The sequence below is a fragment of the Cherax quadricarinatus genome, chromosome 13, assembly GCF_038502225.1.
Source record: "Cherax quadricarinatus isolate ZL_2023a chromosome 13, ASM3850222v1, whole genome shotgun sequence".
NCBI lineage: Eukaryota > Metazoa > Arthropoda > Malacostraca > Decapoda > Parastacidae > Cherax > Cherax quadricarinatus.
Genome location: NC_091304.1, coordinates 10026429 through 10098517, shown reverse-complemented (window position 1 = coordinate 10098517; position 72089 = coordinate 10026429). Strand labels below are relative to the sequence as shown.

Below are 72089 nucleotides of genomic sequence, written 5' to 3'. Positions count from 1 at the left end.
ATCGTAGTTAGTGTGATGGTTGTACAGACAAGAGGTATCGTAGTTAGTGTGATGGTTGTACAGACAAGAGGCATCGTAGTTAGTGTGATGGTTGTACAGACAAGAGGCATCGTAGTTAGTGTGATGGTTGTACAGACAAGAGGCATCGTAGTTAGTGTGATGGTTGTACAGACAAGAGGCATCGTAGTTAGTGTGATGGTTGTACAGACAAGAGGCATCGTAGTTAGTGTGATGGTTGTACAGACAAGAGGTATCGTAGTTAGTGTGATGGTTGTACAGACAAGAGGCATCGTAGTTAGTGTGATGGTTTTACAGACAAGAGGCATCGTAGTTAGTGTGATGGTTGTACAGACAAGAGGCATCGTAGTTAGTGTGATGGTTGTACAGACAAGAGGCATCGTAGTTAGTGTGATGGTTGTACAGACAAGAGGCATCGTAGTTAGTGTGATGGTTGTACAGACAAGAGGCATCGTAGTTAGTGTGATGGTTGTACAGACAAGAGGCATCGTAGTTAGTGTGATGGTTGTACAGACAAGAGGCATCGTAGTTAGTGTGATGGTTGTACAGACAAGAGACATCGATCGTAGTTAGTGTGATGGTTGTACAGACAAGAGGCATCGTAGTTAGTGTGATGGTTGTACAGACAAGAGGTATCGTACCTAATATTAAGAGATTCTGTTTTGATGATCATCATAGATAGTTAGGTAGATAAATAATACCATATTAATATCAATAAATAAATAGGAGAGAGAGAGAGAGAGAGAGAGAGAGAGAGAGAGAGAGAGAGAGAGAGAGAGAGAGAGAGAGAGAGAGAGAGAGAGAGATGGGTGAATTGAAGGAACCTTGTGGGCCGTCAGAGAATAGTTTAAGCAATGTTCAAGGTGTGAGCAGTGTAGAAGGTGCGTGAACAGTGCAGTCGAGTGTGAGCAGACTACGTATGAGGAGTGTAGAAAGTGTCAGCAGTGTAGGTGTGAGCAGTTTAAAATGTGTTAACAGTGTAGGTGTGAGCAGTTTAAAAAGTGTTAACAGTGTAGGAGTGTGAGCAGTGTAGGTGTGAGCAGTATAGATGTGAGTAGTGTACAGGGTTTGAGCTGTGTAGGTGTGAGCAGTGTAGAAAGTGTGACCATTGTAGGATGTGTGAGCAGTGTAGATGAGAGCAGTTCAGAAGTGTGAGCTGTGTAGGTGTGAGCTGTGTAGGTGTGAGCTGTGTAGGTGTGAGCTGTGTAGGTGTGAGCTGTGTAGGTGTGAGCTGTGTAGGTGTGAGCTGTGTAGGTGTGAATTGTGTAGAAGGTTTGAACAGTGTAGTTTGTGTAAGCGGTGTCAGCAGTGAAGGAAGCAGTGACAGCGGTGTGGGAGCAGTGTAGACGGAGTGTCAGAAGTGTAGACAGAACATCAACAGTGTAGACAAAGTGTCAGGACAATATATTGAGTATCACCAATTTTGACAGTGTCAGCAGTGTAGACAGTGTGAGCAATACAGTGTCAGCAGTGTAGACAGTGTGAGCAATACAGTGTCAGCAGTGTAGACAGTGTGAGCAATACAGTGTCAGCAGTGTAGACAGTGTGAGCAATACAGTGTCAGCAGTGTAGACAGTGTGAGCAATACAGTGTCAGCAGTGTAGACAGTGTGAGCAATACAGTGTCAGCAGTGTAGACAGTGTGAGCAATACAGTGTCAGCAGTGTAGACAGTGTGAGCAATACAGTGTCAGCAGTGTAGACAGTGTGAGCAATACAGTGTCAGCAGTGTAGACAGTGTGAGCAATACAATGTCAGCAGTGTAGACAGTGTGAGCAATACAGACAGTGACAGCAGTGTAGACAGTGTGAGCAATACAGACAGTGTCAGCAGTGTAGACAGTGTGAGTAATACAGACAGTGACAGCAGTGTAGACAGTGTGAGCAATACAGACAGTGACAGCAGTGTAGACAGTGTGAGCAATACAGACAGTGACAGCAGTGTAGACAGTGTGAGTAATACAGACAGTGACAGCAGTGTAGACAGTGTGAGCAATACAGACAGTGACAGCAGTGTAGACAGTGTGAGCAATACAGACAGTGTCAGCAGTGTAGACAGTGTGAGCAATACAGACAGTGTCAACAGTGTAGACAGTGTGAGCAATACAGACAGTGTCAGCAGTGTAGACAGTGTGAGCAATACAGTGTCAGCAGTGTAGACAGTGTGAGCAATACAGATAGTGACAGCAGTGTAGACAGTGTGAGCAATACAGATAGTGACAGCAGTGTAGACAGTGTGAGCAATACAGATAGTGACAGCAGTGTAGACAGTGTGAGCAATACAGACAGTGTCAGCAGTGTAGACAGTGTGAGCAATACAGACAGTGTCCACAGTGTAGACAGTGTGAGCAATACAGACAGTGACAGCAGTGTAGACAGTGTGAGCAATACAGACAGTGTCCACAGTGTAGACAGTGTGAGCAATACAGACAGTGTCCACAGTGTAGACAGTGTGAGCAATACAGACAGTGTCCACAGTGTAGACAGTGTGAGCAATACAGACAGTGTCCACAGTGTAGACAGTGTGAGCAATACAGACAGTGACAGCAGTGTAGACAGTGTGAGCAATACAGACAGTGTCAGCAGTGTAGACAGTGTGAGCAATACAGACAGTGTCAGCAGTGTAGACAGTGTGAGCAATACAGACAGTGTCAACAGTGTAGACAGTGTGAGCAATACAGACAGTGTCAGCAGTGTAGACAGTGTGAGCAATACAGACAGTGTCCACAGTGTAGACAGTGTGAGCAATACAGACAGTGACATCAGTGTAGACAGTGTGAGCAATACAGACAGTGTCAGCAGTGTAGACAGTGTGAGCAATACAGACAGTGTCCACAGTGTAGACAGTGTGAGCAATACAGACAGTGACATCAGTGTAGACAGTGTGAGCAATACAGACAGTGTCAGCAGTGTAGACAGTGTGAGCAATACAGACAGTGTCAGCAGTGTAGACAGTGTGAGCAATACAGACAGTGTCAGCAGTGTAGACAGTGTGAGCAATACAGACAGTGTCAACAGTGTAGACAGTGTGAGCAATACAGACAGTGTCAGCAGTGTAGACAGTGTGAGCAATACAGACAGTGTCAACAGTGTAGGCAGAGTTGATAAATTAGACACATTTCCAACACTTGGGTAACTTTATTGTGGAAACGCATCGTCACGCAGTGGCTTCATCAGTCCTATACAAAAAAGAATAGCGAAAATCAGAAGGAGCTTTGGACAATCAGTCCCTCAGCCTGGAGTCAATGTAATCAGTCCATCAATCTTGAAAAGACTGATGAACTACTGATTCTAAGGAAAATTAAGAAGAAAGGTACTTAACAAAGGTACTTAACAAAGGTACTTCACAAAGGTACTTAACAAAGGTACTTAACAAAGGTACTTAACAAAGGTACTTAACAAAGGTACTTCACAAAGGTACTTAACAAAGGTACTTAACAAAGGTACTTCACAAAGGTACTTAACAAAGGTACTTAACAAAGGTACTTCACAAAGGTACTTCACAAAGGTACTTAACAAAGGTACTTAACAAAGGTACTTCACAAAGGTACTTAACAAAGGTACTTAACAAAGGTACTTAACAAAGGTACTTAACAAAGGTACTTCACAAAGGTACTTAACAAAGGTACTTAACAAAAGGTACTTAACAAAGGTACTTAACAAAGGTACTTAACAAAGGTACTTAACAAAGGTACTTCACAAAGGTACTTAACAAAGGTACTTAACAAAGGTACTTCACAAAGGTACTTAACAAAGGTACTTAACAAAAGTACTTAACAAAGGTACTTAACAAAGGTACTTAACAAAGGTACTTAACAAAGGTACTTCACAAAGGTACTTAACAAAGGTACTTAACAAAGGTACTTAACAAAGGTACTTAACAAAGTAAACTTGGTACACACAAGTCACAAATGTTAAATCTCAGAAAACCTGAATAAACTAATATTCTGATGGGTGTTAATGTTACAGTTTTATAACTGTAGTGTAAGCGCATCTCTGGCAAGACAGTGATGGAGTGAATGATGGTGAAAGTTTTTCTTTTTCGGGGCCACCCTGCCTTGGTGGGAGACTGCCGATCTGCTAATAAAAAAAATATAATATTTATTATTCTATAGTTTCCTTTCATGAATAGGAATGGCTCTTTCAAATACTCTTTGAGGGTCTGAAAGGGCTGTTACACCTTCACAGCAAGGAAAGGTTACAAAAGTAATAATGATCGAGAAAGGGCAAGAAATCCGAAAGCGTGGTAACGGGGGATAGTCTAGGGAGAAAGACGCTTCAGACTTCACTCAAAGAGTAGAAGTTTGGGAGCAAGTATAGTGCCCAGAATGTCTCCAGCTCACATCAACTGTTACTGCTGGCCGCACGCAGTCCAACGTACGAGCCACAGCCCGGCTGATCCGGCACTGACTTTAGGTATCTGTCCAGCTCTCTCTTGAAGGCAGCCAGGGGTTTATTGGTAATTCCCCTTATGCTTGGTGGGAGGCTGTTGAACAGTCTTGGGCCCCGGACACTTACGGTGTTTTATCTTAGTGTACCAATGGCGTCCCTACTTTTAATTCGGGGTATTTTGCATCGCCTGCACAGTCTTTTACTTTCGTAGGGAGTGATTTCTGTGTGCAGATTTGGGACCATTCCTTCCAAGATTTTCCAAGTGTAGATTATGATATATCTCTCCCTCCTGAGTTCCAACGAGTACAAGTCAAGTGCTTCCAAGCGTTCCCAGTAGTTAAGGTGCTTGACAGAACTTATACGTGCAGTAAAGGTTCTCTGTACACTCTCCAGATCTGCAATTTAACCTGCTTTGAACGGTGATGTTAATGTACAGCAGTATTCCAGCCTAGAGAGAACAAGTGATTTGAAAAGGATCATCATGGGCTTGGCATCCCTCGTTTTGAACGTTCTCATTATCCATCCTATCATTTTCTTTGCACGTGCGATCGTGGCACTGTTGTGATCCTTGAAAGTGAGATCCTCAGACATTACTACTCCCAGGTCCCTTACATTATTTTTCCGCTCTATTGTATGGCCGGAGTCAGTAGTATACTCTGTTCTAGTTATTATCTCCTCCAGTTTTCCATAACGGAGTAGTTGGAATTTGTCCTCATTGAACATCATATTGTTTACCGTTGCCCACTGGAAAACTTTGTTTATATCTTCTTGGAGGTTAACCGCGTCCTCATGCAGATCCTCTATCGAAGTATAGAACAGACATGAAACCCACACCTGATAAAGCATATTAAGAAACTGGAAAAAGTGCAGAAATATACGAGGCTTGTCCCAGAACTAAGGCAAATGATCTAAGGTTGTCAAGCTAAGCTTGACAACCTTAGAGGAAAGAAGAGTCAGGGAAGATGTGGTACCAACGTACATAATACTCAGCGAATTGACAGGGTAGACAGGGTAAGACTGCTTGACAGGAGGAAAACAGGAAATATTTTTTCAAACTCAGAATGGTGAGGAAATGGAATGACCTGGACTACAAAATGGCGAAGGCAGCCTCCATGCACAGTTTTAAGATTATATATGGCACGGCCCACGAGGCTATGAAGGAATATAACAAGAGGCAAGCTAAGAGGCTGAACCAGAGCTCAGACTCGACCCTACAGTCACATATAGGTAAGAACATAGTACATACACACAAAGATATGCACACACATACATAGTTTTAAGGCGAGGTATGATAAAGCTCATGGGGCAGGGAGAGAGAGAACCTAATAGCAATCAGCGAAGAGGCGGGGCCAGGAGCTATGACTCGACCCCTGCAACCACAAATAGGTGAGTACAAATAGGTGAGTACATTCACTCGGACATGCATATATATTTTTGTATTTGGTGTATTATAATTTTATAGACACTTTTCACAATTCCCGGTACATTGAGGTAGAGGGGGCTGGGGTTATGAAACACTGGGGTTACATTTCTCGGATCCAGCAGCGACCGAAAAGGAAAACGTTCTTCATAGTCAACACAGTGCGGTCTGGCCCAAGACATAATCATATGTAGTTCCTAGTAACGATATTATATCGTGTGGTGGGCAGGGGTGCCTGCCCTACCTGGCTTCCCCTGCCCGTGACGTACCCTACACCCCTGCTGAAGCATGGTGCCGAGAATGATGGGTGACGCCAGAGGGTTTTCCCTGCTACACTCACCTGCCACGCTATGTCCTCCTGTAAATTATTAATTACCATGGTGGCTTATAGTGCCAGTGTGTTCATGGTGGCTTGTGTTGCCACTGTGTTCATCATGGTGGCTAGTGGTGCCAGTGTGTTCATAGTGTCTTATGATGCCAGTATGTTCATCATGGTGGCTAGTGGTGCCAGTGTGTTCATAGTGTCTTATGATGCCACTATGTTCATCATGGTGGCTAGTGGTGCCAGTGTGTTCATAGTGTCTTATGATGCCAGTATGTTCATCATGGTTGCTAGTGGTGCCAGTGTGTTCATAGTGTCTTATGATGCCACTATGTTCATCATGGTGGCTAGTGGTGCCAGTGTGTTCATAGTGTCTTATGATGCCAGTATGTTCATCATGGTTGCTAGTGGTGCCAGTGTGTTCATAGTGTCTTATGATGCCAGTATGTTCATCATGGTGGCTAGTGGTGCCAGTGTGTTCATAGTGTCTTATGATGCCAGTATGTTCATCATGGTGGCTAGTGGTGCCAGTGTGTTCAGAGTGTCTTAGGATGCCAGTATGTTCATCATGGTGGCTAGTGGTGCCAGTGTGTTCATAGTGTCTTATGATGCCACTATGTTCATCATGGTGGCTTGTGGTGCCATTGTCTTCAACTTTTGGTGCCAATGTGTTCCCCTGGTGGCTTGTGGTGCCAATGTGTTCCCCTGGTGGCTTGTGGGTGCCAGTGTGTTCCCCTGGTGGCTTGTGGGTGCCAGTGTGTTCCCCTGGTGGCTTGTGGATGCCAGTGTGTTCCCCTGGTGGCTTGTGGTGCCAGTGTGTTCCCCTGGTGGCTTGTGGGTGCCAGTGTGTTCCCCTGGTGGCTTGTGATGCCAGTGTGTTCCCCTGGTGGCTTGTGGGTGCCATTGTGTTTCCCTGGTGGCTTGTGGTACCAATGTGTTCCCCTGGTGGCTCGTGGTACCAATGTGTTCCCCTGGTGGCTTGTAGGTGCCAGTGTATTCCCCTGGTGGCTTGTGGGTGCCATTGTGTTTCCCTGGTGGCTTGTGGTACCAATGTGTTCCCCTGGTGGCTTGTGGGTGCCATTGTGTTCCCCTGGTGGCTTGTAGGTGCCAGTGTGTTCCCCTGGTGGCTTGTGGTACCAATGTGTTCCCCTGGTGGCTTGTGGTACCAATGTGTTCCCCTGGTGGCTTGTGGGTGCCATTGTGTTCCCCTGGTGGCTTGTGGTACCAATGTGTTCCCCTGGTGGCTTGTAGGTGCCATTGTGTTCCCCTGGTGGCTTGTGGTACCAATGTGTTCCCCTGGTGGCTTGTGGGTGCCATTGTGTTCCCCTGGTGGCTTGTGGTACCAATGTGTTCCCCTGGTGGCTTGTGGGTGCCATTGTGTTCCCCTGGTGGCTTGTGGTACCAATGTGTTCCCCTGGTGGCTTGTGGGTGCCAGTGCGTTCCCCTGGTGGCTTGTGGTACCAATGTGTTCCCCTGGTGGCTTGTAGGTGCCAGTGTGTTCCCCTGGTGGCTTGTGGTGCCAGTGTGTTCCCCTGGTGGCTTGTGGGTGCCATTGTGTTTCCCTGGTGGCTTGTGGTACCAATGTGTTCCCCTGGTGGCTTGTAGGTGCCAGTGTGTTCCCCTGGTGGCTTGTGGTGCCAGTGTGTTCCCCTGGTGGCTTGTGGTGCCAATGTGTTCCCCTGGTGGCTTGTGGGTGCCAGTGTGTTCCCCTGGTGGCTTGTTGTGCCAGTGTGTTCCCCTGGTGGCTTGTGATGCCAGTGTGTTCCCCTGGTGGCTTGTGGTACCAATGTGTTCCCCTGGTGGCTTGTGGTGCCATTGTGTTTCCCTGGTGGCTTGTGGTGCCAATGTGTTCCCCTGGTGGCTTGTGGGTGCCAGTGTGTTCCCCTGGTGGCTTGTGGTGCCAGTGTGTTCCCCTGGTGGCTTGTGGGTGCCATTGTGTTTCCCTGGTGGCTTGTGGTACCAATGTGTTCCCCTGGTGGCTTGTAGGTGCCAGTGTGTTCCCCTGGTGGCTTGTGGTGCCAGTGTGTTCCCCTGGTGGCTTGTGGTGCCAATGTGTTCCCCTGGTGGCTTGTGGGTGCCAGTGTGTTCCCCTGGTGGCTTGTTGTGCCAGTGTGTTCCCCTGGTGGCTTGTGATGCCAGTGTGTTCCCCTGGTGGCTTGTGGTACCAATGTGTTCCCCTGGTGGCTTGTGGTGCCATTGTGTTTCCCTGGTGGCTTGTGGTGCCAATGTGTTCCCCTGGTGGCTTGTGGGTGCCAGTGTGTTCCCCTGGTGGCTTGTGGTGCCAGTGTGTTCCCCTGGTGGCTTGTGGGTGCCATTGTGTTTCCCTGGTGGCTTGTGGTACCAATGTGTTCCCCTGGTGGCTTGTAGGTGCCAATGTGTTCCCCTGGTGGCTTGTGGTGCCAGTGTGTTCCCCTTGTGGCTTGTGGTGCCAATGTGTTCCCTGGTGGCTTGTGGTGCCAGTGTGTTCCCCTTGTGGCTTGTGGATGCCAGTGTGTTCCCCTTGTGGCTTGTGGATGCCAGTGTGTTCCCCTGGTGGATTGTGGTACCAGTGTGTTCCCCTGGTGGATTGTGGATGCCAGTGTGTTCCCCTTGTGGCTTGTGGTGCCAATGTGTTCCCCTGGTGGCTTGTGGTGCCAGTGTGTTCCCCTTGTGGCTTGTGGTGCCAATGTGTTCCCCTTGTGGCTTGTGGTACCAGTGTGTTCCCCTGGTGGATTGTGGATGCCAGTGTGTTCCCCTGGTGGATTGTGGATGCCAGTGTGTTCCCCTGGTGGATTGTGGATGCCAGTGTGTTCCCCTGGTGGCTTATGCCAGTGTGTTCCCCTGCTAGCTCGTGGTACCAGTATGTTCATGCTGGCTTGTAGTGCCAGTGTGTTCATAGTATCTTGTTTTGCCAAAGTGTTCATCATGCTGGCTTGTAGTGCCAGTGTTTTTCAAGATGACTTGTAGTGGCAGTGTGTTCATGGTGGCTTGTGGTACCAATGTGTTCATCATAGTACCTTGTGGTGCCAGTATGTTCATTGCGGTGGTTTGTGCTAGAGTGTTCATGTTTGCTCCTGATGCCAGTGTGTTCTTCACGGCTCTCGGTGCCCCTTTGTTATGGGCTTGCGGTGCTAGTATGTTCATCATGGTGGCTTGTTGTGGCATGCTATGAGTATGTTATACTTTATTCGGCAAATGTCACACACCCATATAGGCATGCCTTCCGATCAGCGAACCAGGTACCTTGGTTCAACCAGCCAGTCACAAGGAAGCCTGTCAAAGTTGTGAAGCGATGTGGTATACTCGTAAATCATCCTTGGCAGACTTACCTTCACGTCTGGTCGCTGCGGTTCTCACCGTATCTCATGCTTACATTTTCTTCATTTGTACGTAGCTGCATGTACTGTACATAGGATATATATATATATATATATATATATATATATATATATATATATATATATATATATATATATATATATATATATATATATATATATATATATATATATATATATGCAATAAGATCACAGTAAACAGGTGATTTCAGAATATGCAAAACAACCACTCTGAAAGAATAAGAAATTCCAAGCGCGTTCGTGACTACTCACGAAAGCGCTTGGAATTTCTTATTCTTTCAGAGTGGTTGTTTTGCATATATATATATATATATATATATATATATATATATATATATATATATATATATATATATATATATATATATATATATATATATATATATATATATATATATATATACAAACAACTACTCTTTCTACTGCCTTTTATTCATTCCTAAGTGGTTATTGTTCTACAGCCAGGTGTGCAGGCCAGTACACTAGGTATGTGTTTGTAATACTTGTGTTGCTGTGTTCATCATGGTGACTTGTAATGTGTGTTCATCATGGTGGCTTGTGTGTGTGTGTGTGTGTGTGTGTGTGTGTGTGTGTGTGTGTGTGTGTGTGTGTGTGTGTGTGTGTGTGTGTGTGTGTGTGTGTGTGTGTGTGTGTGTGTGTGTGTGTGTGTGTGTGTTTGTTCATCATGGTGACTTGAGCCGCGAGATTGTCGCTACCTGACACATATCAAACTACCGACAACACTGGAGAAACGCTGCACAACAAGCTTTTCTTGCGACAACGTTTCGCTCTCGACAGGGCCAGACGTCGTCCCAGAGTGGGGTGTTGTCGCACGTCTCGCTCACGCTGACGATCCTGATTGATCGAGGGAAGTTTGGCCGGCTGGAGGTAGCAATGCCTTGACAACTGTGGTGACTGCTTTACTACCGCCAGGAACCTCACTCTGCGAGGTGTTGTAGATTATACACTCCTAGAGGTGTTGTGGTGTAGATTATACACTGGTAGAGGAGTTGTGGTGTAGATTATGCACTGGTAGAGGTGTGGTGTTGTAGATTATACACTGGTAGAGGTGTTGTGTTGTAGATTATACACTGGTAGAGGTGTTGTGTTGTAGATTATACACTGGTAGAGGAGTTGTGGTGTAGATTATACACTGGTAGAGGTGTTGTGTTGTAGATTATACACTGGTAGAGGTGTTGTGTTGTAGATTATACACTGGTAGAGGTATTGTGGTGTAGATTATACACTGGTAGAGGAGTTGTGGTGTAGATTATACACTGGTAGAGGTGTGGTGTTGTAGATTATACACTGGTAGAGGTGTTGTGTTGTAGATTATACACTGGTAGAGGAGTTGTGGTGTAGATTATACACTGGTAGAGGTGTGGTGTTGTAGATTATACACTGGTAGAGGTGTTGTGGTGTAGATTATACACTGGTAGAGGTGTTGTGTTGTAGATTATACACTGGTAGAGGAGTTGTGGTGTAGATTATACACTGGTAGAGGTGTGGTGTTGTAGATTATACACTGGTAGAGGTGTTGTGTTGTAGATTATACACTGGTAGAGGAGTTGTAGTGTAGATTATACACTGGTAGAGGTGTGGTGTTGTAGATTATACACTGGTAGAGGTGTTGTGTTGTAGATTATACACTGGTAGAGGTGTTGTGTTGTAGATTATACACTGGTAGAGGAGTTGTGGTGTAGATTATACACTGGTAGAGGTGTGGTGTTGTAGATTATACACTGGTAGAGGTGTTGTGTTGTAGATTATACACTGGTAGAGGAGTTGTGTTGTAGATTATACACTGGTAGAGGAGTTGTGGTGTAGATTATACACTGGTATAGATGTTGTGTTGTAGATTATACACTGGTAGAGGTGTTGTGTTGTAGATTATACACTGGTAGAGGTGTTGTGGTGTAGATTATACACTGGTAGAGGTGTTGTGGTGTAGATTATAAACTGGTAGAGGTGTTGTGTTGTAGATTATACACTGGTAGAGGTATTGTGGTGTAGATTATACACTGGTAGAGGTGTTGTGTTGTAGATTATACACTGGTAGAGGTATTGTGGTGTAGATTATACACTGGTATAGATGTTGTGGTGTAGATTATACACTGGTAGAGGTGTTGTGTTGTAGATTATACACTGGTAGAGGTATTGTGGTGTAGATTATACACTGGTATAGATGTTGTGGTGTAGATTATACACTGGTAGAGGTGTTGTGTTGTAGATTATACACTGGTAGAGGTATTGTGGTGTAGATTATACACTGGTAGAGGTGTTGTGTTGTAGATTATACACTGGTAGAGGTATTGTGGTGTAGATTATACACTGGTAGAGGTGTTGTGTTGTAGATTATACACTGGTAGAGGTGTTGTGTGTAGTGTACTGGTGTGAGTGTACTGGTGTGAGTGTACTGGTGCGAATGTACTGGTGTGAGTGTACTGTTGTGAGTGCACTGGTGTGAGTTTACTGGTGTGAATGTACTGATGTGAGTGTACTGGTGTGAGTGTACTGATGTGAGTATACTGGTGTGAGTGTACTGGTGTGAGTGTACTGGTGTAAGTGTACTGGTGTGAGTGTACTGATGTGAGTGTACTGATGTGAGTATACTGGTGTGAGTGTACTGGTGTAAGTGTACTGATGTGAGTATACTGGTGTGAGTGTACTGGTGTAAGTGTACTGGTGTGAGTGTACTGGTGTGAGTGTACTGGTGTGAGTATACTGGTGTGAGTGTACTGGTGTAAGTGTACTGGTGTGAGTGTACTGATGTGAGTGTACTGGTGTGAGTGTACTGGTGTAAGTGTACTGGTGTGAGTGTACTGGTGTGAGTGTACTGGTGTGAGTGTACTGGTGTAAGTGTACTGGTGTGAGTGTACTGGTGTAAGTGTACTGGTGTGAGTGTACTGGTGTGAGTGTACTGGTGTAAGTGTACTGGTGTAAGTGTACTGGTGTAAGTGTACTGGTGTAAGTGTACTGGTGTGAGTGTACTGGTGTAAGTGTACTGGTGTGAGTGTACTGGTGTGAGTGTACTGGTGTAAGTGTACTGGTGTGAGTGTACTGGTGTGAGTGTACTGGTGTGAGTGTACTGGTGTGAGTGTACTGGTGTGAGTGTACTGGTGTGAGTGTACTGGTGTGAGTGTACTGGTGTGAGTGTACTGGTGTAAGTGTACTGGTGTGAGTGTACTGGTGTGAGTGTACTGGTGTGAGTGTACTGGTGTAAGTGTACTGGTGTGAGTGTACTGGTGTGAGTGTACTGGTGTGAGTGTACTGGTGTGAGTGTACTGGTGTAAGTGTACTGGTGTGAGTGTACTGGTGTGAGTGTACTGGTGTGAGTGTACTGGTGTAAGTGTACTGGTGTGAGTGTACTGGTGTAAGTGTACTGGTGTGAGTGTACTGGTGTGAGTGTACTGGTGTGAGTGTACTGGTGTAAGTGTACTGGTGTGAGTGTACTGGTGTGAGTGTACTGGTGTGAGTGTACTGGTGTGAGTGTACTGGTGTAAGTGTACTGGTGTGAGTGTACTGGTGTGAGTGTACTGGTGTGAGTGTACTGGTGTAAGTGTACTGGTGTGAGTGTACTGGTGTAAGTGTACTGGTGTGAGTGTACTGGTGTGAGTGTACTGGTGTGAGTGTACTGGTGTAAGTGTACTGGTGTGAGTGTACTGGTGTGAGTGTACTGGTGTGAGTGTACTGGTGTAAGTGTACTGGTGTGAGTGTACTGGTGTGAGTGTACTGGTGTGAGTGTACTGGTGTGAGTGTACTGGTGTAAGTGTACTGGTGTGAGTGTACTGGTGTGAGTGTACTGGTGTGAGTGTACTGGTGTGAGTGTACTGGTGTGAGTGTACTGGTGTGAGTGTACTGGTGTGAGTGTACTGGTGTGAGTGTACTGGTGTAAGTGTACTGGTGTGAGTGTACTGGTGTGAGTGTACTGGTGTAAGTGTACTGGTGTGAGTGTACTGGTGTAAGTGTACTGGTGTGAGTGTACTGGTGTGAGTGTACTGGTGTGAGTGTACTGGTGTAAGTGTACTGGTGTGAGTGTACTGGTGTGAGTGTACTGGTGTAAGTGTACTGGTGTGAGTGTACTGGTGTGAGTGTACTGGTGTGAGTGTACTGGTGTAAGTGTACTGGTGTGAGTGTACTGGTGTGAGTGTACTGGTGTGAGTGTACTGGTGTAAGTGTACTGGTGTGAGTGTACTGGTGTGAGTGTACTGGTGTGAGTGTACTGGTGTGAGTGTACTGGTGTAAGTGTACTGGTGTGAGTGTACTGGTGTGAGTGTACTGGTGTGAGTGTACTGGTGTGAGTGTACTGGTGTGAGTGTACTGGTGTAAGTGTACTGGTGTGAGTGTACTGGTGTGAGTGTACTGGTGTGAGTGTACTGGTGTGACTGGTGTGAGTGTACTGGTGTGAGTGTACTGGTGTGAGTGTACTGGTGTAAGAGTGTACTTGTGTGAGTGTACTGGTGTGAGTGTACTGGTGTAAGTGTACTGGTGTGAGTGTACTGGTGTAAGTGTACTGGTGTGAGTGTACTGGTGTGAGTGTACTGGTGTGAGTGTACTGGTGTAAGTGTACTGGTGTGAGTGTACTGGTGTGAGTGTACTGGTGTGAGTGTACTGGTGTGAGTGTACTGGTGTGAGTGTACTGGTGTGAGTGTACTGTGTACTGGTGTGAGTGTACTGGTGTGAGTGTACTGGTGTGAGTGTACTGGTGTAAGTGTACTGGTGTGAGTGTACTGGTGTGAGTGTACTGGTGTGAGTGTACTGGTGTGAGTGTACTGGTGTAAGTGTACTGGTGTGAGTGTACTGGTGTGAGTGTACTGGTGTAAGTGTACTGGTGTGAGTGTACTGGTGTGAGTGTACTGGTGTGAGTGTACTGGTGTGAGTGTACTGGTGTAAGTGTACTGGTGTGAGTGTACTGGTGTGAGTGTACTGGTGTAAGTGTACTGGTGTGAGTGTACTGGTGTAAGTGTACTGGTGTGAGTGTACTGGTGTGAGTGTACTGGTGTGAGTGTACTGGTGTAAGTGTACTGGTGTGAGTGTACTGGTGTGAGTGTACTGGTGTGAGTGTACTGGTGTAAGTGTACTGGTGTGAGTGTACTGGTGTAAGTGTACTGGTCTAGAACCATATAAAAGATAAGTAATGAGAAAGATTGAGGTAAATTTCCCATTGAAGTGCCAGATGAGACACAATGGTCATACTGTCCTTCCTCTGGCACTGTCCCTGGTAGTGCCAGATGAGACACAATGGTCATACTGTCCTTCCTCTGGCACTGTCCCTGGTAGTGCCAGATGAGACACAATGGTCATACTGTCCTTCCTCTGGCACTGTCCCTGGTAGTGCCAGATGAGACACAATGGTCATACTGTCCTTCCTCTGGCACTGTCCCTGGTAGTGCCAGATGAGACACAATGGTCATACTGTCCTTCCTCTGGCACTGTCCCTGGTAGTGCCAGATGAGACACAATGGTCATACTGTCCTTCCTCTGGCACTGTCCCTGGTAGTGCCAGATGAGACACAATGGTCATACTGTCCTTCCTCTGGCACTGTCCCTGGTAGTGCCAGATGAGACACAATGGTCATACTGTCCTTCCTCTGGCACTGTCCCTGGTAGTGCCAGATGAGACACAATGGTCATACTGTCCTTCCTCTGGCACTGTCCCTGGTAGTGCCAGATGAGACACAATGGTCATACTGTCCTTCCTCTGGCACTGTCCCTGGTAGTGCCAGATGAGACACAATGGTCATACTGTCCTTCCTCTGGCACTGTCCCTGGTAGTGCCAGATGAGACACAATGGTCATACTGTCCTTCCTCTGGCACTGTCCCTGGTAGTGCCAGATGAGACACAATGGTCATACTGTCCTTCCTCTGGCACTGTCCCTGGTAGTGCCAGATGAGACACAATGGTCATACTGTCCTTCCTCTGGCACTGTCCCTGGTAGTGCCAGATGAGACACAATGGTCATACTGTCCTTCCTCTGGCACTGTCCCTGGTAGTGCCAGATGAGACACAATGGTCATACTGTCCTTCCTCTGGCACTGTCCCTGGTAGTGCCAGATGAGACACAATGGTCATACTGTCCTTCCTCTGGCACTGTCCCTGGTAGTGCCAGATGAGACACAATGGTCATACTGTCCTTCCTCTGGCACTGTCCCTGGTAGTGCCAGATGAGACACAATGGTCATACTGTCCTTCCTCTGGCACTGTCCCTGGTAGTGCCAGATGAGACACAATGGTCATACTGTCCTTCCTCTGGCACTGTCCCTGGTAGTGCCAGATGAGACACAATGGTCATACTGTCCTTCCTCTGGCACTGTCCCTGGTAGTGCCAGATGAGACACAATGGTCATACTGTCCTTCCTCTGGCACTGTCCCTGGTAGTGCCAGATGAGACACAATGGTCATACTGTCCTTCCTCTGGCACTGTCCCTGGTAGTGCCAGATGAGACACAATGGTCATACTGTCCTTCCTCTGGCACTGTCCCTGGTAGTGCCAGATGAGACACAATGGTCATACTGTCCTTCCTCTGGCACTGTCCCTGGTAGTGCCAGATGAGACACAATGGTCATACTGTCCTTCCTCTGGCACTGTCCCTGGTAGTGCCAGATGAGACACAATGGTCATACTGTCCTTCCTCTGGCACTGTCCCTGGTAGTGCCAGATGAGACACAATGGTCATACTGTCCTTCCTCTGGCACTGTCCCTGGTAGTGCCAGATGAGACACAATGGTCATACTGTCCTTCCTCTGGCACTGTCCCTGGTAGTGCCAGATGAGACACAATGGTCATACTGTCCTTCCTCTGGCACTGTCCCTGGTAGTGCCAGATGAGACACAATGGTCATACTGTCCTTCCTCTGGCACTGTCCCTGGTAGTGCCAGATGAGACAAAAGGGTCATACTATCTTTCCTCTGGCACTGTCCCTGGTAGTGCCAGATGAGACACAAGGGTCATACTGTCCTTCCTCTGGCACTGTCCCTGGTAGTGCCAGATGAGACACAAGGGTCATACTATCCTTCCTCTGGCACTGTCCCTGGTAGTGCCAGATGAGACACAAAGATCATACTCTCCTTACTCTGGCACTGTCCCTGGAAGTGCCAGATGAGACACAATGGTCATACTGTCCTTCCTCTGGCACTGTCCCTGGTAGTGCCAGATGAGACACAAGGGTCATACTGTCCTTCCTCTGGCACTGTTCCTGGTAGTACCAGATGAGACACAAGGGTCATACTGTCCTTCCTCTGGCACTGTCCCTGGTAGTGCCAGATGAGACACAAAGATCATACTCTCCTTACTCTGGCACTGTCCCTGGAAGTGCCAGATGAGACACAATGGTCATACTGTCCTTCCTCTGGCACTGTCCCTGGTAGTGCCAGATGAGACACAAGGGTCATACTGTCCTTCCTCTGGCACTGTTCCTGGTAGTGCCAAATGAGACACGAGGGTCAGGGTCATACTATGCTTCCTCTGGCACTGTCCCTGGTAGTGCCAGATGAGACACAATGGTCATACTATCCTTCCTCTGGCACTGTCCCTGGTAGTGCCAGATGAGACACAATGGTCATACTATCCTTCCTCTGGCACTGTCCCTGGTAGTGCCAGATGAGACACAAGGGTCACATTATCCTTCCTCTGGCACTGTCCCTGGTAGTGCCAGATAAGACACAATGGTCATACTATCCTTCCTCTGGCACTGTCCCTGGTAGTGTCAGATGAGACACAATGGTCATACTATCCTTCCTCTGGCACTGCCCCTGGTAGTGCCAGATGAGACACAATGGTCATACTATCCATCCTCTGGCACTGTCCCTGGTAGTGCCAGATGAGACACAAGGGTCATACTGTCCTTCCTCTGGCACTGTCCCTGGTAGTGCCAGATGAGACACAATGGTCATGCTATCCTTCCTCTGGCACTGTCCCTGGTAGTGCCAGATGAGACACAGGGGTCATACTGTAATTCCTCTGGCACTGTCCCTGGTAGTGACAGATGAGACACAAGGGTCATACTGTCCTTCCTCTGGCACTGTCCTGGTAGTGCCAGATGAGACACAATGGTCATACTATCCTTCCACTGGCACTGTCCCTGGTAGTGCCAGATGAGACACAATGGTCATACTATCCTTCCACTGGCACTGTCCCTAATAGTGCTAGATGAGAGACACAAAGATCATACTGTCCTTTCACTGGCACTGTCCCTGGTAGTGCCAGATGAAAGATACAAAGGCCATGCTATCCTTCCTCTGGCACTGTCCCTGGTAGTGCCAGATGAGAGACCCAATGGTCATTCTGTCCTTCCTCTGGCACTGTCCCTGGTAGTGCCAGATGAGACACAATGGTCATACTATCCTTCCACTGGCACTGTCCCTGGTAGTGCCAGATGAGACACAATGGTCATACTATCCTTCCACTGGCACTGTCCCTGGTAATGCCAGATGAGACACAATGATCATACTAACCTTCCACTGGCACTGTCCCTGGTAGTGCCAGATGAAAGACACAAAGGTCATGCTATCCTTCCTCTGGCACTGTCCCTGCTAGTGCCAGATGAGAGACACGTAGATTATACTCTCTTTTGCACTGCCTACGCCCAGATAAATTCTTAACGAGGTAGGTGCTACGTTGTATGATGTAGGTAGGTGCTTAGCTGTATGATGTAGGTGGGTGCTACGTTGTATGATGTAAGTAGGTGTTAGGATGTATAATGTAGGTAGGTGCTAGGTTGTATATCACAGGTGACTCACCTAAGCAGCTTTATTAAGCTTAATATAACCACGTACATCTCTCGTCCTTGTCACGCACACTCCTCACCCCCGCTCTTCCCTCTCTCCCCCTTTTCTTTTACCCCACTCTTCCCTCTCTCCCTTAACACCTGTCTCCCCGCTCCATTCACCTCTCACAACGAACACTCCTCACTTAACACAGGGGAGGATAGGTGTTCTGGTCGCATCTGTGAGGGAAGGGAGGGGGTGTTCTGGCTGTATCTGTGAGGGAAGGGAGGGGGTGTTCTGGCTGTATCTGTGAGGGAAGGGAGGGGGTGTTCTGGCTGTATCTGTGAGGGAAGGGAGGGAGTGTTCTGGCTGTATCTGTGAGGGAAGAAAGGGAGTGTTCTGGCTGTATCTGTGAGGGAAGGGAGGGAGTGTTCTGGCTGTATCTGTGAGGGAAGGGAGGGAGTGTTCTGGCTGTATCTGTGAGGGAAGAAAGGGAGTGTTCTGGCTGTATCTGTGAGGGAAGAAAGGGAGTGTTCTGGCTGTATCTGTGAGGGAAGGGAGGGAGTGTTCTGGCTGTATCTGTGAGGGAAGGGAGGGAGTGTTCTGGCTGTATCTGTGAGGGAAGGGAGGGAGTGTTCTGGCTGTATCTGTGAGGGAAGAAAGGGAGTGTTCTGGCTGTATCTGTGAGGGAAGGGAGGGAGTGTTCTGGCTGTATCTGTGAGGGAAGGGAGGGAGTGTTCTGGCTGTATCTGTGAGGGAAGAAAGGGAGTGTTCTGGCTGTATCTGTGAGGGAAGGGAGGGAGTGTTCTGGCTGTATCTGTGAGGGAAGAAAGGGAGTGTTCTGGCTGTATCTGTGAGGGAAGGGAGGGAGTGTTCTGGCTGTATCTGTGAGGGAAGAAAGGGAGTGTTCTGGCTGTATCTGTGAGGGAAGGGAGGGAGTGTTCTGGCTGTATCTGTGAGGGAAGAAAGGGAGTGTTCTGGCTGTATCTGTGAGGGAAGAAAGGGAGTGTTCTGGCTGTATCTGTGAGGGAAGAAAGGAAGTGTTCTGGCTGTATCTGTGAGGGAAGGGAGGGAGTGTTCTGGCTGTATCTGTGAGGGAAGAAAGGGAGTGTTCTGGCTGTATCTGTGAGGGAAGGGAGGGAGTGTTCTGGCTGTATCTGTGAGGGAAGAGAGGGAGTGTTCTGGCTGTATCTGTGAGGGAAGAAAGGGAGTGTTCTGGCTGTATCTGTGAGGGAAGAAAGGGAGTGTTCTGGCTGTATCTGTGAGGGAAGAAAGGGAGTGTTCTGGCTGTATCTGTGAGGGAAGGGAGGGAGTGTTCTGGCTGTATCTGTGAGGGAAGAGAGGGAGTGTTCTGGTTGTATCTGTGAGGGAAGAGAGGGAGTGTTCTGGCTGTATCTGTGAGGGAAGAAAGGGAGTGTTCTGGCTGTATCTGTGAGGGAAGGGAGGGAGTGTTCTGGCTGTATCTGTGAGGGAAGAAAGGGAGTGTTCTGGCTGTATCTGTGAGGGAAGAAAGGGAGTGTTCTGGTTGTATCTGTGAGGGAAGAAAGGGAGTGTTCTGGCTGTATCTGTGAGGGAAGGGAGGGAGTGTTCTGGCTGTATCTGTGAGGGAAGAAAGGGAGTGTTCTGGCTGTATCTGTGAGGGAAGGGAGGGAGTGTTCTGGCTGTATCTGTGAGGGAAGAAAGGGAGTGTTCTGGTTGTATCTGTGAGGGAAGAAAGGGAGTGTTCTGGCTGTATCTGTTGGAGAGGTTAACTTTCGATTATGTCTCTTGTGTGGAGACAGAGGTCCTGGGTGTGTCTGTGTCCCCACGCTCCCTCCATGACACTGTGTCCCCATGCCCCATCCATGACACTGTGTCCCCACGCCCCCTCCATGACACTGTGTCCCCACGCTCCCTCCATGACACTGTGTCCCCACGCCCCATCCATGACACTGTGTCCCCACGCCCCCTCCATGACACTGTGTCCCCACGCCCCATCCATGACACTGTGTCCCCACGCTCCCTCCATGACACTGTGTCCCCATGCCCCATCCATGACACTGTGTCCCCACGCCCCCTCCATGACACTGTGTCCCCACGCCCCATCCATGACACTGTGTCCCCACGCCCCATCCATGACACTGTGTCCCCACGCCCCCTCCATAACACTATATCTGAAAGAACTCCTCCTCCAGGGAGGTCATAACTAGCAACTCCGTCTCTAAACCACTAACAAAGGTAAAACATAACACAAATTACACCGATAGATCTAGGAGTCTACTGGCAGGGCAGCATCTGCTCTTGTTACCGCCTATAAGAACAATACGAACTATGAACATTAAAATGGTATAAAATACCGACAGGTTGCCAGGCAAGACACATATGCAACAGTTAGGTATCTTTATTATGAAACGTTTCGCCTACACAGTAGGCTTCTTCAGTCGAGTACAGAAAAGTTGATAGAAGCAGAAGATACTTGAAGACGATGTAATCAGTCCATCACCCTTAAAGTTTTGAGGTGGTCAGTCCCTCAGTCTGGAGAAGAGCATTGTTCCATAGTATCTTCTGCTTCTATCAACTTTTCTGTACTCGACTGAAGAAGCCTACTGTGTAGGCGAAACGTTTCATAATACGAACTATATTGAGTTAGGCGTAAGAATTTATAAGTGAGCGTTCACACTCCAAGCTTAGTGTTATCCTGATGGCACTAAGCTTAACTTGTGATACTGCGCTTGACTCTTTGTTTATTAATGATTCTATATCATCACTGAAGGAGGTTGATGCACACAGTAACTCCAACAACATGATCAATGGGAGAAGCCAGTTAAACAAGGAAAATATGGAATATAATTTTGGTGTACCTGTCTTGGCATTATAAATAATATTAGGAGAGAAGTAAATAGTGAAACTGATTATAGGAATGTAAATAGAAGCCTTAGCAGATCTGTCAGTCAATGTAATAACATGAACGCAGATGAGTGTGTTTTTGGAGCAATTTGCAATGTGAACAGACTGACTGATGTTGCAATAGCCAGGCTTAGACTTGGTTACGAGTGTTTCTGGCAGTTTGACAGACACTATCACTTTCTTGAACACTATGTGCCTAATTATCCACTTACTGAAGAATACAGAGATAGAAAAATAACCTGTATCTTATTAATGAAAATAAAATTCAAGACATATTAAGTAAATATCCTAAACTTGCTTGCAACATATAAGTCAACTGTAGATGTAAATCCAGAGGTACTCCAATCAATCTATTTGAGGCTTATTTCCTAGGCATTTTGTGTATCCACTACCATCCACAGGATGTATATGGGGTGCACAATAAACTAGCCACTTCGGCGACAAAACCTTCATCTCCCCCACACCAGCTTTATCCCACAGCAGCCGTGTCCAGCCGCCTCACACACTCCTTGAATTTTTTAAGCAGGCACTTGAAAAACCTTGGAAGAGTTGTTAACTTATAATTGCATGGAATTCACGGCTCACTTTTATATTTTATTTGGCAGTTGTGCACGCACACACTCGGAATGCGAGGCTAAGAGCGAGACATAAATGGCGACCAGGTGCAATGTGGAATCAGGACCAGAAGGATGATTACATGTCTGTGCCGAGAGAAACTCAGAGTAGGAGGGTCGAGACATCTTCTGGAAGCGATGAAGAAGGTAAGACATTCGCAGAAATGCTGCAGTCTCATGCAGACATCTGCAGTGCAAGTTGAGAAACATGCCAGACAGGAAGCAGAAAGAAACACAGCCATAATGATCAGTCTGTGAGTGCAACTGCTAAAGCTCCCGCTTCACACACGGAGGGCCCGGGTTCGATTCCCGGCGGGTGGAAATTCCGACACGTTTCCTTACACCTATTGTCCTGTTCACCTAGCAGCAAATAGGTACCTGGGTGTTAGTCGACTGGTGTGGGTCGCATCCTGGGGGACAAGATTAAGGACCCCAATGGAAATAAGTTAGACAGTCCTCGATGACGCACTGACTTTCTTGGGTTATCCTGGGTGGCTAACCCTCCGGGGTTAAAAATCCGAACGAAATCTTATCTTATCTTATCTTATGATAGGAATGTTGTTATGTTGGTTAGCAGAAGATGCGCAAGTATTGCAAGATTTACAAGATAAGTTGAACAAGTTGGAGAACAAGTTTCAAAAGAAGAATGTTGAGAGGGACACAAGGTGATGAAAGCAAACAGGTCGTGAAATTAAAGATAAGAGGTCAGTCTGCAGGAGGTAAGCTGAGAGGGAATGTGTTGGCAAACATATCTACGAAAGATGACGTGAATGTGTAAACCAAAGAGAGCTGCATTAGAGCTGAGGAATCTCTGTTAAAAATGAAGCTTCTAAATGAATAGAAAAAAACAGAGGATTGTATGAGAGCAGAGAAGGATTGATGTTGCTTGCTGGAGTGGCGAAGCATAGTGCTGGAACGATGCAGCAACGAAGTGGACGTCGTTATCGTCAACCTCAGCACTGTTTATGAGGTTCCATTGTGTATGAGGCTCCATTGTGTATGAGGCTCCATTGTGTATGAGGCTCCATTGTGTATGAGGCTCCATTGTGTATGAGGTCCTATTTTGTGTATGTGCGTCCCATTATGAGAATGAGGTCTCATTGTGCTCCAATTTGTGAACCACTTTGTAAAATCTTAAAAGTTTAGGAATCTGCAATAGCAGAGGCACCTTACAAAGGTTCCTTACAGAGGTTTCTTACAGAGGCTCCTTACACAGGCTCCTTACAGAGGCCCCTTACAGAGGCTCCTTACAGATGCTCCTTACAGAGGCTCCTTACAGAGGCTCCTTACTGAGGCTCCTTACAGAAGTTCCTTACAAAGTCTCTGTACAGAGGCTTCTTACAGAGGTTCCTTACAGAGGTTCCTTACAGAGGCTCCTTACAGAGACTCATTACAGAGGCTCCTTATAGAGGTTCCTTACAGATGCTCTTTAAGAGGCTCCTTACAAAGGCTCCTTACAGAGGTTCCTTACAGAGGTTCCTTACAGAGGCTCCTTATAGAGGCTCATTACAGAGGCTCCTTATAGAGGTTCCTTACAGATGCTCTTTACAGAGGATCCTTACAAAGGTTCCTTACAGAGGCTTCTTACAGAGGCTCCTTACAGAGGCTCCTTACAGAGGCTCCGTACAGAGGCTCCATACAGTTGTTCCTTACAACGGCTCCTTACAAAGGCTCCTTACAGAGGCTCCATACAGTGGTTCCTTACAAAGGCTCCTTACAGTTGCTCCTTACAGACGTTCCTTACAGAGGCTCCTTACAGAGGTTCCTTACAGAGGTTCCTTACAGAGGTTCCTTACAGAGACTCCTTACAGTTGCTCCTTACAGAAATTCCTTACAGAGGTTCCTTACAGAGGTTCCTTACAGAGGTTCCTTACAGATGCTCCTTACAAAGGCTCCTTACAGAGGCTCCTTACAGAGGCTCCATACAGTGGCTCCTTACAAAGGCTCCTTACAGAGGTTCCTTACAGGTGCTCCTTACAGAGGCTCCTTACAGAGGCTCCGTACAGAGGCTCCATACAGTTGTTCCTTACAACGGCTCCTTACAAAGGCTCCTTACAGAGGCTCCATACAGTGGTTCCTTACAAAGGTTCCTTACAGTTGCTCCTTACAGACGTTCCTTACAGAGGCTCCTTACAGAGGTTCCTTACAGAGGTTCCTTACAGAGGTTCCTTACAGAGACTCCTTACAGTTGCTCCTTACAGAAATTCCTTACAGAGGTTCCTTACAGAGGTTCCTTACAGAGGTTCCTTACAGATGCTCCTTACAAAGGCTCCTTACAGAGGCTCCTTACAGAGGCTCCATACAGTGGCTCCTTACAAAGGCTCCTTACAGAGGTTCCTTACAGGTGCTCCTTACAGAGGCTCCTTACAGAGGCTCCTTACAGAGGTTCTTTACAGAGGTTCCTTACAGAGGCTCCTTACAGAGGCTCCTTATAGACGCTCCTTACAGAGGTTCCTTACAGACGCTCCTTACAGAGGCTCCTTACAGACGCTCCTTACAGAGGCTCCTTACAGACGCTCCTTACAGAGGCTCCTTACAGACGCTCCTTACAGAGGCTCCTTACAGACGCTCCTTACAGAGGCTCCTTACAGACGCTCCTTACAGAGGCTCCTTACAGACGCTCCTTTCAGAGGCTCCTTACAGAGGTTCCTCATAGTTCCTTACAGTGGTTATTCGCTGTTTACACAAAAGATGTGATGTTTTGTCTGTATTTTCTCGGAATACAGCTGCCACATATGTAACAAAAACACATTACTGTCGTCCAAGCAACCATGACTCTTTTGCGTTATCCCAGGTAATTTACACATATTACCTGGAGTTTACCTGGAGAGAGTTCCGGGGGTCAACGCCCCCGCGGCCCGGTCTGTGACCAGGTCTGTGCCGTGTATGATAATCTATGTAAGTGCGCTTGTGTATACCGTTTTTTTTTCTTATTCGCCGGTATTCTCCCGGCCCGGGTCTTTTCCAAGTAGTGGTGACCCGGCCTTGGCTCCCTGTCTGGGGAGTATCTCGAGACCTAAGTCTCCCATGGGAGGAGGTACAAGTACCCCCTCATCTTTGGGACCAAGTGTCCCCAGGCCTAGCCACAGTCCCCGCCCTCGGGGCTCGTAAGGAGAAGCTAGGCCTCTCTGGTCTGCCATCTGCCCCGCCCCTGAATAAACTTACTTTTATAACTTAACTCAAAATCATATTTACCCTGATGAAAGAAAACATTCAATCTATTAGTCAAAAATCAATCTCATAAATCCACGAAAGTCAGACAATATCATAAATCATTTTCTATAAAATGACCAAGTAGTCAGTAGACAATGAAACAAGATAAACTAGTGTTGGGTCATAGTTATACCAAGGGAATATTTGTATTGGAGAGTTTACCATTAAAATAGTCTCATCGCTTCTCGTTTTCTTTCAGCTTCTCGTTTTCCTTTCAAAGTAAATTTTTGCTTCCCATATCTTTAAAATTTTCACATTGCTTCCCCCTCCACACATACACACAAAAAAAAACTCATTATATCATTAGCATCAGAGAATGACTGACCAAAGACGTCTCAGTAAAGTTCCTCTCAGCAACTGAGCCGTATTCAACTCAGCATTCTCTTCCATAAATTACGTATCCTCATGACTCCGTTCCCCAACCCACTTCTGCAGATGATAATGTCGTTATTGTCAAGTAGAGTGATGCTATGTAAAAAGTAGAACACTCACAAAAAATTCTGTTTCCACCCTTCCAACTGAACCGTATTGCTTGCACTCAAATGTATCTCTGTATCTAATCGTAACATTATCATCCATAAATGCTCTTAACTCAGTAGGGGGTACTTGTACCTCTTCCCATGGGAGACTTAGGTCTCGAGACACTCCCCAGATAGGGAGCCAAGGCCGGGTCACCACTACTTGGAAAAGACCCGGGCCGGGAGAATACCGGCGAATAAAAAAAAAAAAAAAAAAAAAGGACTGTGGCTAGGCCTGGGGACACTTGGTCCCAAAGATGAGGGGGTACTTGTACCTCCTCCCATGGGAGTATTAGGTCTCGAGATACTCCCCAGACAGGGAGCCAAGGCCGGGTCACCACTACTTGGAAAAGACCCGGGCCGGGAGAATACCGGCGAATAAGAAAAAAAAATAAGTATCAGACGTCATATTTCGTGTCAGAAGTCATACACTGGTATGGAAGAATTGTAGACTGTATAGTCAAAGAGCATCTTTTGTCGGTTCCCTCTAACAGTGACCTTCAAACGCCTAACCTAACTGATGAACTAGTGCAGGCCCATTGTAACTTTGTATTACCAGCTGGTACTGCAAGAACAAGAACATCTCAGCTGCAATACTCTGGAACAGTACCGACGACTTTCTGTTGAATAGGTAGCCGTTGGCCTAGCAGAGAGGCCATCCACCTACATTCATTCTTACAAATTAACTAATAATTATCTGTCATGGCATTGTAGGTAGAGTTGAGTATATTCATAGCTTTGCGTTTGCAATCTTATATAAGGTAGGGAGGGAATTGTGTGGACATGGGTGATGTGCTGGAAATCTAAGAATTCAGGACTAGAGATACTGGTGACTCTAGGGATAAACCCAATGACCACGCCTCTCTTGGTGTGAGTGTCGTGGTGTGAGTGTCGTGGTGTGAGTGTCGTGGTGTGAGTGTCGTGGTGTGAGTGTCGTGGTGTGAGTGTCGTAGTGTTAGTATCGTGGTGTGAGTGTCGTGGTGTTAGTAAAATGATGACCTTACTGCACTCACCCGGACACTGGCACTGGAAGCGGTCTACTGGCTCAATACTTCGCAGAGTGCCATGATTTCAAGTGCCATGATTTCCTCTTCTCACGGAAGATGGTGGTATATGGAGAGCCATTCTGTTGACAGGAGATATGACTTCTGTTAACAGACAACATAGCTACTGTTAGAGGGATATGTGATTACTACTACCTAGATACGTGACTACCATTAACAGAGATGACTATAGTTATCCAGAGACGTCCTTTCTGTTATCGGGAAACTTGACTACTACTAATGGGATACGGAACTACTGTTAATATTAGATGTGACTAGTAGTCACTGACTACCGTTAATGGGAAGGACAACTACTTAGCTAGTAGAAATAGAACAAGAGACAAATGAGTGACGCCAGTGTTGGTGATGGAGTGGGTGACGTCAGAGGGATGACGCCAGTGTTGGTGATGGAGTGGGTGACGTCAGAGGGATGACGCCAGTGTTGGTGATGGAGTGGGTGACGTCAGAGGGATGACGCCAGTGTTGGTGATGGAGTGGGTGACGTCAGAGGGATGACGCCAGTGTTGGTGATGGAGTGGGTAACGTCAGAGGGATGACGCCAGTGTTGGTGATGGAGTGGGTAACGTCAGAGGGATGACGCCAGTGTTGGTGATGGAGTGGGTAACGTCAGAGGGATGGCGCCAGTGATGGTGATGGAGTGGCTGACGTCAGAGAGATGGCGCCAGTGTTGGTGATGGAGTGGCTGACGTCAGAAGGAAGGCGCCAGTGTTGGTGATGGAGTAGATCATCAGAAGGGTAACGTCAGAGGAACGACATCAGTAGGGTGACGTCACAGGAGGTGCCGGCGACATCGCTCAACCAGGGGTAACAGGAAGAGCAAGTACTGCCAGGTAACATCACTAGTTACCCGTCACTCTCCCAGGTGTGTGGTGACATCACTGGTCCCTGTCACTCTCCCAGGTGTGTGGTGACATCACTGGTCCCTGTCACTCTCCCAGGTGTGTGGTTATATCACTGATTCCTGTCACTCTCCCAGGTGTGTGGTGACATCACTGATTCGTAACAGCGGCGATCACAACGTAATGTAATCGCAAGACGGACCATATACGGTCCACAAAAAAATGGTCAGGAATGGTTACTGTCATATAGTAAGTGCAAGGGAGACATGGTTGTGCAATCTTATAGTTACCATGTACGGTCATGGATTAACTGTGAGATGTCATGTGTAAATCAAAGAGGACTGCTTAAATTTAGATGCTGTCTCTAACAGTTATGTGTTCTTGACTCTTAATAGTAACGTATGTTCAGAAAATATTACACTGAGCGAGTTATGCTCTTTAAGTCAGTACCTGACTAGCCGGGCTGTGGTTTATACGTCGGGTTGTATATCAGACCCTGTAATAAAGTTGCTAGAATTACCGACAATATGTAAAGTAAAAGGACACAAGTGCAACTAATGTGACATTTATTGTGGCAACGTTTCGCTCTCCAGGAGCTTTGTCAAGCCATTACAAACAGTACATGGACACAGGGTATATATAGGCTCAGAGTGAGGTGCAATACTAGTGGTGGTAGTAGTAGTAGTAGTAGTAGTGACATAAGTAGTAGTAAAGGATATAAAAGCTATTACTTGGGAAACACAAAAAGTGGTTAGACAAATATTTCTATTGGAGGCTGGATAGAGAAGGTCTGTTTCAATGTTCATTCTCTGTAATGTGCTTGTGTGGTATTAACAGGAGAGACTATGTGATGGCAGGGTTTACTGTTTTCAGGAGGATTCTTGCTAAGACTTCAGAGATGGTGAAGCCGCCTTTGTTTTGTTTAATTGTATTTGAAACAGCGATTAGTGCTGATTCAAGGCACTTGCGTCTGCGGAAATTAGTTTCTTTGATCACTAATTGGGCGTCCCTGAATTTCATGAGATGACTGGTGGAATTTCGGTGTTGTACACAGGCGTTGTTCAAGTTATCGTTCATACATGCGTAAATGTGTTCATTGAGGCGAGTGTCGAGGTTTCTTGATGTTTCACCTACATAAATCTTGTCGCAGCCTCCACAGGGTTTAGTGTAAACCCCTGCATTGACTGGTTCGTGGTGCTTGGATTTTGTTCTGGTTAGATCCTTTATCGAACATTGAAACAGACCTTCTCTATCCAGCCTCCAATAGAAATATTTGTCTAACCAATTTTTATGTTTCCCAAGTAATAGCTTTTATATCCTTTACTCATGTGCAGGTTAATTGTTCTAACATATTGTATTACTACTACTACTACTACTTAAATCACTACTACTACTACTACTTATATCACTACTACTACTACTAGTACTACTACTACTACTACTTATATCACTACTACTACTACTACCACTAGTATTGCACCTCACTCTGAGCCTATATATACCCTCTGTGTCCATGTACTGCATACCACAACTCCATCACACTAGCCTATGCAGACGACATTACACAACTCATCACTCACGCCAATATAGATACACTCACACACAAAACACAAAATGAGGTCGACAGGATAGCCATCTGGGAACAAAAATGGAAGATCAAAACCAATGCAGCTAAATCCAGCATTACATATTTTAACTACAGAAAACGTGATCCTCCATTACCTGTCTTGCAGCAAAAACAAACTTACTTAAACTGCAGCGTGTCCAAAACAAGGCGCTGCCCTGGGTGCTTGATGTCAGATGGGATGACTTCGCCACATGCGAGTCTCTCCATGCCCAATTAGACATCCCTGCGCTGAATCTGTACTGGAAGACGCTCAGTGACAGACAGATAGACAAACTTGAGACACGACACGACTACTGGACCTCTCTCCTTGACGAAGACATTCGCAGACCCACAAACCAACACAATCTTTTCTACTCCTTGCATGATCCTACTCCTAACCCTATTTACAAATAACCTTGGATTCTCTGACAGGTACCTTCTCTGACAGGTACCATTCTCTGACCCACGTTTGTCTTAGCTTTTGGATTAAGAGATGGCTCAGTTCTACACTCCTCTCTAGCACTAAACTTCGCCTGTCCCTTCCTCCCCGCTCACCCCACCGGAGTCCCAAAAGAAGAGCCTGATTTTCTCTTCTCAGTATCTGTCCCACGATCGCCTTCGCTGCTGGGTTAAGCCCTGGCTCTATTTCTACTACTAAGAACGCTCCTCTCCAGCACTATTCTTCGTCTGTCCCGTCTTCCCCGCTCATCCCATTTGGGATCTTACCTGAACTTGTTCGTTCGTTCGTTCGTGTACTGTTTGTAACGGCTTAACAAAGCTCCTGGAGAGCAAAACGTTCCCACAATAAAATGTCACATTAGTTGCACTTGTGCCCTTTTACTTTACATATCAGGCCCTGATCCACCATGAAGCCTGGTCACAGACCTGGCCGAGGGGGCGTTGACCCCCAAAACCCTCTCCAGGTTTACACATATTTATAGTCCATACATCAACATTGCCTCCCCCCCCCCACACACACACACACACTAATAGCGTATTTTGACTTCTATTTAGAAAAAATACTAAAAATTATTCATTTTTTATTGTGCCTGTGTATTTCATGATTTGGTTTCACGAGAATTACCACTAAAAGTCATACCAGTAAAAAAAAAATCTCTTACAGTACAAACTGAATAAATAGGCCGGTAGTTTACCCAAGTTAAAGTTAGGTTTACGTACGTTGCACAAACTACTTTTGTCTCTGGTTTAGGGGCCAGGTATTAATATTCTGCCTTGTGTTCAGCACTTAGTGTAGGTAAGAACATGCTTCTCAAACGATGGAAATGGCAGACCTCTTGTCGTCTGTTTGGTCATGTAATTTGATAGTTGTTGACTGGGTTAAGTTACCATTGTCTGGGCTTATTGGGTATTTTTTTCCGTTTTCAGTTGACCTTCGCTTTCTGTAGTTTTTTCAAGCTCTTGTTCTTTGCGCTTTTCTTCTCTGTATCTATGGCTGAACTAAGGTTTCGGTCTTTGTTTTTTAGATTTTTCCACCCATCTGGGTATGATTTTCTCCCCTGCCTGTTGCATTTAGTTCTGTAGTGACTCACTTTTCCTACTTCAGCACCTTCAGTTCCTCCTGCAGGCTCTGTATCTTTGCTACAGCAGTTGCAGCTCATCTTTCCTGTTCATTGCTTTCTGTAAACACCTTTACCTCCCCCACCACTTCACAAATCTCACTAAACCTTCCAAACCATACCACGGGCGGGATTTGAACCCGCGGTCAGAGAGTCTCAAAACTCCAGACCGTCGCGTTAGCCACTGGACCAGCTAGCCACAATAAGATTCGTCCAACTAGGTATGTTTCTACACCATAGGAAGGTTAGCATAGGTACCACTGTGACCACACTAGTTGGACGAATCTTATTGTGGCTAGCTGGTCCAGTGGCTAACGCGACGGTCTGGAGTTTTGAGACTCTCTGACCGCGGGTTCAAATCCCGCCCGTGGTATGGTTTATTTGCAATCGTGTCATTACGATTTCGTGACTCACTAAACCTTCTTTTCCTACCTCTGTTCCATCATGACCTTGAGCCCTGCTATCCACACTTCCTTCTCAGACCAGTCTTCCTAGGCTTCCCTCTCTCTTCGCCCTGACTTTTAAGATCCAATTTTTGTGCTCCTCTGGCTCGCTGGTTAGAACATGCTGGCTTCACCAGACTGCAACGAACTGGTGGAAGACCTTCGCTCTCTGCACTTCCTGTGAATAAACAATGTGTATGCTTCTGTGTGAGTGTATGTTAGTTACCATTTTGTCCAAGGCACTCGTCACTAAGACACTTGGCCTGTTGTGTGTGTGTGTCTGTGTGTACGTACTCACCTAATTGTGGTTCCAGGGGTCGAGACTCAGCTCCTGGCCCCGCCTCTTCATTGATCGCTACTAGGTCCTCTCTCTCTGCTCCTTCAGCTTTGTCATACCTAGTCTTAAAGCTATGTATGGTTCCTGCCTCCACTCCATCACTTACTAGACTATTCCACTTCCTGACAACTCTGAAGAAATACTTCGTGTGTGTGTGTGTGTGTGTGTGTGTGTGTGTAAAGCTTGTGCTCACCTATATGTGGTTGCAGGGGTTGAGTCACAGCTACTGGCAGTACTTTCCTGGTCGCTACTAGGTCCACTCTCTTTCAACTACAAAAGCCTTGTCGTACCTCTTCTGAAAGCTGCGTGTGGATCCTACCTCTACCACTTCACTCTCCAGATTGTTCCAATTCCTGACAACTCGAAGAAATACTTCCTAACATCCCTTAGACTCATCTGAGTTTCCAACTTCCAGTTGTGCCCTGTGCCCATACTGTCTCTGTCCACCTTGCCATTTCCTCTCAGTATTTTGTATGTCATTATCATAACCTCCCTTCCTAGTCCTCTTGTCCTCCAGCGTCTTTAGGTTGACTTAACATCCCCTCGTAAGGCATGCCTAGCTCTGGGACTAGTCCTGTTGCAAGCCTTTGCATTTTATCAGATTTCTTGATGTGCTTTACCAGGTATGGGTTCCATCCTGGTGCTGCGTACTCCAGTATGGACCTGATGTACACGGTATACAGTGTCGTGAATGACTAGTTGTTGAAACACTTCTTAGATTTGCCAGACACACATTTTCTGCAGCAGTTACTTGGATGATGTGTGCCTCAGGGAATATACTCCGTATCATACTCACCCTAAGGTCCTGTTTGTGTGAGGTTTGTAGCCTTTGCCCCACGAGCCTGTACTCGGTCTGCGGTCTTTTTTATCCTTCCCCAAGCTTGATATCTTTGCAGCTGGTGGGGACAAACTTCATGAACCAGATGCGTACTCACCTACGTAGTTGCAAGGGTGCGTGTTCAAGACTAAACCACCATTACATGCAGTTAATGTAATAAGACTTGCGTGGCTGTTCTTCAGAAGTATCAAGGTACACTTGTGAATTGTGCCACACTTTGTGGGTGACTCCGAGCTAACGTCAAAGGGGCAACTATTGTTATATTTACTAATGTATGGGTGAATGCTGCGTCTCTCGCCAGTGTTCCAGACTGTGATGATTGTAGTGAAATGGCAGCTGATGCTACTGGCTATATCAGTGTGATACTGGATCAGTCGTACACTGAATATATTGGTTATCTTCAATAATAAACATTTAATAGGATGAGTAAAACCAGGAGCTGTGACTCGACCCTTGCAACCACAACTAGGTTTACCTGGAGATTACCTGGAGAGAGTTCCGGGGGTCAACGCCCCCGTGGCCCGGTCTGTGACCAGGCCTCATGGTGGATCAGAGCCTGATCAACCAGGCTGTTGGTTAGTTGGTGGGTACATATGCAACCATTTGGCATCTTTACTGACGTTTCACTTACTCAGCAAGCTCTTCACTTGAAATAGCGAAGATTAAACAGAAAGAATGAGGATGTAGACAGGAGGTGGTCAGTCCCTTAAGTCTTGAAACTAGGTTTGAGGTGGTCAGTCCCCCAGCCTAGGTGTGTGTTCAGCTCCATAGCTTCTCTCAGTGCGAGGCAGAGGTAAGTCTCCTCAACATTCTAATAATAATAATAATAATAATAATAATAATAATAATAATAATAATAATAATAATAATAATAATATCCATATTTCTACAGGTACATATACAAGGTATACAGACCATAGCTGACATCAGTAACATACTACTATATAAAAAGCCACTTCTAATGTAGAGCATTTCCGGCAAATTAGGTCAGTTTTGTCCCAGGATGCGACCCACACCAGTTGACTAACACCCAGGTACCTATTTTACTGATGGGTGAACTCCAGACAACCGGTGTAAAGAAACACACCCAATGTTTCTACCCCTCGTCGAGAATCGAACCCGGACATCACTGTGTGAAGCAAGAGCCTCAATATAAAGGTCTCTTATTAAAACAAAAATATTGGCTTTATTCTCATTATATTTAACGTGACATTGTAATACATTCATCGGCGGATTAAAGTATATTCCACTGTATTTTTGTGTGTGTATGTGGTTTTTATACATAGTTGTATATCTAATAGAAACAAGTTATAAAGGGTAGTGTAGTTTGATATGTAGAGTCTTTTAAGTATATTGTAAAGGGGTAGGAAGGTTTACACAAGAGGAAGTTCGATGATTGTTACCATACCTGACGCAACTGGCTGGGTCGCCAGATACAGTGAACACACAACTCTCAAACATCACTGTTGTAAACACAACAAACCTGACACATGAACACGACGAGACAGGAGATATAAAGTGGGATACCAAAGTACATGCTATAAATAAAGTCATGTGTTGGTTTATGAGGGGGGGAAATAACACGGTTACGAGTCTTAATAATATTCCATGGCAGGGTTGGCCCCACATCCGGTTCCCATGAGTTAGTGTTGTGACTTACTTACAGTTCCTGCGTTGCACTGATGAAAGTCTCTCGCTCGGAATTAAACAGAAATTCACGTGATTATATGAATATTAACATTTATATTATTAGCTAAAAACTGCAATATTAACCTGGCAATCCACGATATTAATATTTATCGTCTCCATTATACATCCTGCTGTTAATAGGCTGATAATCAAGTATCAAGTGATACTTGATTATTTTATTTTAAGGGGGGTTTATCCTTGACAATTTACACACACATGTTACTTTGTAAGATGATTGTAATCAAGTCAAAATTGTGTAATAGTAATTAAAATTACTACCACAACACAAGACACAGATCTCTTTTTGATATACCTCGTGTCCATGTCACACTATGTAAAAACTCTATGCACATAAAGGGCCCTAAAATATGGAATTCATTACCAGAATATATTCAAGTAACCCAGTCTGAAAATCAGTTTAACACTCTTCTCAAACGCCACTTAATCACCCTAGACTAAACGCTACCTGTTTATAAATTCAAGTCTCTTCTCAAAGATCACTTACTCACCCAAAACCAAATAAATACTGAATAACTGAACCTTATAAATTGTATATCTTAAATGTTTCTCACAATTATATCACATAAAAGTTAAACCTAAAACCGAATCTAACTTTATTATTTTTTAAATACACTACCTAACAGAATCACAACCTAACTGAATGCAACCATATGACCTGTCTTTGTAATACTCACTTGTGCTTTATAGTTATCTGTTTACAATAATGTTTTATCACTGATTTCATCATTGCTTAGTTAATCTTAAGTTAATTTTAAGCCAGCCCGTAATGCTATGCATAGTATAAGTGGCTTTGGCATGCTGCTCTTATCTGTATTTTTTGTACCTCTGTATGTGTGCTCAAATTGGAAATAAATAAATAAATAAAAAATAAATAAATACTCAGTACATACTTACTCACCTATGTACTCCCACATCATAACTTCAAAAATCACTTTGAACCTCTTATCCATTGTTGACAGGAATATAATTGAACCATTGTTTTTCACAATAAGCATTTTAGACTATATGAATATATCCTTTGCCTTATACAAATTCAATTCACTTATAATTAATAACCTACTGTTCAACTATGAAATAATTACTGTCCTACTGTACGACTATGATAAAATCCTTAGTATTAAGTAGTCTGTAAGCCAATAATGTTAAGTTGGCCCAAATAATGTTAAGTTGGCCCATAATACCTAGGCATAATAGAGGCTTTCTTTGCATTGCAACCTACTATTGTAAATATAAAATCTCGATGTACTGTTTGCAAAGACATAAAATAAATAAATAAATAAATAAATAAGTTCAAACCTAATTACTTAAGGATCCATAACCAGACTTAATACGACGAGTTTTTATATTTGAGAGACATTTTATCAGAGTTAAGATGTCTGAGGTTGTAAATGAGAGATGATAATGTTAGGTGTTAGTAATGGTGTTAAGTGTTAATGAAGGTGATGGTGTTGAGTGTTAGTGAAGGTGATGGTGTTGAGTGTTAGTGAAGGTGATGTTAGTACAGGTGATGGTGTTGAGTGTTGGTGAAGGTGGTGTTAGTATAGGTGATGGTGTTGAGTTTTAGTGAAGGTGATGGTGTTGAGTGTTAGTGAAGGTGATGGTGTTGAGTGTTAGTGAAGGTGATGTTAGTACAGGTGATGGTGTTGAGTGTTGGTGAAGGTGGTGTTAGTATAGGTGATGGTGTTGAGTGTTAGTGAAGGTGATGTTAGTGAAGGTGATGGTGTTGAGTGTTAGTGAAGGTGATGTTAGTACAGGTGATGGTGTTGAGTGTTGGTGAAGGTGATGTTAGTACAGGTGATGGTGTTGAGTGTTGGTGAAGGTGGTGTTAGTATAGGTAATGGTGTTGAGTTTTAGTGAAGGTGATGGTGTTGAGTGTTAGTGAAGGTGATGGTGTTGAGTGTTGGTGAAGGTGGTGTTAGTATAGGTGATGGTGTTGAGTTTTAGTGAATTATTATTATTATTATTATTATTATTATTATTACTATTATTATTATTATTATTATTATTATTATTATTATTATTATTATTATTATTATTATTATTATTATTATTATTATTATTATTATTATTATTATCAAAAAGAAGCGCTAAGCCACAAGGGCTATACAGCGAGTTTTAGTGAAGGTGATGGTATTGACTGTTGGTGAAGGTGGTGTTAGTAAAGGTGGTGGTTTTGAGTATTAGTGCAGGTGATGGTGTTAGGTGTTAGTGAAGGTGATGGTATTAGGTGTTAGTGCAGGTGATGGTATTAGGTGTTAGTGCAGGTGATTGTGTTAGGTGTTAGCCGTTGGGTGTTAGTGAAGGTGTTAGTCATGGTGTTAAGTGTTAGTACAGGTGACGGTGTTAGGTGTTAGTGAAGGTGATGGTATTAGGTGTTAGTGCAGGTGATGGTATTAGGTGTGATTGCAGGTGATGGTATTAGGTGTTAGTGAAGGTGATAGTATTAGCTGTTAGTGAAGGTAATGGTATTAGGTGTTAGTGAAGGTGAAGGTGTTGAAGGTAACAGTGTTGAGTGTTAGTGATGGTGTTGAGTGTTAGTGAAGGTGTTAGGTGTTAGTGATGGTGTTAAGTGTTAGTACAGGTGATAGTGTTAGGTCTTAGTGAAGGTGAAGGTGTTAGCGAAGGTGATGGTGTTAATGAAGATGATGGTGTTAAGTGTTAGTGAAGGTGATAGCGCTGAGTGTTAGTGAAGGTGATAGTGCTGAGTGTTAGTGAAGGTGATAGCGCTGAGTGTTAGTGAAGGTGATAGCGCTGAGTGTTAGTGAAGGTGATAGTGCTGAGTGTTAGTGAAGGTGATAGCGCTGAGTGTTAGTGAAGGTGATAGTGCTGAGTGTTAGTGAACGCAATGGTGCTGAATGTTAGTGAAGGTGTTAGGTATTAGCGAAGGTGTTAAGGTGTGTGTGCATGGCGAGGCTCACCTTCACAGTATCAACCAATCACCGTCTTTGTTATTGTTTTACTCAGAGAAGAACATAAACTATGAGAGTAACAACATCCTTGTTCTCTCCTCCATCCTCTCTCCTCTATCCTGGTCAACCTAGGCCTAATTAAGCCTTACTGGGGTTATATATACGTGTCTCGGGACTCTCAGACAGTTAAAGCTGGTAAGTGGTCGTTATATTGGCTGTAAAACAAGTGACAAGTGACCCAAATAAACCTTTGAATTTTGAATGATGTTAGTCGAAGTATTGGTAGTTTTATATTTATTTCTGCCTTTTTGAAAGGTGTATTGATATTTGAAATATTTAAACTAATAAGCAGTAATCTCTACGTGTTTTGTCTCCTGATCCATACTGTGACACCTGTTAAAAGGCACAACAACTTAAGAAGTATAATGGACTAAGGTTTACTGACTACTCTGTGGATACTAAGTTTACTTGACATTTTTACACTACAGTCAGGTTTAGCGCTTTTTGTTGCTTATAATAATAAGACACTACAACTTTTGTCCACCTGGGCTCTATAGAGTATGTCAATCAATTGTTAAACTAATCATTTGTTATTGTGGTTTATATGGCCATTGAAACTAATCAGTTGTATACCTGGATACCTGGAGGAGGTGGTAAACCATGCTTATTTGAAGTAAAGTTTACAGTTGATCACATTGTTCTCTTGGGAGATATTAGTGAAAATAACACAGGTTGTATTATTTAGATGAGCATCATGTCTGGGTCAGTTAACCTTAATAATATAATAATAATAATATAATATCTTTATTTATTACATGTACATGGTATACAGGCCTAGCTGACATATATATATTATGCAGAAAGCCGCTTGTTATGCTGAGCATTTCTGGCAAATTAGGTCAACTTTGCCCCAGGATGCGACCCACACCAGTTGACTAGCACTCAGGTACCCATTTTATTGATGGGTGAACAGGGACAGCAGGTGTCTTATGGAAACATGTCCCTAACGTTTTCCAGCCGTACCGGAGGAGATTCGGACTCCAGACCTCAGTGTGTGAGCTAAGTGTGCTAGCGATCAAGCTATGGGACACCTAGCTCTTATTTATTGAATCATATCCCGTGGCTTGGTTGGCAACACTCTTGCCTCATACACTGAGTGTCTGTGGTTCAATTCCCGACACTGGTGGAAATGCTGGGCACGTTTCCTTACACCTGCTGTTCCTGTTCACCTAGTAGTAAGTAGGCACCTGGGTGTAAGTTGACTGGGGTGGGTCACATCCTGGGGGACATGATTGAAGGACCCCAGTGGAAATAAGATAATCAGTACTCGATGATGTGCCAACTTCCTTGGGTTATCCTAGGTGGCTAATCATCTGGGCTAAAAATCTGAACAAATCATACCTTAGTTGTGGTTGCAGGGGTCGAGTCATAGCTCCTGGCCCCGCCTCTTCACTGGCCACTACTGGGTCACTCCCTGAACCACGAGCTTTATCATACCTTTGGTTAAAGCTATGAATGGATCCTGCCTCCACTACATTGCTTCCCAAACTATTCCACTTCCTGACTACTCTGTGACTGTAGAAATACTTCCTAACATCCCTGTGATTCATCTGAGTCTTCAACTTTCAACTGTGTCCCCTTGTTGCTGTGTCCCATCTCTAGAACATTCTACCTCTGTCCACCTTGTCAGTTCCTCTCAATATTTTATATGTCGTTATCATGTCCACCTATCTCTCCTGTCCTCCAGTGTCGTCAGGGCGATTTCCCTTAACCTCTCATCGTAGGACATACCCCTTAGATCTGGGACTAGTCTTGTTGCAAACCTTTGCACTTTCTCTAGTTTCTTTACGTGCTTGGCTAGATGTGGGTTCCAAACTGGTGGTGTAAATGAGTGTGTGAATGTGTGTATGTGAATGAGTGAGTGTGTGAACAAGTGTGTGATCGATTGAGCATGTGAATAAATGTATGAATGTGTGTATGAGTGAGTGAGTGAGAGATTGTGGGTGTATGAATGTGTGTGTGTGTGTGTGTGAATGAGAGAGATTTTGTGAGTGTATGTGTGTTTGTGTTTGTTTGTGTGTTTAATTTAAAAGGTTGAAAAACAATTCCATTTGGTTTCTGTATGTTTCTTCCTTGACTGAACTGACTGAGAAAGTTTAGTCTCTTGCCTCATGATGGTTATGCTTTACATTCTTTAGTGCTGTATAACCCTTGTAGGTTTAGTGCTTCTTTTTGATTATTATAATAATAATAATTTACATTATTTAGTTAAAATAATTCATTATATTTTAGTTATATTGTGTGTTATATTACAGTGTGCTCATGATGCAGAATGGACGCAGATGGGCAACAGGGAACCACAAATGACCAAGTTGGCCATGCACAGACAGACAAGATCAACCATGCTAATGAAGATGACAGTAGTCCATCTTCATTAAACAACTACTGTTCTCTAGAAAATACAGAATTTGATCTTAGTCCCATTCAATTTGAAGATAAAGAAAATGTCAGTGAAGAGCTTTATGTAAGTATGGCTTGGAAGACTGAACAGCTGAAGGACAAAAGCAAAAATGAAGCTGCACAGGAAGCAACAGAGGAAGAGGAGGAGGAGGAGGACTTTGAAGCTTTATCTGAGATATCTTTCCTGAAAGATACTTCGCTTACATCTTCACCATCAAGGAATTTTAAAAGCTCCTATGCCAAATCACTGGCTGATTCTTACAGGAGAGCCAGTTTGCCAGTTATTGTCTCTGCACCAAAAGGTCAATTTTATTTTAAAAATGAAGAATTCCTTAGTTTGAATTCAAGTCAGATGAGACAGTCAGGTTTTAATCATGATAAGTTTTTGAGTTTCAATTCAAGTACCAGTAAGACTATCTTGCCTCAAGGCTCAGAACCCATTTCTCTTCCAACCATATTGGACATTGCACGAGAGCCACAGGAACAACAGTCAGAAATAGTAAGGTCCAGCCTGAATGATGCTCCAGCAGACATATACCACCAGCTGTTGGTGGATGGGGAAATATTCATACCAATTGAACGGCTTCATAGTGCATGTGAAGAAAATGGTGGAAGCTTCTCTCTTCGGGATTGGCACAATTTTGGCTCAATTATCACGAGTGATGGCAGAAAACTTGTGAAGCTCTCTGGTAAGTAATTTTTCACACCATTTTACCCTAGTGAGTTTAGCTCTTTTTTTATTATAATATCAGTTTAACACCAGAAGTATTAGACTTCGATTCTATTACATCTGCCCTCTCTTAGCTGAAAACATTTAAAAGTATAATACTGTTTAGTGATGAAACTCATGATATGGAATATTATTGCTCAAGAATACATCCCTGAGTATAATTATAACATGAGTGTCTATGGGAAAATAAGTTCTAAGTTCCTAACAGTAAACTTAAATACAATTTACAGTAACATATTAACTTTGTAAGGGCTCAACCATACTTTTTCTCACCAAAACTCAGGTGTTGGATTTTATTTATTTTTATTATCACACTGGCCGATTCCCACCAAGGCAGGGTGGCCCGAAAAAGAAAAACTTTCACCATCATTCACTCCATCACTGTCTTCCCAGAAGGATGCTTTACACTACAGTTTAAACTGCAACATTAACACCCCTCCTTCAGAGTGCAGGCACTGTACTTCCCATCTCCAGGACTCAAGTCCAGCCTACTGGTTTCCCTGAACCCCTTCATAAATGTTACTTTGCTCACACTCCAACAGCACGTCAAGTATTAAAAACCATTTGTCTCCATTCACTCCTATCAAACACGCTCACGCATGCCTGCTGGAAGTCCAAGCCCCTCGCACACAAAACCTCCTTTACCCCCTCCCTCCAACCTTTCCTAGGCCGACCCCTACCCCGCCTTCCTTCCACTACAGACTGATACACTCTTGAAGTCACTGTTTCGCTCCATTCTCTCTACATGTCCGAACCACCTCAACAACCCTTCCTCAGCCCTCTGGACAACAGTTTTGGTAATCCCGCACCTCCTCCTAACTTCCAAACTACGAATTCTTTGCATTATATTCACACCACACATTGCCCTCAGACATGACATCTCCACTGCCTCCAGCCTTCTCCTCGCTGCAACATTCATCACCCATGCTTCACACCCATATAAGAGCGTTGGTAAAACTATACTCTCATACATTCCCCTCTTTGCCTCCAAGGACAAAGTTCTTTGTCTCCACAGACTCCTAAGTGCACCACTCACCCTTTTCCCCTCATCAATTCTATGATTCACCTCATCTTTCATAGACCCATCCGCTGACACGTCCACTCCCAAATATCTGAATACATTCACCTCCTCCATACTCTCTCCCTCCAATCTGATATCCAATCTTTCATCACCTAATCTTTTTGTTATCTTCATAACCTTACTCTTTCCTGTATTCACTTTTAATTTTCTTCTTTTGCACACCCTGCCAAATTCATCCACCAATCTCTGCAACTTCTCTTCAGAATCTCCCATGAGCACAGTGTCATCAGCAAAGAGCAACTGTGACAACTCCCACTTTGTGTGATTCTTTATCTTTTAACTCCACACCTCTTTCCAAGACCCTCGCATTTACTTCTCTTACAACCCCATCTATAAATATATTAAACAACCATGGTAACATCACACATCCTTGTCTAAGGCCTACTTTTACTGGGAAATAATTTCCCTCTTTCCTACATACTCTTAACTTGAGCCTCACTATCCTCGTAAAAACTCTTCACTGCTTTCAGTAACCTACCTCCTACCCCATACACCTGCAACATCTGCCACATTGCCCCCTTATCCACCCTGTCATACGCCTTTTCCAAATCCATAAATGCCACAAAGACCTCTTTAGCCTTATCTAAATACTGTTCACTTATATGTTTCACTGTAAACACCTGGTCCACACACTCCCTACCTTTCCTAAAGCCTCCTTGTTCATCTGCTATCCTATTCTCCGTCTTACTCTTAATTCTTTCAATAATAACTCTACCATACACTTTACCAGGTATACTCAACAGACTTATCCCCCTATAATTTTTGCACTCTCTCTTGTCCCCTTTGCCTTTATACAAAGGAACTCTGCATGCTCTCTGCCAATCCCTAGGTACCTTACCCTCTTCCATACATTTATTAAATAATTGCACCAACCACTCCAAAACTATATCCCCACCTGCTTTTAACATTTCTATCTTTATCCCATCAATCCCGGCTGCCTTACCCCCTTTCATTCTACCTACTGCCTCACGAACTTCCCCCACACTCACAACTGGCTCTTTCTCACTCCTACAAGATGTTGTTCCTCCTTGCCCTATACACGAAATCACAGCTTCCCTATATTCATCAACATTTAACAATTCCTCAAAATATTCCCTCCATCTTCCCAATACCTCTAACTCTCCATTTAATAACTCTCCTCTCCTATTTTTAACTGACAAATCCATTTGTTCTCTAGGCTTCCTTAACTTGTTAATCTCACTCCAAAACTTTTTCTTATTTTCAACAAAATTTGTTGATAACATCTCACCCACTCTCTCATTTGCTCTCTTTTTACATTGCTTCACCACTGTCTTGGTGATATACCTTTGGATATCTTGGTGATTTACCTTTGGATATCTTGGTGATTTACCTTTGGATATCTTGGTGATTTACCTTCGGATATCTTTGTTGATCCCTTCAAGGGATCTTGAGCCTGTTGTCTCTGTTGGGTTCCACATTGTGATAGGGTATTGAGGGAAAGACTGATGAATGTCTTGGCTTTATTGAGGTAATATATCCACAATCATGCAGCACCATATCTGTGTCACCTGAGTACTGGGTTTGAATTGTTTGGCATACCCAGGCTGGACACTTGACCAGGAAACAAACACACTCACTGGCAAACGTATAAGGCCATGTATGGCATATAATACCCAATCATTACATTTGCTATATGGCATGGTGGTTTGTAAGGCACCTAAGTACCCTAACCAGTCGGAGCATTAACTTTCCAAGGAGTTGGAGCTCTCTTTCCTTTCCTTGGCTAAAACCTGATTACCCAGGGTCTGAGTGATTTGTGCAGGTTTTGTGTATCCTCATAAATAAATTGCTGTTCAATAAAACATTTAGTTTTAAAATTTTATTTTTATATATGTAGTACGTACATTGTCTTTTGTTTTTCTTCCTCTGGCTTTTTTGTATGTCTTCCTTTGTCCTCCTTTTTTTTCTTCTTTTCCTTCTGCTGTTGTGTTTGCTTCTTCTACTTTGCTACTTTTTCTCATTCTTCTGCTACTGCTTTTTATATATGTTAATTTTCTTCTTCTACTGTAACTGCTACTCTTTGTTTTCCTCTTCTACTGCTAATGTTTGTCTAGTTAGACTTTATTAATGGTGGCTGTAATATCACCAACATGCCATCATTTCTTGTTTAAAAAGTACAGTACTCTGATGTGTGCATGTAGAAAGTTTTTTCTATTGTTTCAAGATAAATGTGAATACTATTTGTCCGTCTTATTTTAGATTTGAAAACTAAGTGGAGTAAACAGAAGCTGGCTGCATTGCCTTTGAATGGCCATTCAACCAAAAATGGGCCTGATAAAGATACACAGGTAAGGGGAAAAATCTCTCAAAATGTTGTTACCATTAGATAGTTTTCTTTCTTCTTCTTTCAACAAACCAGCCGTATCTCACAGAGGCAGGGTGGCCCAAAAAGAAAAACAAAAATTTCTCTTTTTAACTTCAGTAATGCATACAGGAGAAGGGGTTACTCGCCCCTTGCTCCTGGCATTTTAGTCGCCTCTTACGACACACATGGCTTATGGAGGAGGAATTTTGTTCAACTTCCCCATGGATAAGATAGTTTTGTGATGGTTATTAAAAAAAATGCAGTGCTTTATCTCAAGTCTACAAATTGGTAGTGAAAATTGGATGACTTTTCTGACCATTCTAGACTGTTAGCATTTTGAAGACTGAAAAATATAGTTTTCATTTCTGATTTTTTGAGCTTATGGTTTGCGTCTTCTACACTGTGACTGTTAATTTTTATGGTAGATTCTGTATGTATCTACCATAAAATGCAGTTGGTTGGGGTATATTCTTTGGATCCCATAGTATGCATTGAATATCAAGCTGGAAGCCTTTGCACTGAGTGAAACAAAGTTTTAATGGGTTGGATAAGTTTAAAGGGAAAGGGAGTTAAAAAAAAGAATTGTTAGGTGAATCTGAGATAATGAGAGCTAAAGAAATTTTAGTGGTGTTTCCAAATGAAAACTCACTCAGTTGCACCATTTGTGATGAACACTTTATGAACATCTTTTTGAAAATGACTTTCCGGTGTGCTCCTGCTGAATGACTCGCATCATATGCTTATTGCCGTATGGAATATTTGAACAGTACTCTAATAATTAACAAAAAAAGCACAATACCGTGACTGGAACGATACACAAATAACCCGCACATAGAAGAGAGGAGCTTATGATGACGTTTCAGTCCGACTTGGACCATTTGCAAAGTCACACTAACGAAAAGGAGAGCAGGATGGGTATATATAGGCAGGAGGTGGTGGTAGTAGTAGTAGTAGTGGAGGTGGAAGGTAGTAGTAGTGGGGAGGTAGTAAGATTATTTATTTAGTATTTGTTCCCTCCCCCTCGGTGTTCTTGCTCTTACCCTCTGTGGGCACCTAGCTCCCTTGCAGTGCTCCTCTTTCTTAGTATTTGACTGGCCCCTCCTCCTCTTACTACCTCCCCACTACTACTACCTTCCACCTCCACTACTACCACTACTACTACCACCTCCTGCCTATGTATACCCATCCTGCTCTCCTTTTCGTTAGTGTGACTTTGCAAATGGTCCAAGTCGGACCGAAACGTTGTCGTAAGCTCCTCTCTTCTATGTGCAGGTTATTTGTATACTCTAATAAGTAGTGATACAGTCCACTTCTCCATCTTTTAGATGAAAATAAGATACTATATTATATTTACTGAATATATGTGTGTCCCATTAAAGGGAGACACTTATAATTTTTATCTTGTTTGTTATTTTTACATTATTTTTTCTGCCATTCTGTTTCCAGATAATCTGATATATTTTCTTGAAGCTTTAAGTATGTATTTATGTAATGTAATAGTGAAGTACTCACTACAGGTTTAAGTAGAGAATCATCGTGTAGGGTCACTTTGAAATCTACCTTGTATGTAGGTGATTGTTAGTCACATGGATAGGGCTGCGACTAATGAGACATTTATTGCCGCTACATCATACTTAGCAGTAACTTTGTCAAGCCAGTGTAAGCAATACAATGCATAAACATGAAGGGTATATGAAGGGAGTAAGGTAAGTTGTCCAGGTGACTCATTTTTGATAGAAGTGGTGGTGGCAGCAGTTGTGGCAGCAGCAGCAACTAGAATGGTATTGTAGTATTTATGTTGGTATACCTGGAAGCTTTTTATTTTGTTGTGGCAGATCTTGCTTGCAAATGCAGTATGTATTTGTAGGATTAGTGTCTTGTAATCCATTTTATAATTAGAAAATTCAGCCATTTAATTATAAATAATGTGGATTTGGTAGATGTTATATCCCTACTGAGCAGTGAGTGTATACTAGTATTAAACTTCAATTTTTGAAGGTGGAAAGTTTGCGGTTGGAGCGAGAACAGTCTGAGGGGCGTATCGAGCAGCTTTGTGAAGTTCTGGCTGACCGGGATGCTACCATACAGCGCTTGGAGGAGGACTTGCTTCGTATTAGAATGGTTAGCAATTGAAAACATTCCAAGTTTTGTCTTCTGCTTTGTCCACAACTGTGTAAAAAAAATTCTCGCTTTCACTAAATATTACCCTGCTCACACTCCAACAGCTCGTCAGGTCCCAAATACCATTTGTCTCCATTCACTCCTATCTAACACGCTCACGCACCCTTGCTGGAATTCCAAACTCCTCGCCCACAACACCTCCTTTACCCCCTCTCTCCAACCTTTTCGAGGATGACCCCTACCCCTCCTTCCTTCCCCTACAGATTTATACGCTCTCCATGTCATTCTACCTTGATCCATTCTCTCTAAATGACCAAACCACCTCAACAAACCCTCTTCAGCCCTCTGACTAATACTTTTATTAACTCCACACCTTCTCCTAATTTCCACACTTCAAATTTTCTGCATAATATTTACACCACACATTGCCCTTAGACAGGACATCTCCACTGCCTCCAACTGCCTCCTCACTGCAGCATTCACAACCCAAGCTTCACACCCATATAAGAGTGTTGGTACTACTATACTTTCATACATTCCCTTCTTTGCCTCCATAGATAACATTTTTTGCACCACTCACCTTTTTTCCCTTCATCACGCTTGCTGGATGATTAACCTCATCCTTCATAAATCCATCCGCTGACACGTCAGCTCCCAAATATCTGAAAGCATTCACTTCTTCCATACTACTCCTCCCCAATTTGATATCCAATTTTTCTTTATCTAAATCATTTGATACTCTCATCACCTTACTCTTTTCTATGTTCACTTTCAACTTTTTACCTTTACACACACTCCCAAATTCATCCACTAACCTTTGCAATTTTTCTTTAGAATCTCCCATAAGCACAGTATCATCAGCAAAAAGTAACTGTCACTTCCCATTTTGTATTTAATTCCCCATAATTTAATTCCACCCCTCTCCCGAACACCCTAGCATTTACTTCCTTTACAACCCCATCTATAACTATATTAAACAACCATGGTGACATTACACATCCCTGTCTAAGACCTACTTTTACCGGGAAGTAGTCTCCCTCTCTTCTACACACCTTAACCTGAGCCTCGCTATCCTCATAAAAACTCTTTACAGCATTTAGTAACTTACCACCTATTCCATATATTGCAACATCTGCCACATTGCTTCCCTATCCACTCTATCATATGCCTTTTCTAAATCCATAAATGCAATAAAAAACTTCCCTACCTTTATCTAAATACTGAGCAGTTACTTATACTTAGTTAATAGAATGGAAGGCATACTAGTGAAACAGATAAGAATTTGGCCTAATCAAACAATGGAATTGGACTCAAAATGGGAGAAATTGCAGGTGCGTAAATTGTGCCAAGGCTGCTAACTTTGAGCCTGCATAATTCCGTATTTTTTCTATCAAATTTTGTACTTTTAGTGATATTACCTTCTGAAAAAGATCCTCTACCATTTCTGAAGAATTTTTTTTTAAGGTAGACACAGTATTTATTTTGGGGTGTAGATAGTGAAAATGTTAAAGACCCATAAAAATAACTGATGGGTGTAGGGGAGTCTACCTGTTTTCAGGAAAATCAGCAAAAATATAATATTTCTTCCACATGGAGCCCAGTTTCAAGCTACTTACATTCCTGAAACCAACCAAAATTATCTCTGCCTCAGTAGTATGTCTTCAGTGCTATCAAATGATACCAAGAAACAGCCAGTAAAAAAATAAAAACCATCTTAGAAATCTCCCAAATTTGCCATTTTAAATCAAATGCATGATAAGAGAGTTGCTTTTCCCATCATGCTCTGCAGGGGGCAGGATTTTTTTATACTGTGGATACTCACCAGACAGATTCATTCTTTCATATCTTGGCCAAAATTTACTGCTCAGTTTATTTGAGTGAGTTAAGCTCAGAGTGTAGAACTACACGAGGGACATTGGCTTCTATGTGACTGCCGCTAAATGGGTTGAAAGGTAGTATGAAAGATCAGATGTTGCTCTACTTACCCTTTACATTTTCTGCCATTGGAGTACTGTAACATTCTTTTCTCGTATGAGTAGTTCCTCTCCACATTCTGACCATGAGAAGCAGGGCAGTGATGAGTACAACACTATATGTAAAATAAGTATTTTCTGTATATTAATTCATTATACTGTACTGTCCATCACTCTGGCAGGAGTGTCAACGTCTCATAGTGGACAACCGAAGTTTGAAGAGCAATTTAAGTCATTCAGGACCACAGTCTGTTGGAGGTGATACTGCTACTGAAGTATCCAAACTGCAACAGCAGGTGCAACTACTCACAGCACAGCTCAGTAAGGTAAATAGTAACTTCTGGCAAGATTAAAATTTTTCCTGCCATCCTGTGGTTGGTAGTGCAAGAGCATATGAATACACAAAATTCCTAGGAATTGGACCTTAAAGAAGTTAGCTGGAACACACATGGATATATATTATTGTGACCACTAACAAGTGGTATTGATCAATAACAACACTGCACTAGCCAAGGACTTGAACCCATGCTGCTTTGGCCTGCCTCATGGTGGGCGAAAACACATGACGCCCTTATCCACTGGACCATACGATCCTTAAGAGTAGCGCATCCAGCAGAACTGAGTGTTGTACTCGGTACCCAAGGACACACGACTAGAATGAAATTAGCCTAGAGCCATCCACACCATCTTGTGTCCTTGGGTACTGAGTACAACATTCAGTTCTGCTGGATGCGCTACTCCAATATGCAGTCGTGAATGGGTTAACATTATTTATACAATTATTGCAATAAGGAATAACAGTAAATCTTATATTTTTTGTGTAAATAAAAATTACAAATTTATATAATAATAATATGTATAATAATATGTATAATAATACGTATAATAATAGTATAATAATATAATACAATAATAATAATATATGTATAATAATAATACATATATAATAATAATAATGTACTACATATAATAATTATAATAATAGATGGCTTCAAAAGGCCGTCACTAGATGGCAGTGTTTACCACAACAGAGAGGGAGCGGTTATGGCCGCCTCCACCTGTTACATAATGACATATTTTATTCATTCTAGAGTATATATCATGTTTGTTATTTATATTGTTTGTTATGTCATATTAGATGAACTGTGATATATAAATAAGCTGTATAGATGATATTAGCAAAATTATTCATGAAGTATTTTGCCCGGTCTCCAGACAAATTCTTGTCCACCGCCGACACTGCCCATACCACTACATGAATGACATACGTATTTTATTCAGAGTATATATCAGGTTTCTATGTTATTTATATTGTTTATTATGTCATATTAGAAGAAGTGAGATAGATAAATAAGCCGTAAAGTTGATATTAGCGAAATTATTGAAGTACAGAATTCCACTGGAACGGATTAATTGCATTTCAATTAATTTAAATGAGGAAAATTTACTCTGCAAACGAGCAAATCCAGTTGCGAGCAAGGTCATGGAACGGATTAAACTCACAAGTTGAGGTTCCACTGTATATGTTATTGCCGATTGTCCTTAGATTCTGAATTATAAAATTAATTTATTATGATTTTACATAAACGGGCAAATTTCTGAATCAGCAGACTTAATCCGCTGCTTCAGAAGACTACTAGACACTAAAAGTATGGATAGTGTAACTTGTAGCACTATAGTACAGTTCTGTTTGGTAACTTGATAGTAGTATATAATTTGCAAGAGTAGTTTTACTGAACTTTTTGTGGTGGAGAGATTAGGTGTAAATTGCCATCATCAGTAGTGGTGACCCAGAATGATTTTTTTTTTTTTAGTCAAAGGAGCTGTAAAGCTCATTTAGTGAAAATGTAGATGGCTGAGAAAATTTAGATATCAAGACACAGTTCCTTAACATCATATTCGTCACATACTCATGCCACTGAAATGCCAGACTCAGCCTTCTTTATTAGTTCAAGTTTCTACTTAACACTGAGAACCACACATTTTCTCTTGACACCAACACTTGCTTTAGAAGCTGTTGTTAGTATGCTAATAAAGTCACTCAAAACACTAAATCTTTGGAAAATTGAAGACTGAATGATGAGTGTATGTGTGAGCAAACCCAGACAATAGATTGACGCGGGCAGCCGATGGCTCAAGGGAACCATAAAAGCAGGTCCTGGATGAGGACACTATGGCCAGTACTGGGCAAATATCAGAATTATTGAAATGCGACATTAGAGCTTAAGGGGAATGGAAAAATAATTTATAGGCTTACATAGGTTAATCACTCACTATTATCATTGGCTTGGGTTTGAACTATATAGTGATTTGTTTTAACTGATAGTTTAGTATTTTCTTCCTTTTAGTATATTAATATATATAACATCTTTTTCTCATGCTTTCATGGGTGTAGTACATGTGTGTGCACATTGGAGCCAAGTAAGTATCAGATTGTTTTAGTTTTAATGTGATTTTACACCAGTGTAATAATTTTGAATCATTATTAGCATCATTATGTGTGAGCATCACCATATACTGATACTCCACTTATATTGCTTACATCTATCTCTTGATCATCATCATTATTACTAACATCACTGACACCACCAATCACTCCACTGCTGCCACCACCACCAATTACACTATTGCCACAGCCTCCGCCACTGCCTCTGCCACTAGTCACTCCATTGCAGCCACATCTTCCATCATCATTAGTACATTTAGCACTGACTATTGACCTTGTGAATCCATAATTTTCAAGAGAAGATTTGCCACAAGCAAAATACATTTAGAGAGTCCACCACCTAAATGAATTTCATCTTGTATGTCTAGCATTTTTTCCCTCACTATTATTTTTTTGGTCATTTTATTGTGTTCTTTTTCATTTTGATCTTTTATATTTTTTTTATTTTTTATTATTACACTGGCCGATTCCCACCAAGGCAGGGTGGCCCGAAAAAGGAAAACTTTCACCATCATTCACTCCATCACTGTCTTGCCAGAAGGGTGCTTTACACTACAGTTTTTAAACTGCAGCATTAACACCCCTCCTTCAGAGTGCAGGCACTGCACTTCCCATCTCCAGGACTCAAGTCCGGCCTGCCGGTTTCCCTGAACCCCTTCATAAATGTTACTTTGCTCACACTCCAACAGCACGTCAAGTATTAAAAACCATTTGTCTCCATTCACTCCTATCAAACACGCTCACGCATGCCTGCTGGAAGTCCAAGCCCCTCGCAAACAAAACCTCCTTTACCCCCTCTCTCCAACCTTTCCTAGGCCGACCCCTACCCCGCCTTCCTTCCACTACAGACTGATACACTCTTGAAGTCATTCTGTTTCGCTCCATTCTCTCTACATGTCCGAACCACCTCAACAACCCTTCCTCAGCCCTCTGGACAACAGTTTTGGTAATCCCGCACCTCCTCCTAACTTCCAAACTACGAATTCTCTGCATTATATTCACACCACACATTGCCCTCAGACATGACATCTCCACTGCCTCCAGCCTTCTCCTCGCTGCAACATTCATCACCCATGCTTCACACCCATATAAGAGCGTTGGTAAAACTATACTCTCATACATTCCCCTCTTTGCCTCCAAGGACAAAGTTCTTTGTCTCCACAGACTCCTAAGTGCACCACTCACTCTTTTCCCCTCATCAATTCTATGATTCACCTCATCTTTCATAGACCCATCCGCTGACACGTCCACTCCCAAATATCTGAATACATTCACCTCCTCCATACTCTCTCCCTCCAATCTGATATTCAATCTTTCATCACCTAATCTTTTTGTTATCCTCATAACCTTACTCTTTCCTGTATTCACCTTTAATTTTCTTCTTTTGCACACCCTACCAAATTCAGCCACCAATCTCTGCAACTTCTCTTCAGAATCTCCCAAGAGCACAGTGTCATCAGCAAAGAGCAGCTGTGACAACTCCCACTTTGTGTGTGATTCTTTATCTTTTAACTCCACGCCTCTTGCCAAGACCCTCGCATTTACTTCTCTTACAACCCCATCTATAAATATATTAAACAACCACGGTGACATCACACATCCTTGTCTAAGGCCTACTTTTACTGGGAAATAATTTCCCTCTTTCCTACATACTCTAACTTGAGCCTCACTATCCTCGTAAAAACTCTTCACTGCTTTCAGTAGCCTACCTCCTACACCATACACTTGCAACATCTGCCACATTGCCCCCCTATCCACCCTGTCATACGCCTTTTCCAAATCCATAAATGCCACAAAGACCTCTTTAGCCTTATCTAAATACTGTTCACTTATATGTGGACCCTCAACCAACGTCATTAATCCATTCCAGAGGGCTTGCCGTTCGTCGAAATTGCCGTTGTTCGAGTTAATTTTCCCCATAAGAAATAATGGAAATAGAATTAATCTGTTCCTGACACCCCAAAGACTGAAAAAAAAAAATATTTTTTACATGAAAGATACATTTCCTTATATGGAAAGGAATGGGACATGCAAAATAAACAATAATTAAATGCCACTTACCTTTATTGTGGAGTTGTTATGAGTGATGTGCCAGCAGCAGTGGAAATTCAGAATTGTCTATTGCTTGGAAGGAGAATCCCCTTCCAGAAGGACTTCAGGTACCAAGTCCTTTGGTGGGGTTACCTCCCTCCTTGGTTTTTTAATGCCACTAGGACCAGCTCGAGAGTCGCTGGACCCCTGTCGCACAAAATAGCTGTCCAGAGAGCTCTTTCTCACGTGCCCTTAGGATTTCCCTAAAATGGGACACAAGAGTGTCATTGTACTTGTTGCCAATGCGGCTTGCAACTTCAGTGACAGGATAAAATTCTTTGATAAATGCTTGCACCTTTGTAAACATTGAACACATTTCCCTAATCTTTGATGAAGTCATCTTCTCCGTCTCTCTTCATCCTGCTCTGAAGAACATTCCTGAGATGTGATCTGTTGCTGTTGCTCCTGAAGCTCTTGCAGATCTGCAGTAGTTAGTTCTTCCTCTTCATTCTGCACTAACTCTTCCACATCCTAGTCACAAACCTCCAACCCCAAGGACTTCCCCAATGACACAATAGCTTCCACTTGTGGCATAGCCTCCTGAGGGTTAGCCCCAAACCCTTCAACATCCCTCTGTTCTACACATTCTGGCCACAGTTTCCTCCAAGCAGAGTTCAAGGTCCTCTTAGTCACTCCCTCCCAAGCCTTACCTATAAGGTTAACACAACTGAGGATATTGAAGTGATCTTTCCAAAACTCTCTTAGGGTCAATTAAGTGTCTGAGGTCACTTCAAAGCACTTTTGAAACACTGTTTTTGTGTAGAGTTTTTTGAAGTTTGAAATGACCTGCTGGTCCATGGGCTGGAGGAGAGGAGTTGTATTAGGAGACAAAGACTTCACCTTAACGAAACCAAACTCCCTTGCAATTTCCTCTTGAAAGTCGTGAGGATGAGCAGGAGCATTGTCCATTACCAGGAGGCACTTGAGTGCCAATTTCTTTTCCTGGAGGTATTTTGTCACAGTGGGGCCAAACACACCATAAAACTAGTCCAAGAAAAATACTTTAGTGACCCATGCCTTACTGTTTGATCTCCACAGCACACACAAATTACCCTTGACGATATTGTTTTTCCTGAACACTCTGGGAGTTTCAGAGTGATACACCAATAAAGGCTTCACTTTGCATTACTACACAACATTAATGTCAGCCTGTCTTTCACAGGTTTATGTCCTGGGAGTGTCTTTTCCTCCTGAGTAATGTAGGTCCTGTTTGGCATTTTCTTCCAAAGCAGGCCTGTTTCATCACAATTAAACACTTGTTCAGGTTTTAGGTTTTCAGTCTATGTATTCCTTAAAGTCCTTCACATATTTTTCAGCCGCATTTTTGTCTGAACTGGCTGCCTCACCATGCCTTACCACACTGTGTATGCCACTACAAATCTTAAATCTCTCAAACCAGCCTTTGCTGGCCTTAAATTGATCAGCAGCAGCACTATTTTGAGGCATTTTCTTAATGAGATCATCATGCAACTTCCTTGCCTTTTCACAAATTATAGACTGAGAAACACTATCACCTGATATTTGTTTTTCGTTTATCCATACCAATAACAGTCTCTCTACCTCTTCAACTATTTGTGGTCTCTGTTTTGAAAACATACTTGAACCTTTTGCAACAACAGCTTCCTTGATTGCCTGTCTGTTTGCCAAGATAGTACTGATGGTTGAATGTGATTTGTTGTATTGCCTTTCCAACTCAGCCATACGCACTCCACTCTCGTATTTTTCAATGATCTCCTCCTTCATTTCCATCGTAATTCTCACCCTTTTTAACACAGGCTTGGCACTAGAAGCTTTCTTGGAACCCATTGTGGCTTATTTAGCAGTTACAAGCACTAGAAATAGTGGAATAATCCAAAATATATGGGAGGCACACATGGAAACCAACCACAACAGCTTGTAAACAATGGCACACTGACACTTGGAGTGGCTGGGCCCGCTCAGCCGTGCTCCGGGCACATCGACATGTTCCGGACAAACGTCGTTGGTTAAGTTTTTTGCCGTTGGTTATGGCATTTTTTCTACAGCAAAAAGCGTCGTTAGACGAAATTGCCGTTACTTAATGTTGCCATTAGTTGAGGGTCGACTGTAAATACGTAATGTGAATGTTAGCCCATTGGAGAAAAGAACTTGTAACATTAACATGGGGGTCAAAGTTGACCATGTGTACTTATTTTTGTAAAAACCCAGCATTACCTTGGCCCCAATGATGATTTTTTTTTTTTTTTTTTGCAAAGTGTACTGTATTTGTGGATGGCTACATTTGGGGAATAAAATAGATCATTATAGCTTTTCGCTTTTTCCTCAGGCTGAGCGTAGTCGTCACACATACGAGGCTGCAACGCGGCAACTGGTGGACTTCTTACATACAGTGAATTCTACCTTGAATATGACTTCTAATCACAGTACAAGGGCAAGTCCTGCAAGCCCCACTACCTCCTTATACTCTGCTGCAAGCCCTGCCATCACTATACCTTCAGCAACAACAGCAGCTGGGTCATCTAAGTTCATACAAGATGATGGGGATCCACCTTATAGGCTGGCAAACAGTAAAACTCCATCTCCAGACTTAATACCAAGTTCATCTTCTCACAGCTTTGGACCAGTGAGAAGAAACTCTGATGCTGTTAGAAAAGCAGGAAGTGTATGGGCACTTCCAACTCAGTCAGGAAATCCTCGAAGGTATAGACATGTGAGCAATATGTATTTAACCATATATTTTATTTGTTGCCATTGTCTGTATTGACAATAAGATAAATGTGCAAAATCTTTTTAATTTTTTTAACACACCAATCACCTTCCCCTCAAGGAAGGGTGACCAACAAAACAGAAAACATTTACCATCATTAATTCAATAACTTCCTTTCCAGAAGTGCACAGATATCACTATTCTAATGAGCCTTTGAACAATATTTGAATGGGCATAAAGATCATCATTGTATATACTGATTTCATTTAGTTTTTGCATCTTTCTTTCTTTCAACGCACCAGCCACATCCCACCGAGGTGGGGTGGCCCAAAAGGAAAAACAAAAGTTTCTCCTTTTAAATTTAGTAATGTATACTGGAGAAGAGGTTACTAGCCCCTTGCTCCCGGCATTTTAGTCGCCTCTTACGACACGCATAGCTTATGGAGGAAGAATTCTGTTCCACTTCCCCATGGAGATTAGTTTTTGCATATAAGTACTAATTCTTTTTTTAACACTGGTGGTCTCCCACTGAGGCAGGGAGACCTGAAAAAAAAAGAAACAAAAGTTATCTTCGTTTTACATTTAGTAATTTATCCAGGAGAAAGGGTTACTAGCCCCCTGTCGCCCTGCAGTTTAGTCACCTTTTACAACACACTTGGCTTATGGAGGAAGGATTCATCTCCATTTCCCCATAGCTCACTGCAGTAGCAACAAGAGGTTGCTATAAAATTATTACAGTAGTACAGTATGTACTACAGTTAATTTTATGCAGTTATGATTTAATATTGCATCTTTATTTGTTTACATTTTTCAACTGCAAATGGCACCATGTACGATCTGTGTTTGTTTGTGTAAGTTTTGATAAATTTTAACTTTTTACAATAGATTTATTTTTATTTTATGGTAGTAAATGATAAAATAGGCTAGAATCTACAAATGTTTAATGCATTCATGATATAACTTTTTCTTAAATTTTTTGATATTTCTAGGCTATGTGAATCATCTGTGAGTGTTTTCAAATTGTTGCAAATCTCAAAAAAAAATTTCCAGTATATTTATTGAGAAAAATTCCCGTATAAGTTGACCCATGCAGTTCAAACCCATGTTGTTCAAGGGTCAGCTGTATATGGTTGAACCTATGAATATTTAACTTTTCTTTTCCCTCTTGTCAAAGTTTCCTGTTTAGGGTATTTGAGTGGATAGGTTGCTAATGATGTTTATATTAGTTATAATACTGAAATATGCACTGGTTACCTGCTACAAATTTTCATTTAATCCTGCACTGGAATATAATTTCTGTGTAAACTTACAGAGTGAGCCGTGCTCTCAGTACCTACTGTGTAGCATCTACTGCCTCTGGAACCAGCCATAGTAATGCAGTATCTTCAGCAAGCCACGATAGAGGACGGGCACTCACCTCAGAATTTTTGGCAACCCGTGCTAAGGAACTTATTGCCTCCCTCAAGTCGCTTATGAGAAGTGATAGTAAGCTACTTGGGAAATCTCCATCCAACTTTATACATGTGTAGATTTCACCCAGACTGTATCCTTATTAATTAATATCATCTCTCTCTCTCTCTCTCTCTTTGACAAGAACCTGGCAATATACATATATCAAGATTACTTTACCATTTTTTTCATATCCACTATATTTGTTTGATTCTCAGGTGCTCACACATAAACCATCTCTCATAACCCTCACTGTTGCATGTGCATGTGTGTGTGTACATGTGTGTACTCACCTGTGTGGTTGCAAGTGTGTGTGTGCATTCTTGTATGTGTGCACGTTCATTCATACAAAGTTCACCTGTATGTACTCACCCATATGTGGTTGTAGGTGTCAAGACTTAGTGGCCTTGCCTCTCAATGTGTGTGTATATGTGTGTGTGAATTTTTTGTGTGAGTGAAAGTTCTTTTTTTTTTTTCTCAACCAAGGCAGGGTTACCCAAGCAAGAAAACACATTCACTATCATTGATTCAGTTACTGTCTTTCCAAAAGTGTGTTGACACCACAATCAGATTACACCCTTACTGCAATATTCCTACCCCACCTTCAGCCTTCAGAAGGGTGGATATCCCACCTCCAGGACTTGAGTCTGGCTAACCAGTTTAGCTGAATCCCTTCATAAAAGTTATTTTGCTCACACACTAACACTATGTCCATTAAAAACTACTTGTCTCCATTTATTCCTGCCTAACATGTTCTCACAGACCTGGAGATAAATGATATAAAATACAGACACGATGGAAAAAGACACAAATGGAGTATAATGCTATCCTTTATTGACTACATTTCACCCACACAGTGGATTTTATAAAGTCATAGCCAGATCTACCTGAGCAGAGAGTACATGAGTATATATATATGGAGGTTTTGGGTAGATGGCGAGAATATTTTGAGGAACTTTTAAATGTCGACGAAGAAAGGGAGGCGGTGTGTAAAGGTAGAAAGTTGAAAGTGAACATAGAAAAGAGTAAGGTGATGAGAGTATCAAATGATTTAGATAAAGAAAAATTGGATATCAAATTGGGGAGGAGGAGTATGGAAGAAGTGAATGTTTTCAGATACTTGGGAGTTGACGTGTCGGCGGATGGATTTATGAAGGATGAGGTTAATCATAGAAGTGATGAGGGAAAAAAGGTGAGTGGTGCGTTGAGGTATATGTGGAGTCAAAAAACGTTATCTATGGAGGCAAAGAAGGGAATGTATGAAAGTATAGTAGTACCAACACTCTTATATGGATGTGAAGCTTGGGTGGTAAATGCAGCAGCGAGGAGACGGTTGGAGGCAGTGGAGATGTCCTGTCTAAGGGCAATGTGTGGTGTAAATATTATGCAGAAAATTCGGAGTGTGGAAATTAGGAGAAGGTGTGGAGTTAATAAAAGCATTAGTCAGAGGGCAGAAGAGGGGTTGTTGAGGTGGTTTGGTCATTTAGAGAGAATGGATCAAAGTAGAATGACATGGAAAACATATAAATCTATAGGGGAAGGAAAGAGGGGTAGGGGTCGTCCTCGAAAGGGTTGGAAAGAGGGGGTAAAGGAGGTTTTGTGGGCAAGGGGCTTGGACTTCCAGCAAGCGTGCATGAGCGTGTTAGATAGGAGTGAATGGAGACGAATGATACTTGGGACCTGACGATCTGTTGGAGTGTGAGCAGGGTAATATTTAGTGAAGGGATTCAGGGAAACCGGTTATTTTCATATAGTCGGACTTGAGTCCTGGAAATGGGAAGTACAATGCCTGCACTTTAAAGGAGGGGTTTGGGATATTGGCAGTTTGGAGGGATATGTTGTGTATCTTTATACGTACACTGTATATGCTTCTAAACTGTTGTATTCTGAGCACCTCTGCAAAAGCAGTGATAATGTGTGAGTGTGGTGAAAGTGTTGAATGATGATGAGAGTATTTTCTTTTTGGGGATTTTCTTTCTTTTTTTGGGTCACCCTGCCTTGGTGGGAGACGACCAACTTGTTGAAAAAAAAAAAAATTATATATATATATATATATATATATATATATATATATATATATATATATATATATATATATATATATATATATATATATATATATATATATATATATATATATATATATATATATATATATATATATATATATATATATATATATATATATATATATATATATATATATATATATATATATATATATATATATATATATATATATATATATTTTTTTTTTTTTTTTTTTTTTTTTTTTTTTTTCAACAAGTCGGCCGTCTCCCACCGAGGCATATTATATTATATTATATATAGGGAGAATAGTGAAGTGAGAAGTCAGGTGGAGAAAGCTGAGAAGAGATTGGATTTGAAAAGGACCTTTGTGGAATGGGCAAGTATGTTTGTTGCTATGCAGGGTAACGATGGAGAAGTTCCGTGGTAAGGGGTTCAGCTATATTGTAAAAGCCGTTGTTCTGGGTGAAACTGTTAGATATACAATGTCTTCTAACATTATATATGACAATTGTTTCAAGGTGTAATACTCCTCCGAAAATAGAAATAAGGTGCATTATTTGACTATTAGATTGGATGCATTGCCATGATGTGCTTACTGATTTTTTGGACACATTTAATAGGTTAAGTCCTTAAGAAAATGAATGTCAATTATTATTATTATTATTACACTCATGCAGAGAGTGCTAAATCCACAGGGGTCATACAGTGCCTGAGGGAATGGGAGGCAGGCACTGTATGAGCCCAAGGGGTTTAGTGTTCCTCCCCATGAACATAATACTCTAACTCTGTATTGTGGTAATTTTAATTTGTTAAGAGTTACTGCTATAAATCTTTCTTTCAACACACCAGCCGTATCCCACCGAGGTGGGGTGGCCCAAAAGGAAAAACAAAAGTTTCTCCTTTCATATTTAGTAATATATACAGGAGAAGGGGTTACTAGCCCCTTGCTCCTGGCATTTTAGTCGCCTCTTACAACACGCATAGCTTACGGAGGAAGAATTCTGTTCCACTTCCCCATGGAGATAAGAGGAAATAAACAAGAACAAGAGCTAGTAAGAAAATAGAAGAAAACCCAGAGGGGTGTGTATACATATGCTTGTACATGTATGTGTAGTGTGACCTAAGTGTAAGCAGCAGTAGCAAGACGTACCTGAAACCTTGCATGTTTATGAGACAGAAAAAACACCAGCAATCCTACCATCGTGTAAAACAATTACAGGCTTACGTTTTACACTCACTTGGCAGGACGGTAGTACCTCCCTGGGCGGTTGCTGTCTACCAACCTACTACCTATACTGCTATAAATATTATAAATATTCATTCAGTTGCTGTCTTGCTAGAAGTTTGCTGACATAGGCTACAGGATGTATTTTTTTTTTTTTAGTGTCCTTAATATGGTGTCCTTAAACTCTCACCAGGTGTCTTGAAGCTCAACCTGGAACCAAAGAAGTCAGACTCATCTGTAAACAGAGATGGTAGCACCAGCAGGAGTATGAAGAGTGAAGGAGGGTGTGTTGCCTCTGTATCAGATACAGATCACAATACTAAGACAGTGTCTTATCATGCTGCTGCTGCTGCTGACCCCCAGACCAGTTGCCAGGAAAAAGCCTACCCAGATGTTGACAGTAGTCCAATTGACAGAGACCAAAATATTTTATCAAGCAAAAGTGATGCTAGTCCAGAAGTAAGCCAAAATTTAATTAGCACAAATGCTACCACAGTGGCTCCAAGAATAACTAACAGCACAGCCAGGGAAGATATATTACAAACACAGTCTTCCATGAGGATGAATGGTAACCCACAGCCACTGAGGTAAGATGAGCCAAATCACATACTTCAAATAGAAAGCTTCTGCTTTTAAGTGTGAAGGATATGTGTGTGTAGTAACACACATTGTAGGTTAAGTCACCTCTTCTGTTTATTTTGCCACCTAATTCATTTAATAGTAGTTTGTATTTTAACATAACCAGTATATATTTTTTGTTACATTTTTGACTAACTCATTCTAACAACTGAAGAATCACACAGAAACACAGTCACTTACTAATTGCTTGATTTAATATGCACACTAAGGCATAGCACATACTGATACAGCAATTACAATTCACCAGCTGATGGGTTATGGTAACTTCTTAAAATTGCAGTTTAACTTTTATTCAGTGTTTTGAAGTAACGTATATATGCATACCACCTACTAATGGGTTCAGGGAACTTTATTCTGCATTTTGGGTGAATGCATATGGCAACACATCTTTCTGTCAAATTAAAGCACATAACTTTTGGAAGTTCTTGGAGTGTGAATGACTTTCATAAAGTAGAGGTGTTTTACTCTGTTACCATTTATGCATGTTCTTCTACAGCTTAATGGTGGTGGGTGAGTCTTCTTCAACTCATGATGATCAACACTTCTCTTCCCTCCCAAACCGGAGCCGTGTATCAGGAACTCTCAACGACTCTGACCACCGTCTCGTCTGGGTTTAAATCTTATTATCTGCAAATGACAGTTTTATTGCTAGCACATATGCTTACAGTATATAAGACTATGCATTGAGCTTTCACCATACTCTAGTAAAGATGCTTTATTTTAAGGATGCAGCTTTTTGCTGAGGTATTCAGTAATTAAAGTGTTTTTAATATTTTATACATGAATAGTTCCCTTCACCATTCATGATCACACATGTTCAGTAGTGAGTGCACATATACTTAAAACACATTCTGAACTTATACTGTTGTGTTAGTTGATATAAGACCTTTCAAGTTTTAGTTAAGTTGTTTATTTTTCATATTTCTTGTATAGAAAAGTTAATTAGTTATCATAAGAGGCTGATGCATTTGATAAGAAAATGAAGGATATACCATAGAAGAGTAGTAAGATATCCTTTATAATATAACAGACGCACAACTTCTGCCATTTATGTATGCTGGTCAGGTATGCTGCAGTGTTACATTACATCAGAGATGGTTGTTTCATATATATGTATTAGTCTTTTAGGTAAGACACTTTAAAATTATCATTTTAAATTTGAAAGGTGCACATGTGTCTGGTGAATTGCGCAACCTGGACTGTCTACTTGGAATGGTCATGGCTTCAGTTTTACAGTGAACTCAAGTAGGAAAAAGTCTGATGTAACTTTTTGTTGTACACAGTAGTTTTAACTTAAGTGCCAGAACAGCTTATAGGTTTATCCTAGAAGTTGACAGTGTGAATATTATTGCCAGGAAATTTAGTTTTATTTTTTTTTTGTTAATGGGATTGTAAATTTTAGTTATTTTAAAGAAAACTTATTTTTGTATTGAAATTCTGTATGTATTATTATAATCATGGGAATGCACCAAATTTAAAAGAGTATCTTCAAAACTTCAGCCTGTTTTCACCAGAATTTGTACTAAGCTGTTATAATGGTTCTCCATGGGGAAGTGGAACAGAATTCTTCCTCCGTAAGCCATGCGTGTTGTAAGAGGCGACTAAAATGCCGGGAGCAAGGGGCTAGTAACCCCTCCTCCCGTATAAATTACTAAATTTAAAAGAGAAACTTTCGTTTTTCTTTTTGGGCCACCCCGCCTTGGTGGGATATGGCCGGTGTGTTGAAAGAAAGAAGAAGTTATAATGGTCATTCTTCTGCCAAAAAGAGGAAATGTGGCCTTGTGGCCACCAATACCCAAGTCTCATATATTAAATATATGTAATTAGAAATATCATAAGTCTGTGTATACTGTAAGTTAATAATGAGCTGGTTAAATAAGCAAATCAATAAAATATATATTTCATTTTAATGTATAAAATTTCTTGAGGAACTGAGCAGATGCAGTAACAATATAATATTGAAGTTAGTGTCAGTTCTTTCCTTGTTATACTCATCTGTACCAGTTCCTCTCTCTACACCAAAGATCTTTCCCTTGTTTGGCATCTGGTGCAGCTTTTACCTCTTCTTATATTGTATTCACACAAATGTGCTAAACCCATGTGGGTCATTCAGTGTTGTTTTCAGCTGTCAAGTCTTACTCAGCTTTTATTAAAATTTAGAAATAGCCATAATTTTAATGATTACTTCCAAATTGTAAGTAGAGGTGCTATGTATCAGTCAAGCAGTGATTACTGTTACATTATGTACAAATTCATAATGTTTTCGTAACCTGCAGCTACACACATCTTTAGGAGTAATAAGTCTTAGAGATTAAGAATCATCCATGTTGCTTTAGTTTATGAATTCTTGATATTTAAAAAAAAAAATTAACATGCAGTAAACAACATGATATCTGAACACTTACATAAATCCAAATGCAGAAGTTCCAAGTCTCTTTGTGCCCCCTTAGCAACCTATCCTCCAACCAACTATGTCACTTATTTACATACGGTTTATAGCACGTTTCTATGTTGGGTTGAGTTAGAACTACAGTGGTACCTCGGGATACAAACAGCTCAAAACTCGAACAATTATGTAAGTGTATTTATGTAAGTGCTTTTGTAAGTGTATTTTTTTGGGTCTGAAATGGATTAATGTAATTTACATTATTCCTTATGGGAACAAATTCGTTCAGTATCGGCACTCGAACAGCCTTCTGGAATGAATTAAGTTCATATCCCAAGGTACACTGTATAAATATATGTCAAAACACAATTAAAAGTATTTAACGCAAACAAAAAACTGGCACCTACTGAGCGCAGCCGCAATAAAATCATATTTCAGCTATTCAAGGTGTTGCCGACAGTCACCCATTTGACCATTTTTATGACAGTGCCATGATGTCTGCTTAAGAAGATGGATTGCCCTCAAGCATGGAAGGCAGGGTCCAGACCCCTGGTCTGAGAATTGCTTTCAAGGTCCAAGAATTAAAAAAAAAAAAAAAAATTCTCATGAAATGATAGAAAATATTTTTCTAAAGGTAATGAAACCAAGAGTATGAAATTTGATGGAAAACTTATGGAGTTACGCTCTTGCAAAATTAGCGGTCTCAACAATATTTATGGATTGGTGATTTTGCCCATTCAGAGTCCTATTTTAGGCAAATTTCATTGTTCCAGTCAACCAAACTCATAGCTGCTTTGCTAGTATTCCTTCCATTCTGTTGATTGAGTACAAGTGACCACCCATTTATCTACTTCAACTACCCAATATAGTTATCAGGAATCAGTAATTTGACCAGTTTCAAACAAAAAAATTGCCAATTTAAAACTAGGGTCCAGAATAAACAATATTGACATTCCTGGCACTAAAACATTTCTTCTGTTCACTAGTTATGTCCCCAGGCCTATCCTATATTACACTTGCTTTCCATTTTGAATTTTGATTCACACAAAAAAATAGATGATGTACTGAATTATTGTAGTAATTGTATAAATTGTGTGAGCACACTTGTGAATGCATATTACAGTAGTAGTAATCTATCTAAATAATGCAAAACTACAAGAGATGCTACACCTAATTTTGAGTTTTGTTTATACTACAATCTGTCATTTTTCACTGAGGTTGTGCGACTCAAATAATGCCTTTTCTTTGCCTTTGATATACCTTTGATGAGTTTCAGCAGTTTTCCTATTTCCACAGCCTGGCCATGAGCCAGGCTTGTGTGGTTCTTGCATGGTCAACCAGGCTGTTGCTGCTGGTGGCCTGACCTACACCCATCACAGCCTGCTTGATATGGCACTTACCAACTTGTCATGTATCAGTCATTCATTAGCTTTTTCATTAGCAGTGTATATACATGACAATTTATATAACCCACCAAACCAACATCCCCATCCATGTAACTAAAATGTTATATTTATGGGAAATATTATTATTATTATTATTATTATTATTATTATTATTATTATTATTATTATTTTTATCAAAAAGAAGAATGGGAAATGTTTGTACACCCTGTACAAGTAAATTTTCTGTATCTCTGAAGTCCTTTATTAAAAATAAAAGCTTCAGGTCTCAGGGTTTTCAGATACTATGTTGTTTACTGTACTAAGCTTTAAATTGGTTTATCTTCAGGGTAATGTAGTGCAGGTACATGATAAAGATTTACTTTAATTTGATGTAAGCATCGAAAACCTGTGTGCACTAACATTTTAATTTAGTTAATTTAGATGTATTGGTATGTTTATGAAAATACAAAACCATTAAACAGTGATTGTATGTATACAGTATTCACTTAGCCTAGTACCGAAGATGTTATTGGTAATTTAGGCATATTATCTACCCATTAGTTTTTAACAGATGGTAGATGTATACATGTTGTCCTCCACACTAGAAATTTATATTGTCATACCTAAACAAAATTAGCACATTAATTCTTTTTGTATCTTATTCTTTTCATGTGCAAAGAAAGTGTTAAGTTTGCAGTGAGTTTGAAATATATTTTGTCACGCAAGTGTACATTTATTAGTAGTACATAGTTGACTGAATGTTTGGTATGATATAAATTACTTGTATTTAATCTGCTAGGGTGGTGTGAATGTTTGTGTAAACATTCTCAAAATTATCATCAGGCATTTTGGTAGCTGGCCATAATTATGTCTCGTGTTAAAGGATCAACAAGACTGCTTAATACATTTGCTACATTGGTACTTTGTTTAACTTAGTGCGGTAGTGTAGAGTTGTGTTCATGGAGTTTGTATATTACAGCAGCTGCTTCAAATTTTTTAGGACTGTGTACATTTTAACAGTTTTAATATTCTTTAGCAAGATATACTCCACAGTGATTGGCTTCAGAGCATCAGCATTTCTAGTCTGTAAGAATCTTAATATTTAAGACACTGCAACTCCTGAAAAAAAAACAAAAGTTCTTACATGGTAATAAGTAGCACAAGAGAATCTCATAGTTGACTATTACTTTAGTTACAAAGAATTTGTCAAATCTACAACTCTATATTCTTAACATGTGGTTAAGAATGTAGAGTTGCAAAAAGTGGGTGATAAAAGAGATTGAGTAAAATATAGATGAAATATGAGAAGTATGAGCAGTGTGTGCATACACACGCACCCGCACGTGCACACACACACACATGCGCGCGCACACACATACGTACGTACATATGTATGAACTCACCTAATTGTGGTTGCAAGGGTCAATTCATAGCCCCTGGACCCACCTCTTCACTGATCACTACTAAGTTCACTCTCACCCTGCCCCATGAGCTTTTATCATACTTCTTGAAGCTGTGTATAGATCCTGCCTTCACTACATCACTCTCCAGATTGTTCCACTTCCTGACAACTCTATGACTGCAGAAGTACTTCCTAACATCCCTATGACTCATCTGAGTTTTCAACTTCCAGTTGTGACCCCTTGTTGCTGTGTTACATTTCTGAAACATTCTGTCCCTGTCCACTTTATCAGTTCCTCTCAGTATGTTATATATCATTATCATGTTCCTCTTATTCCTCATGTCCTCCAGTGTTGTCAGGTTGAGTTCCCTTAGCCTCTCCTCATAGGATAAAACCCCTTCAGCTCTGGGACTAGTCTTGTTGCAAACCTTTGCACTTTCTCTAATGTTTTCCTCTGCTTAACCAGGTGTGGGTTCCATACTGATGCCACATGCTTCAGTATGGGCCTTATTCACGACACTGTACACCGTGTACATAACTCCTTACTTAGATGTCGAAATGTTATTCTCAGGTTTGCCAGGCACCTGTATGCTGCAGCAGTTATTTAGTTGATGTGCACCTCAGTAGATGTGCTCAGTATGCTGCTTACCCCCATGATCCTTTTCTTTGAGTGAGTTTTGCAGCCTCTTACCAGGCTGTACTCTGTCTGCAGTCTTTTTTGTCCTTCCTTTGCACTTGATGAGGTTAAACTCCAGGAGCCATTTGTCGGACCAGGCTTGCAGCCTGTCCAGATCCCTTTGTAGACTTACCTGATCCTCGTCCACTTGTATTCTCCTCGTGAGATATCTAAAGAGTTGAGTTTAACTCCACTTCTAATTTTTGTTCTAAGTGACAAGTAAAAACTTTTACTATTACATTGTAGAAATGTTTCTTAATGTGTTTATGGTCAATCTGAGTGTACAGCTTCCATGTACCTTCCCTAATAATGTTTTTTTTTTTTTTTTCAACAAGTCGGCCGTCTCCCACCCTTCCATATTAGTGTTATATTTATAGAGAAGTGCTAAATTCATATGGGTGCCTAAAAAACAGGTGGCAGTCAGATTGTCAAAAAGGAAGGTAGCCCCAGTTCATTGATCAGGAACTCTTTGCTAGCATATCTTGTGTTAACCTGTTCTTATGTACCTGTCTGGGCCCCAGAGTATTTTGGATGTCATGATCATAGTTCCTTTTGATCTATGCTCTTCCAGTGATGAGATCTACCAGTTGGTTCCTGCATTCTTGCTTCACAGTTCTAGTGTTAGGAAACATCTCTCTCATCTATCATGTGTATGACCTTGTAGGTTTAGTGCTTCCTAAGTGATATAATAATTATCTTTAGCTTTGGTTTTTTTTTGTTGGTGGCTCAGTGATGAATATTGATTAGAAGGAGTCTTTTTTTCAGGTTTCTGAAGGCCTCAAGGCCAGTTTTATGACTCAAAAAAAAAATAAAACATCAACATTATCATCATTATCATTTGGTAATGTTGCATGTGCTGTCATTTTGTTCACGTTTCACATAATATGTTTGGCATGTTGTCCACTCCAGATTATGGAGTTTGTTTGATTCTAAAGAGTATCTCTCTTCCCTTGCAGGTGATACACTGTCACTTAGCTCCTTCCTTGACACCCAGTTTTATTACTGTGCACTCTTTCATGTATTTTGTAATTTCCAGTACTCTATATATTGTATTTTATTATTACACATCAGCCATTTCCCAAGGTAGGGGGGCTGAAAAAGAAAAACTTCCACCATCATTCACTCCACTGTCGTGCCAGAGGCATGCTTACACTACAGTTTTAAAATTACAACATTAACACCTCTCCTTCAGAGTGCAGGCACTGCACTTCCCATCTCCAGGATTCAAGTCCGGCCTGCCAGTTTCCCTGAATCCCTTCATAAATGTTACCTTGCTCACACTCCAACAGCACGTCAAGTCCTAAAAACCATTTGTCTCCATTCACTCCTATCTAACACACTCACGCATGCTTGCTGGAAGTCCAAGCCCCTCGCACACAAAACCACCTTTACCCCCTCCCTCCAACCTTTCCTAGGCCGACCTCTACACCGCCTTCCCTCCACTACAGATTTATACGCTCAGAGTCATTCTATTTTGTTCCATCCTCTCTACATGTCTGAACCACCAGTACTCTACTCAACTTTATTTACATATTTATTTATTAACACATCGGCCGAGTTGCACCAAGGCAGGGTGGCTCACCATCATTCACTCCATCACTGTCTTGCCAGAGGGGTGCTTTACACTACAGTTTATAAAACTGCAACATTAACACCATTCCTTCAGAGTGCAGACGCTGTACTTCCCATCTCCAGGATACAAGTCCGGCCTGCCAGTTTCCCTGAATCCCTTCATAAATGTTACTTGGCTCACACTCCAACAGCACGTCAAGTATTAAAAACTGTTTGTCTCCATTCACTCCTATCAAATATGCTCACGCATGCTTGCTGGAAGTTCAAGCCCCTTGCACACAAAACCTCCTTTACCCCCTCCCTCCAATCTTTCCTAGGCCGACCCCTACCCCGCCTTCCCTCCACTACAGATTTATACACTCTCGAAGTCATTCTGTTTTGTTCCATTCTCTACATGTCCGAACCACCTCAAAAACACTTCCTCAGCCCTCTGGACAACAGTTTTGGCAATCCCGCACCTTCTAACTTCCAAACTACGAATTCTCTGCCATTATATTCACACCACACATTACCCTCAGACATGACATCTCCACTGCCTCCAACCTTCCTCCTTGCAGCAACATTCATCACCCATGTTTCACACCCATATAAGAGCATTGGTAAAACTATACTCTCATACATTTCCCTCTTTGCTTCCAAGGACAAAGTTCTTTGTCTCCACAGACTCCTAAGTGCACCGCTCACCCTTTTCCCTCATAAATTCTGTGATTCACCTCATCTTTCATAGACCCATCTGCTGATACGTCCACTCCCAAATATCTGAATACATTCACCTCCTCCATACTCTCTCCACCCAATCTGATATCTAATCTTTCATCACCTAATCTTTTTGTTATCCTCATAACCTTACTCTTTCCTATATTCACTTTTAATTTATCCACCAACCTCTGCAACTTCTCTTCAGAATCTCCCAGGATTCTGGAACATTACCTCATATACCAACCATATATTTATATGTTTGCACATTATCTTATATACTATACTGTACTCTTGTACACTACAAAAAGCTGTATTGGCATGTCACCTTATAGTGTATAATTACATTTTTGTAGTTAGCTTAGCAGAGCAGTGTTTGTGGTGCCCTGTCCTCAGTATTGAATTTGTAAAGTAGCTTTGCTTTAGTTTCCATAAGTTGGAGCACATACTGCTGCCTCTTGGATCTTATTCCAGCAGACTGCCAATCTGTTTGTAAATAAAGATTTTCTAGTCTACTTTCATTATTATTTCATCATTGTTATTAATATCAAGTTAAGCACTAAACCTGAAAGGGTCATACAACACTGTCTTCTTTCTTTATTATTTACATACACACAAAAAAAAAAGTAGTGTCTTTCCAGAATTGCTCTCTGAAGTTCAACAAATGTTGCCTCATATTCCCAACTGATAGTGCTAAAAACAATCCTCTGTTTTAGCAAAACATTTTTATTTTTTATTTTGCATGGGTTGCTCATGTTTCCTCTTTTCCAATCAACCAGCATGGGCATTTTCATTTCCCCCCTTCCTCCCCTATATTATCAATACATTTCTGAGATCTGGAGGTATTTATGAAGTTTTTTAGAATTTTTCTACTTTACCTACCATAGAATTTTTCTGTGCAGACATAATGTTGTTACACATTCCAATTTTGATTAACATTTAAACTGAAGGGAAAGGCACATTGTTGCTGAAGTACAGGTCGGCCATCACTAATCCAGCAATCAGTTATCCGGTTCCATCAGTAATCCAACAATAATTTCGGCTAGCATAATTTCAAGTTTCATCATAATACTGACTCGGATCATTATACTGACTCAGAAATTGTGCAGATGGTTGTAAATCCACAGCAGCAAGCTAGTGGAGGAGAAAGCAGTGATGAAAATGAGGAAGATCAAAATAGAGCGAAACACCAACGTCAAAGACCTGGGAGTGATCATGTCGGAGGATCTCACCTTCAAGGACCATAACATTGTATCAATCGCATCTGCTAGAAAAATGACAGGATGGATAATGAGAACCTTCAAAACTAGGGAGGCCAAGCCCATGATGACACTCTTCAGGTCACTTGTTCTATCTAGGCTGGAATATTGCTGCACACTAACAGCACCTTTCAAGGCAGGTGAAATTGCCGACCTAGAAAATGTACAGAGAACTTTCACGGCGCGCATAACGGAGATAAAACACCTCAATTATTGGGAGCGCTTGAGGTTCCTAAACCTGTATTCCCTGGAACGCAGGAGGGAGAGATACATGATTATATACACCTGGAAAATCCTAGAGGGACTAGTACCGAACTTGCACACGAAAATCACCCACTACGAAAGCAAAAGACTTGGCAGACGATGCACCATCCCCCCAATGAAAAGCAGGGGTGTCACTAGCACGTTAAGAGACCATACAATAAGTGTCAGGGGCCCGAGACTGTTCAACTGCCTCCCAGCACACATAAGGGGGATTACCAACAGACCCCTGGCAGTCTTCAAGCTGGCACTGGACAAGCACCTAAAGTCAGTTCCGGATCAGCCGGGCTGTGGCTCGTATGTTGGTTTGCGTGCAGCCAGCAGCAACAGCCTGGTTGATCAGGCTCTGATCCACCAGGAGGCCTGGTCTCAGACCGGGCCGCGGGGGCGTTGACCCCCGGAACTCTCTCCAGGTAAACTCCAGGTAAACTCCAGAAACAGTCTCTGTTGATAGGTTAATTAAGTGTATTCTAACCTAACCACTCTGTAATCCGGGAAATTCACTAATCCAGCACACTACAGGTCCCAATGATGCCGGATTAGTGATGGCTGACCTGTATTTGCTAGCAGTCAGTCAAAAAATGTGTAAATTTAAGGTTGTAATGGTATAAGTTAAATAAAATTATACACTATGTACTCACATCTTTATTGCATCTGTTAATGCATCCATATTTATCTTGGTCATAGTAAGTATTGGCAAGTGCAATGGAAGTTTATGGAAGAAGAGATGAAATTATGAATTTCATGAAGGAAAAGCTGCTCACATGTGTAAGTACTGTATCATACTTCAGACACTGAGCAGATCCTTAATCCAGGATCTCAAGTTTGGATATCATCCTTGAGGAAAAAAGTGTGAATCGCATAAGCTGTTCTTTCCTTCTGCTCTCAGGTGTCTGGCTGTAGGTTATAGTCGAGGGATGTGCAGTTGGTGTGATCATAGTAAAAGACTTGTGTGAAAGCAGTTTTTCACCAGCAGAGTTAGCAGAACATTTGTCAAACAATGGCACTTTTGTAGTGAATAGGAAGCGTGACATTTTGCAAGTTGTGCATTCCAGGTCAGCTTGTTGGAATGGTAATTATTTTGCACACTTCAGTGTTCATTGATTTTTCTTTTTTTTTTTAGTGGCAGGTAGTTTGCATCATTATATTGTAAGTACTATTGTGTGTGTGTGTGTGTGTGTGTGTGTGTGTGTGTGTCTGTGTGTCTGTGTGTGTGTCTGTGTGTCTGTGTGTCTGTGTGTCTGTGTGTCTGTGTGTCTGTGTGTCTGTGTGTCTGTGTGTCTGTGTGTCTGTGTCTGTGTCTGTGTCTGTCTGTCTGTCTGTCTGTCAGCTGTAGTGGCACACATTAAAGCAACTAACTTCATCTTGTGGTATCTAAGAGGAGAGACTGCCTTGCTACTGGAGGGCTCTTGATACAAGATTAAGTCTCCCTTGGAGCAAACCTGATTTCCTCTTACTCCACAGGCATAGTATGACTCCTATGGGTCTATCACTTCCCCATAAATATAATTATTCTGTATTTATGGGGAAACACTAAATGGCATCAGGAATGGGAGGAAGGAAAGTTCTAATGCCTTGAATCTAGAGCTCTTCACTGGTATCACAGTGCCCATCCCCTCCCCTTTCCTTGACAAGAGTGCTTTCTGACAGTGTTGGTCATGATACTGTAATGTGTCATGTGTTACCAGGCCTGTGTGACAAGGGTAATAATATGCAACACTTGTCATGTGGTGACTGGATGTGTCCACTACAAAACTATCTTTAAATACAAATATGAAAATTTGGTTGCAGTACTTTTATCTTTTCCATGGCGTGGTTGGTAGCTTTACAACATTAAAGTAAAAGGACACAAGTGCAACTAATGTGACATTTTATTGTGGCAACGTTTCGCTCTCCAGGAACTTTGTCAAGCCGATACAAACAGTATATGGACATAGAGGGCAAATAAAGGCTTGACAAAGCTCCTGGAGAGCAAAACATTGCCACAATAAAATGTGACATTAGTTGCACTTGTGTCCTTTTACTTTACATATTGTCGGTAATTCTACCAACTTTATTACAACTTTAATGTTGTAGAGTTTTTAATCTACAAAATTCACTTCACTTTCATTGCAGTTCCATTCATAGTTCTGTATACTCTTAGATAATGAAGTCACATTAAGGTGCTTCAACAGGAGAGGGATTACCCAGGAGCTGCTATGCAGGTACATATCTTTAAACATTGTGTCTTATTCCCTTACAAAGGTCTAACACCTGTAGTTTAAGTATCAGTACATAGCAGTTATTCTTACAGTAGCAGCTTAATTATTTTGTGTATCAAATCATAATGCACACACAAATTAATCTTCCTGGTAAATATCCCAGATTTTACATATTTATCATTATATCTTATATGGAATTAAATCTCATTATTTAGAAAGAAATATAATTTCAGATATAATAATA

The 72089-nt window shown here is 42.1% G+C and overlaps 1 protein-coding gene across 1 annotated transcript; it reads left to right on the top strand.

Moving 5' to 3' along the window:
* The first annotated feature begins 36805 nt into the window (after window positions 1-36805).
* On the top strand, window positions 36806-67437 carry LOC128688497 (serine-rich adhesin for platelets-like). The gene is made up of 9 exons (XM_070084477.1): window positions 36806-36944; window positions 39065-39898; window positions 43241-43329; window positions 45345-45467; window positions 47623-47766; window positions 54283-54656; window positions 55976-56148; window positions 59562-59955; window positions 60504-67437. Exons 2-9 carry the CDS (start codon window positions 39082-39084, stop codon window positions 60622-60624), a joined length of 2235 nt encoding a protein of 744 aa, XP_069940578.1. The 5' UTR covers window positions 36806-36944; window positions 39065-39081; the 3' UTR covers window positions 60625-67437.
* Window positions 67438-72089: the final 4652 nt, after the last annotated feature.

What these genes read in the sequence shown, in the direction of transcription:
- LOC128688497 (XM_070084477.1), top strand. Translation starts at nt 39,082, where the DNA reads ATGGACGCAGATGGGCAACAGGGAACCACAAATGACCAAGTTGGCCAT. An exon ending in AAAACTTGTGAAGCTCTCTG is followed by an intron (nt 39,899 to 43,240) that starts GTAAGTAATTTT and finishes GTCTTATTTTAG; the next exon opens with ATTTGAAAACTAAGTGGAGT. An exon ending in ACTTGCTTCGTATTAGAATG is followed by an intron (nt 45,468 to 47,622) that starts GTTAGCAATTGA and finishes TCACTCTGGCAG; the next exon opens with GAGTGTCAACGTCTCATAGT.